General features: G+C 34.4%; 1 long non-coding RNA gene across 2 annotated transcripts; it reads right to left on the bottom strand.

The window, feature by feature from the left end:
- Positions 1–11150: 11150 nt before the first annotated feature.
- On the bottom strand, positions 11151–38229 carry LOC136040089 (uncharacterized). 2 transcript variants are annotated; one of them, XR_010620619.1, is made up of 5 exons: positions 38128–38229; positions 24874–25073; positions 20332–20456; positions 17956–18009; positions 11151–11908 (listed from the first exon to the last, which is right to left on the bottom strand). It is a non-coding gene; the product is annotated as an uncharacterized LOC136040089 (long non-coding RNA). The 2 variants fall into 2 exon arrangements; XR_010620618.1 differs by lacking the exon at positions 20332–20456.
- Between the last annotated feature and the right edge of the window lie 33860 nt (positions 38230–72089).

A 72089-nucleotide genomic window follows, 5' to 3' on the forward strand; every position in this document is an offset into this window, starting at 1 on the left:
GAGGTTGTTTTTTTTCGGGTATGTTTTTAGTGGGGGTAGTGTTTTTTTGGGAGGGGGGTATTTTTCGTTTTTTTCAAGGGGTATTTCCTTGGGGGGTCCTTAGAATCAATGACTATACTGAACGAAATGGCTATCTCAAAATTTTGATCTGGTAACTATGAGAAAAATGAGCGCAGGAGGGGGCCTAGTTGCCCTCCAATTTTTTTGTCACTGAAAAATGCACTAGAACTTTTAATTTCAGTTAGAATCAACCCTATTACAATATTCTAGGACCACTAGGTTGGTACGATCACCCCTGAAAAAAAAATTAAAAAAATTAAAATAAAAACGCATCCGTAATCTTTCTTCTGTCAAAAAACACAAAATTCTACATTTTTACAGATAGGAGCTTGAAACTTTTACTGTACGTTAAAACTTATAAGAAGAGTTTATTCCAATTTTTTTTCTCGGAACATTTTTTTTTTTCAAGTATTAAGTACTAGAATTTGGTTAATGCAGTGTTTCATTTAAGTGTTTTATGATGATCGGTGATCAAAGTTTATGTTATTTCTGCCTTGCGTGTATTTTATCTTGATATATTTTTTTGTCACTGAAAAATGCACTAGAACTTTTAATTTCAGTTAGAATCAACCCTATTACAATATTCTAGGACCACTAGGTCGGTACGATCACCCCTGAAAAAAAAATTAAAAAAATTAAAATAAAAACGCATCCGTAATCTTTCTTCTGTCAAAAAACACAAAATTCTACATTTTTACAGATAGGAGCTTGAAACTTTTACTGTACGTTAAAACTTATAAGAAGAGTTTATTCCAATTTTTTTTCTCGGAACATTTTTTTTTCAAGTATTAAGTACTAGAATTTGGTTAATGCAGTGTTTCATTTAAGTGTTTTATGATGATCGGTGATCAAAGTTTATGTTATTTCTGCCTTGCGTGTATTTTATCTTGATATCTTTTTATAGGTTTTATATTTTTATCTTTGGTATTTTATCTTGATTTTTTATCTTGACAAATTTGGATTTTCGTTGTAAACAACTTTTAATCACCTCTGCAATCACCTATCGCAATTTATGAAGAACTAATTTTATTAAACAAAATTCTTTATCTTAATAAATAGTCAAGCCTGAGGAATTTTATTGCTTGCTATTTACTACTCTTGAGACTTTCATGAGAACGTAGAAGTCTGTTAGTGTTTATTATTATGTTTAATGATTTAAATTTGTTTAATGATTTAAATCTGTAATAAATAAAGATTTATTGTGTGCGATTTAAAAAGATTACTGCCACCAGGTCTTTAACTTGGACAGTTTCAAAGAGAAATGAAGTGCCAATGATTAAAGGTATTTGAGCATTTTGTGGTAGCAAGAAAAACCATTTTTAAAAAAAGAAAGCAATGAGCAAAAACCCCGGATTAAAGGAATTGGTATTTGCAATGGCAAGAGTAGCGTAGAAAACAAACTATTAGAACTCTATTATTCAAAATTTTCAGGGATTGATGATTTACATAGAAAAATGAAAGAACATGGTTTTAATGTATCAAAAGCTAAAATCAAGGAAGTATTGCAAAATTGGTGGTTTGGTAAGAATAAACAAAATTAATGGTGTTTTTGATAAAGATTACCTACCGAATTATACAACTGAAGTGTTTCAAATAGCCACAGTGAAAAATACAACCGCTATAACGCATAAACTGTCAGATAAAAGTAATCAGCTTATTCTTGGTGATTTTTACGAAAAAGAGCTCTCGAAAGTTATTCAGTAAAAACTTTTATTATAGAAATGGATCCTATAAAGTTGAATAAATAATTAGCACAGCACGAAATATAACGAGTAAAAACAAAAATACAGAACAAAGAAACATAAGGTTCAAAGATAAACGGCAACAAGAAATAAACTAAACAAGAGCCAAGAGCTCATATGGCACATGTGACGAGGCAAGAAGAGCTAAGAGCCAATAGCTCATATAGTATGAGCTCTAACAAAATTCTAAGAATCAATAGATTGATTTAAAAGGAAAATCAGAGGCTTAATGCCGGTCTGGATTTAAAATAAGAGCTTCGAGTCATGATATCCTTCTAAATATCAAAATTCATTAAGATCCGATCACCCACTCGTAGGTTATAAATACCTAATTTTTTCTAATTTTTCCTCTCCCTTTAGCCCCCCAGATGGTCGAATCTGGGAAAACAACTTTATAAAGTCAATTTGTGCAGCTCCCTGACATGCCTACCAATTTTCATCGTCCTAGCACGTCCAGAAGTACCAAACCAGAAGTTAACTATTAGTTAACGTAAAGTTATTAGCTCGTAAAGTTTTTTACAAGAATTATGAAACGCATACTTTCCTTTGAAATAAGGAGTACATGTCCGTGGAGGGATATTTAAAATATATCTTGACTCAAGGACGGTTCTTAATCTTTGCGAAATAAGAATTTCTCAACATATCTATTATAGCTCTAAATACAAAATGCGGGACAATGCTTCGCAGCTAGCGAAGAGAGCTTTATTAAAAGGAATTTTCAACTTTTCATGCCTATCAACCGGCATTAGCCAGGCTAAAACACTAGTTTGTTTAAAAAGAGACTAAAGAACTATTTTTTTAATGAAGAAATATAGTTTACTCATTTTTTATATTAAGTTTTTTTCGTTGGGGGGGATTTAATACAAAATTAGTTTTTTTAAACGTATGAAGAGACAAATAATTTTTGTTTTGTTTGACTGTGTAGTTGGTTTTGAGTTAATTGGTTGCAAGTAGTATCCCTTCAATGGCTCACATGACACACATACCCCTATATTTCCATGATACCCATATCCCACAATTTCCATGACACATACACGCCTCTATCCTCAAAACTCACCTTTCCCATCATTTCCATGACACAATTATCCTACCATTCCCATGAATATATATATCACCATTCCTAAAACACACAAAGGGGGTATACAAGAGGCAGTTACAGCTACCAATCCCAAGCATCTGGTCTGTAGGCTATCTGTCGTTGCATAATCATTCATGTTGTTGGTGAAACAATGATATGGTTTTAAGGGATCAGTAACCATCTGGTGAGCATCATATGACCCTTGCTATAAAAGTCTGATGGAGAGTTACTTAGTAGGGGGTGATCTAGATTTCTAAATATTGACCTCTTGATTTCGTCGGATTAGTCTTGATTTTTAGGTGTCGGCCCTTTGATCTCTTGATTCCTTCGGGTTGGTCTTGATTTTTGGATATTGGCCTTGATTTGTTCGTCTTGATTCTTATAAATTTGTTTAGATTTCTAGGGTCTGTTCAAGACTTTTCTGCATTGGTCTTACTTTTTAGATTGTGCACTTGATTTCTTTGGATTGGTCTTGATTTTTAAAGGTTGACCATGATTCCTAGAGTTTGGTCTAGATTTATAAGGTTTGGTCTAGCTTTATGTGCACTTGTCATGATTTCTAAGGATTGTTCTGGATTTCTTGATACTGATCACTTGATTTTAACGGATTGATTTTGTTGTCATTGATTTGTTCTGGATTTCTAGGGCTGGTCTTAATTTTTATGAATTTGTTCAGATTTATAGCATTGCTTACGACTTCCAAGAATTCTTTCGGATTTGTATATATTGGTTATGATTTCTATGGGGCTGTTATTGATTTTCCCATATAGATCTATTAATTTCTGAGGCCCAATCTTGGATTCCTAGATTTGTATATATTGATCGTTCGATTTTTGTGATTTTGCCTAGATTTCTAAGAGTTGGTTATAATTCTTTGTGGTTGCTCTATTTTTCTACATTTTGACCGCTTAATTTCTTCGGTTTGGTCTTGGATTTTAGAGGTTGACCTTGATTTGTCCTGCTCTTGATTTGTAAGGATTGTTTTGGATTTCTACCTGTTGCTCTCTTGAACTTGCGAGTTAGTCTGGATTTCTAGGCATTGGTTATGATTTCTATAGGGTCGCTCTAGATTTCTACATATTGATTACTTGATTTCTTTGGTTTGGTCTTCATTTTTTTAGAGGTTGACCTTGATTTATTCGGGCTGGTCTTCATTTTTATGAATTGATCAGGATTTTTATGGTCTGGTCATGATTTTTCAAAATTTGCCATGATTTTAACAGTTTGGTCGTGATTTTTATGGTTTGGTCTTGATTTCTAGAGTTTTGTCTTGATTTTTATGCACTGGTATTGATTTTGAAGGATTTTTCTGGATTTCTGCTTGTTGATCTCTTGATTTTAATGAATTTGTCTTGGTTTTTATGAGTTTGACTTCTAAGGGGTTCGTCTAGGTTTATACACATTGATCGCTTGACTACTTCCATTTGGTCTTGATTTTTAGTGGTTGGCCTTGATGTCTTCGGTTTAGTCATGATTATTTCAAACTCGTTTAGACTTCTATGCTCTGGTCATAATTTTTTGAAATTTGCCATGATTTTAACAGTTTTGTCAGGATTTTTATGGTTTGGTCTTGATTTCTATGCATTGGTATTGATTTTTAAGGATTTTTCTGGATTTCTACTTGTTGATCTCTTGATTTGTATGAATTCGTCTTGGTTTCTATGAGTTTGACATAATTTCTCTCTAGAGGGGTTCCTCTAGATTTATACATATTGATCGCTTGATTAGTTCCGTTTGGTCGTGATTTTTAGTGATTGGCCTTGATGTCTTCGGTTTAATCATGATTATTTCAAACTCGTCTAGACTTGTCTAGACTTCTAGGGTCTGGTCATAATTTGTGTGCATTGATCTTGATTTTTAGATGTCGCCCTTGATTTCTTCATTTTGTGGGAATAAGGAAAAGGCTTAAATTTTATGTCCTTTTAAAGAATAAAAGATACTTTTTTTTACAATATCACTGTAAATAAGGAAAACTGCTAAGGATCATTAAAATCTTACAATGAAATGGCAAGTTCTCGCAGTTCAAATAAAAAAAAGCAAAGGTCAATTTTAGTTTGTTAGCTTATTTTAGCGGGAGAAAAGATTGAAAATACTTTAGGTGTTATATTGCGGGCAAGAGGGTGCCACTAGGCAGGCACATTGTACCACGCTAGTGTCAATTGCGACGAGTCATCACAAGAAAAACTATTGGGTATTTTCTTGTAACTTTAAACGAAAGGTTGTTGGGTCAACGGTTTTAGTCAGAGAATACCTGAAAAATGTCTTTTGTGATAATGCAGGTCAGAAGGGTGCCATCTACCATCCATTAAGAGTCACAGGTTCGAGATTCCCACGAACTATTAAGGATAAAAATTGATCTTTTATCAAACAATATGGTAGTAAATGCCCCTCCGCGGCGTTCTGTAAAGATAGGGTGGCTTAATACCTCCTATTTTAAAATTTAGAAAAAATGGATTTCTTCGATAATTTGATCCTGTTTGGGCAAACATTGATCTTTTATGGGACAAATGGCAGTAAACAACCCTCTGCGGTGCTCTATCAAGATAGGGTGGCTTACAGCCTCCTATTTTAGAGCTGTAGGCTATAAGAATTAAATTCTCCTCTATTCTGATCCTGTTTGGGAAAAAAACTAATCTTTTACGATACAAAAAGGCAGTAAAGGGCCGCTCTGCAGTGGTCTGTCAAGATCCTGTCTTAAAGCTATAGACTATGAAAAATCGATTTCTCTGATATTTTCATCCTTTTTAGGCAAAAATCGTTCTTTTATGGTACAAAATGGCATTAAACGCCCCTCCGCGGTATTTTGTCAAGATAGGGTGGCCCAAAACCACCTGTTTTAAAGCTTTAGGCAATAAAAAATGGATTTATGTAATATTTTTCTCCTGGACAAAAATTGCTCTTTTATGCCACAAGATCACAGCAATCGCCCCTTCCAATTTCTGGGGATGGGACTGAGATCTAACACCCAATAAGATATCGTAAATAAATAACTTCCATCAAAGAGCCTGAAGTTAAGGTGGGAGTAATTAAATGAATTTTTTTTTGTGGAAGGGTGCTGAAATCAAAAACTCAAGAAGCTACCATAAATAAATAACTTCCATAAAAGAGCTTAAAGTTAGTGATGGTGTTAAAGGATTTTTTGGGGAGGAAGACTGAAATCCAACACCGAATAAGCTATCTTAAATAGATAACTTCCAAAAAAGGCTAAAGTTAGGGTGGGAGGTGTTGAAGAAATTTTTCTGGTGTGACTGATATCTAACAGCCAAGAAGCTATTGTAAATAAATGACTACCGTAAAACAGTTTAAAGTAAAGGTGGGAGGTGTTACATAAATTTTTTCTTGGGGGGGGGCAGGGACTGAAATCTAATGCCCAAGAGGCTATTGTAAATAAATAGCTTCCAAAAAAAGTTTATAGTTAAGAAGAGAGGTGTTACAGGAATTTGTAGAGGGTATTAGGAAACTAAAATGTAACACCAAATAAGCTATCGTAAATAAAAAGCTTCCATAAAAGAGCTTAAAGTAAAATTGGGAGATGTTAAATGAATTTTTACAATAGTGTAAAGGGGGGAACTGAAATCTAACATCCTGTCAAAGGTTTGAGGGATTTTTCATTAAGACCCTTTGGAAAAAAACTCAGTTAAACTTTGGTTTAAATTCACCTCTAATAACAAACCTCCCCATGCTGAATAACTTGCTAGGAAAGGCTAACCAATAATTGTCACGGTGGCGTGAAATATGCATAGCTTTGGTTTAATGACACGTGGCATTTCCATTAAAACCTCTCAGACATGGTTCTTAATATGGCTTAAATTTACCTCTAAAAACAAACCTCCCCCCTCTGGATTTGGTTGCTAGGACCCCTGTCTTTCTTTAATTCACGTTTGTTTTTGCTTTATTTTATCTTATATCAGGTTTTTCACGTTTATTTTTCCATTTGTTGAGTTTGAAATTCTTTTTCTGTGATTTCATGGTTCTTTTTGCTTATATTTTATCCTTTAAAATCTTTTTACGCTATTTTTTCCTTTTTTTGAGTTTTAACTGCTCTTTCTGTGATTTAATAATGCCTTTAAATTTGTTTCTATTAATGAAACTTTTGTTTACAGTAAAAAAAATCCGTGCCTTTTTAGATTTCTTGTTCCAGGACGAATATTCAATACGTAAATCATTTACGTAATTAAAGATCTAAGGCCTATGCTATGCAACACCTGCTATGAAACTCAACCTGGTTAGATCACATAAGAAAAATGAAAATGCTGTAACATGCAGGTATATCTTATATTAAAATCAATAGCATTGAGATGCTTTTGAGCTCTCATATGCAAAGGGTTGAAAACATGCGATCAATTCAATCATTCTAGAATTCATGAAAAGGAGATTCTCCTTGCGTGGAGTAGGTTATCGTGTAGAATGTATTAAGCAAATCAAAATATTAGAAAGGTTTTCATTGTCTACCTTTTATTTACTCCTTTCCGTTGGATGGAAATGCCCTTTCAAATCGTAATGGGGAAAAATCATTAGAATATAAAGATTTGCTGCGGAAAAGGTATTGAATGACAAACAAAATATTAAAAAGAAAAAAACGTCTTGAAAGAAAAAACACATTGAAAGAAGAAAAATATCTTAAAGTATTATGTAACACCAACATTTTTACCATCTTTAATTAACATACCACGTGGGCTATGTCATTACATTACACCCACGTGTTCCCCCCATCATTACGTAAAACCATTATGTAAAACCCCTGTCTTCACCGCCGTTACGTAACATCTACGTGTAAGATTGCGTCACCTCCCACGTATGCCTTCCCGTCATTACGTAAAAACCATGGTAATCCTGAAGTAAGGAAGCTTTGGTTCTTTAAGTTATTTAAACACACTCTATTATGTAACATACAAAAGTAAAGATTCCCTATGATGCAATTAACATCTGCATATTTTAGAAAATCTTTCCTCTGGCGTAATTAACACCTGTTGGCTTTCATGGAATGAGGGAATAGGGACCCCGTGAAAAGCAGGGAAAGGGCTCCCGTGGAAAGCCTTATGCTGTCACTACTTATATGATCACTGGTCATGAGATCACCCTGGCAAAAAAAGAAGCAAAACACACACATACACACACACACGCACACACGCATGCACACAAAACAGAACAAATCAAGACGCATCTGTGATCTTTCTTTTGGCAAGAGTTACAAAATTTTAAATTTTTGCAGATGGAAGCTAGAAAACCTTACGGTATGATTCTCTGATATGTCGAACCTGATGGTACGATTTTTATCAAGATATGTTTACTTTTTATGGGCGTTCCCACCCTTTCTTTATAGCCTTACGACATTTCTCAGGTTTGTATTTTTTTATGGATGCATGAAACTTGATGAATTTTATACATCTGGAGTTAGCATGAAAAGCAATTCATTTGATGTATCTATTGTTATAAAAATTTTCTTTTGCTATTTGGCCGAGTTGCTCCTTACTTACAGTTTGTTACCACAAACTATTGGATTTTTAATTACATTACACCCACGTGTTCCCCCCATCACTACGTAAAACCATTATGTAAAACCCCTGTCTTCACCGCCGTTACGTAACATCTACGTGTAAGATTGTGTCACCTCCCACGTATGCCTTCCCGTCATTACGTAAAAACCATGGTAATCCTGAAGTAAGGAAGCTTTGGTTCTTTAAGTTATTTAAAGTAAAGATTCCCTATGATGCAATTAACATCTGCATATTTTAGAAAATCTTTCCTCTGGCGTAATTAACACCTGTTGGCTTTCATGGAATGAGGGAATAGGGACCCCGTGAAAAGCAGGGAAAGGGCTCCCGTGGAAAGCCTTATGCTGTCACTACTTATATGATCACTGGTCATGAGATCACCCTGGCAAAAAAAGAAGCAAAACACACACATACACACACACACGCGCACACGCATGCACACAAAACAGAACAAATCAAGACGCATCTGTGATCTTTCTTTTGGCAAGAGTTACAAAATTTTAAATTTTTGCAGATGGAAGCTAGAAAACCTTACGGTATGATTCTCTGATATGTCGAACCTGATGGTACGATTTTTATCAAGATATGTTTACTTTTTATGGGCGTTCCCACCCTTTCTTTATAGCCTTACATTTCTCAGGTTTGTATTTTTTTTATGGATGCATGAAACTTGATGAATTTTATACATCTGGAGTTAGCATGAAAAGCAATTCATTTGATGTATCTATTGTTATAAAAATTTTCTTTTGCTATTTGGCCGAGTTGCTCCTTACTTACAGTTTGTTACCACAAACTATTGGATTTTTAATTAACTAATCTAAATCTTAATTATCTAAATTAATTTAGATTAACTAATCAGGCTTGGAATCCAATCTCGGAAAGGGTATTGGTGGTAGGCAAGGATAACAATTTTATGACAACCTCGAATAGGTATTTATGAGATACATATTACAAGACTTCCAAGGCTTGAGGGCATCAGTTTTTCTTGGAAGTCAAGATTCCCTACTGAAAATGTAGAGTGTTGTGACAGATATAGTTGCTGACGAAGCTTGTCTGACATTGACTAGAGAAACTTTATCTTGTGATTCCTACAAACTGGCTTGATTCTGCACTGGCTGAATCATAGTGACTGCCACGTCACTTGCATCTACTGATGCAGATTTCAGAAAGGCCCAATCAATTTGTCTTGCTACTTTGCTATCAACTTGGAGAAGATCGTCAGGGGTAATATACAGTTTCTAGAAACGCGGATTAAATTATGTGGTAATTTTGACGAGTGTGATCTGAACAAGGCCTATAAGCCTAGGAGGTATTTTATCTGTCCAAGTCTTTCAAAGGTTCTCAGCAACTTTTGAGAGCCCGCCCTCACTAAATATAGTTTGAGAACGGTCTATACCATGTTATGGATACAGCTATGCAGGCTGTGTATCAGCATATATGATTCAGTACATTGAAAAGAATATTTTTCTGCTGTCATTTGCGAAAAATTTTCTATCTTGGATCTTTTCTTCTGAAAGTTCGCCGGTAGATACCAGAAAAAACTGAAATAATATTATTTTCGATATCGATATTTACTTTTCAATATGTGATATCATATTTTGGTGCGATGTATCGGTATCCAATATCGCCTAACGCCATCTTATACAGTGCCTTTTGTAGTAATGCAACAGCGATATCCAAAGCAGCCGCTAATATTTAACTGAGAAACAATTTTTTTTACGAACTTTAGCTGGATATATCTTTGGAGCTCTGATCTAGCCCAGTCTTTAATGTTTAGAGAAGTCTTTTCTCTCGACCGCTTTAAATTTTTTGGCAATAACATTTTTCTTTAATTATAGGCCTCATGTACCCTTATATCCTCCATCAACGAAATCCTATTTGAGATACAAAGTACCACATAAAATATTCGAAAATAATACAGACTGGCATTTTCTCTCAGATCTCTGTTTTGGTTTCTTGACCGTATTCTTTTGAAACGTCAATTTGTCAAAATTTGGAAGAAGAAAAAAAAAACTCACAACCTTGTAGCTACTAATAGTGCATAGAAATCAAGAAACAATAAACCTAGGGGGATGACGAACTTGATCTTGTAACCTTGAAATTTTGCCTGAGCTTTTCGGTTTATTCGACTAAAAGTCTATCGAACGGCCGAAATTTATTCATTTGGCAAATGTTTGCCTTAAGAAATTTGTCTGAAGGTTCATTTGAGCGCTTTTGAGCGTTGAACGCTTTCGAGAGGTTAATGCATTATCGTCATGTACTGTCAAGTGACAGCTTTAGCAGGGATTGTGGCAGGTGAAATCCAACCTCTTGTATTTCCAACCCGTTAGAGGCTCAGTGCCGTTAGAGGGTATTACCATAGACTTCATTGTATGCTTAACTAGTTATTTAACTTAATGTTCAACAATATTCATTATAATATCATATTGAATTTGAGGAGGGCTCGTTCAAAGATAATAATTTTATCATATTTATGTTAATATTTTATGTTATTTTTTGGTTAATTTTATTTATCATTGGTATATCATAATTATAATAATAATTTAATAAAAAGGTATAGCAATATTCAAAACAGTGAAGATAATGAAGAATAATTTAAATTAATGAAATTTTCTATGTTGGTAAGGTAATCAACGACATTGCCTCCCCCATCACAAAATGAGAGGTCGTGGTAGTGGGCAGAGTCAAATAGATAGGAAAGCCAGTATCAGAAGGAAACATGTTTTAGTGTTGGTCATACAAAGGCTCCTGGTTAAAATTAATGTAGAATGAAAATAGATAGGAGACTAATATTTTTTATTTTCCTTTTGTTTGTAATAATTCGATTTATTATTCATATATCATAATCATACCAATGATTTAATAAAAAGTATAACAATATTCAAACTAGTCAAGATAATGATTAATAATATAGATTAATGAATATATTCTATGTCAATTAGGGAAAAGAATTCGTTCCAAAAATTACCTTGGCTGCAGGATGATGGCAAAACCTGACCTCAAAATTTTGGAGAGTCTAGCTTCCACTCTTTATTCTATGTTTGAGGTCAGAATATTTTCCTCGATGCGGCCATGAATGAAAGAAAACTAAACAGGGAAATACCAAAAAAATTGAAGTTTTAGCAAACACAAATGTTTCACAGCTCATATAAGGATAAAACACTATGCTCTTAAAAAAATACTAGGATTAGACACACTTTTAATTTCTTATTTTTTAATCACAAGAATCGAAATAATACAATCCTACATGAAAAGCACAAATTTCAGTATATCAATCACATAAAATAAATGATACTATCATATACACAACCTAACACCGAACAAAGTTATTTTGAAGAATGGGTACTTTTACAGCAAAAATATCGAAAAAAAAATTATAAGCACGCAAAGGGTTACTTTTGGCAACACTGCGAGAAGTGACGACATAAATCAACTGTGTCTCTTTTTATCTTCTTCAATTTCTCGGTGTCTCTCTTCAATCTTTGTGTTTTGCTCTTTCATTTTAACGAGTAGAGGATCAGTTTGAATTAAACCTGCACAAAGAGACATCGTTAAAAATTATCGTCAAATTTAGATAGCGTTTCCATGTCATTAGAAAAAAATATAGTTGATAGCCATATAAAAAAAATATATATCAATCAACATATAGAAATATAAATATAGAAATAATATGAGAACAAAGAAAGGGAACAAAAAATGAAAAGAGAAAAAACAAATAGGTGAAAAAACGAGGATTTTATCAGCCAGTAGCTAAATATTGAAAAACAAGCAAATATTTCGACAAGGACCTCCGCCAAGTCGTCCTCAGTGCTCAAAGAAAACAAAGAAAAAAACAAAAAAAAAAACAACAGCAAAATCTAACCTTTATAAGTGACCTACACGAGAGGAAGACAGATACTGACTCAACCAACAAAAAACCAAGTTTAAATCAATGAAAGAGAAGTTACCAATTAGATTGAATAAGTATCCTTTGCCTTGCAACAGATTTCGCCTGTCTACAATTTCGGTTTTCATTAGATATGCGGACATGTTGTCTTAAATTAGATTGAGCGGAAATATTCATAGATTCTTTTAATATTAAATTATTATAAATTGGGCTTAAGGAAATATCTCCCGTGTCTCTATTTATAGCCAAATTTCTATTTATATGTTTTTTTTTTATCTCAATAGCCTCTTTAAAAGATTGCGGTAGACCATTTACAAGAGATATTAAAGTTGCCTCTTCAAAAAGAACTAAATGGGCAGGATTTTCGTATATATGCTGGGCCAGAGCTGAATCAAAGTTGTCATTTTTATTTTCCAATCTCAGGGACTTGTCTATTGAAATTTTGTGTTCTTGCAATCGTTCCCCTAGTTGTTGATTGGTCCTTCCAATGTAAAATCTTCCACATGAACAAGGGACTCTGTAGACACCACTACCTAGTATAGGGTCCGTTTTATCCTTTCCCGAGTTGAAAAAATGTTCAACTTTTTGTTCAGTTTTAAAAGAAACAGAGAGATTATGTCTTTTTAAAATTTTTCCAAGTTTGTCGCTGAGTTTTGATACGTATGGTAATGTAGTGAAAGTTTTTTTCTCAATTGCCAGTGTACCTGAATCAAGGGGGACGGGCTTCCTGTTTTCCTGTTTAATCTTTTTTAATCGTCTATCTATTATATTTTCAATGAGGTTGATTGGGTAGCCATTGCAGAATAGAATGTCCTTAACATAGTCTAACTCGGATTTTACATGATTACGTGAACATATTTTTAGAACCCTGTCGACTAAAGAAATTACTACCCCTCTTTTTACACAAGGAGGGTGATTTGACGAGAAATGTAGATACCGATCATTATGGGTTGGCTTTCTATATATAGAAAAATCCAGGCTGGGAATATTTTTTATAATTAAAACATCCAAGAAAGGGAGCTTTCCTGAATCTTCCAGTTCTATTGTGAATTGAAGATTCGAATCAAAAGAATTCAAATGTGCCAAAAAAACTTTTAGAGAGTTCTGACCATGTTCCCAAACAGCAAGAATATCATCAACGAAACGAAACCAGAGAGAGTGTTTTAAGGGGAAACTATGCAAAGCAGACTGTTCTATGAAATCCATGTAAAAATTTGCCAAAAAAGGAGACAAAACAGTGCCCATGGGCAGGCCCTTGACCTGAAGGAAAAATTTTTCTCGAAAAATTTTTTTTTTTGGGCCTGCCCATGGGCACTGTTTTGTCTCCTTTTTTGGCAAATTTTTACATGGATTTCATAGAACAGTCTGCTTTGCATAGTTTCCCCTTAAAACACTCTCTCTGGTTTCGTTTCGTTGATGATATTCTTGCTGTTTGGGAACATGGTCAGAACTCTCTAAAAGTTTTTTTGGCACATTTGAATTCTTTTGATTCGAATCTTCAATTCACAATAGAACTGGAAGATTCAGGAAAGCTCCCTTTCTTGGATGTTTTAATTATAAAAAATATTTTCAGCCTGGATTTTTCTATATATAGAAAGCCAACCCATAATGATCGGTATCTACATTTCTCGTCAAATCACCCTCCTTGTGTAAAAAGAGGGGTAGTAATTTCTTTAGTCGACAGGGTTCTAAAAATATGTTCACGTAATCATGTAAAATCCGAGTTAGACTATGTTAAGGACATTCTATTCTGCAATGGCTACCCAATCAACCTCATTGAAAATATAATAGATAGACGATTAAAAAAGATTAAACAGGAAAACAGGAAGCCCGTCCCCCTTGATTCAGGTACACTGGCAATTGAGAAAAAAACTTTCACTACATTACCATACGTATCAAAACTCAGCGACAAACTTGGAAAAATTTTAAAAAGACATAATCTCTCTGTTTCTTTTAAAACTGAACAAAAAGTTGAACATTTTTTCAACTCGGGAAAGGATAAAACGGACCCTATACTAGGTAGTGGTGTCTACAGAGTCCCTTGTTCATGTGGAAGATTTTACATTGGAAGGACCAATCAACAACTAGGGGAACGATTGCAAGAACACAAAATTTCAATAGACAAGTCCCTGAGATTGGAAAATAAAAATGACAACTTTGATTCAGCTCTGGCCCAGCATATATACGAAAATCCTGCCCATTTAGTTCTTTTTGAAGAGGCAACTTTAATATCTACTGTAAATGGTCTACCGCAATCTTTTAAAGAGGCTATTGAGATAAAAAAACATATAAATAGAAATTTGGCTATAAATAGAGACACGGGAGATATTTCCTTAAGCCCAATTTATAATAATTTAATATTAAAAGAATCTATGAATATTTCCGCTCAATCTAATTTAAGACAACATGTCCGCATATCTAATGAAAACCGAAATTGTAGACAGGCGAAATCTGTTGCAAGGAAAAGGATACTTATTCAATCTAATTGGTAACTTCTCTTTCATTGATTTAAACTTGGTTTTTTGTTGGTTGAGTCAGTATCTGTCTTCCTCTCGTGCAGGTCACTTATAAAGGTTAGATTTTGCTGTTGTTTTTTTTTTTTGTTTTTTTCTTTGTTTTCTTTGAGCACTGAGGACGACTTGGCGGAGGTCCTTGTCGAAATATTTGCTTGTTTTTCAATATTTAGCTACTGGCTGATAAAATCCTCGTTTTTTCACCTATTTGTTTTTTCTCTTTTCATTTTTTGTTCCCTTTCTTTGTTCTCATATGTCATGCATAGCCAGTATGGTCTCAGAACGTATTTATAGAAATAATAATAAAGAAAAATATAAACTGGAAAATTTTTGTTTGCTCCACAGACTGAGTAATGAAGCTATAATTGGCAGCTGGAAACGGGGCGTAACTGGAGTTTGGAAGAGGAATATAAAGAACGTCCAAATAAAATCGTCCAATGAGTCGACAAATGCAGACAAATAAGCTATATTAAATTGAAAACATAAGCTAACACAGAACTGAATTTCAAGGCGTCGGCCCCGCGTGCCAACACCTTGGAACTTGTGCATGTGTGTGTGAGAGGGGGGGGGGAATAGATAAGCACCTGGCTGGAAAACTTATGTAAAGGGATTATTTTGTTTCAGGAATTGCTTTATAAAACGTCAGCTTTTTTCCATAAATTAATTTCTAGACGTTAAATAACTTTTTTTTTCTAGGGTTAAATAACTTTTTTGAAGCCAAATTGACAAAATTGACGCTTAGAAGTAGGCAAAAACATTTCTTAAACTAAAAAAACAAAGAGTATAGAAAATTGAAGACAACAAACTCACCTGACAGAAAAAAAAACGCCATCTGTATCTTCTTTATAAAAATTTGAATTATCTAACTCATAGCTTTAATCAATTTGGTAACTAGAATATTTATGCACGGTGATTATTTTGTTTCAGAAAGAGATTCATAAAATGTCAATATTTTTTTTGTGATTTATCATATTCTTAAAATTACATTTTTTTAAAGCTAGTTCATTTCTTTTAATCCAATGTGTTGAATTTGTATGATGACTCAGGCACATTTTTCTAATTTAAACACAAAAATTATAGGAAGCCTAAAAGACAAAAAACTCGCCAGTACAATGAAAACACCATCTAGCGTATCGCATCTAGCAAAAATATTAGTATCATAAACTCCTTAAATCTGCTTTACATCTAATTCACATTATTCCGAAAATAAAATCACCCATGTTACCATAAGCAAACAATAAGTAAATTTTTAAACTAGCATTTGTACTGTATACTGTAAATAGTGTAGAATTTGACAACCCAGTTTTGAAATGCGTAAGAATATTATAAATATCTAAAAAGACAATTGATATGACAAAGACAATTGAAATGATTTAAGTTTCTTCGCAAAATGCTTTGATATCTGCACAAAATGTATATCTCAATGTTGAAAATGTCAAATGGCTAAACAGGACGGATTATATTACTATTTTTAGAAAACTCAAATCCAGAATAGCCCTTATACTCATACCAAAAAAACTCGTGCCATCTGCTCAACTACCATCATGATATTGACAAGCTTATGTCTTTTTAGTTTTTAATAGCCCCCTCCTTACTTATCTTAACTTAATTAACCTCTCCTCAAAGAGGTTTCTAAGGGTATCTCTTGTTAAAATTATTTTTTCACTTAAAAAGCAATTGACAAAGCGAAAAAGGAATAAAACACGTAAAAAACCTTTATTTAAATAGTAATCTGTTTCTAAACTCTTTTTAACTCAGCAATCAAAATAATCTTGACAAGCTTAGACTTTCTTCGCTTTTAAATAAATCAATAAAGATGTTTAACATCTAAAATATAAACAAGCACAAATAGTAACAATATAAACAATACTAAGGGAGGTCGACATCAATAGGCTAAAATTTATTTATTCCCATTAACCATAGCAAACTCAGTTTTAACTTTAATTAAGACATAGATAAAAATTCAGCGAATTTAAAACCGTCAAAAATATGATAATTTCAGTACTGAGTTAAAGATACTGTACTTTTAAAATAGAAAACAGTTTTCAAACTAATTTAAAAACTATAAATAAATTAATTACAAAAGCTAAAGGAAAATATTCCATACAAGCAAGGCGTTAAGAGAAGTTTTGGTTCACTTCGACTGCCAGATTTCAAGTTGCCGACATATCGGCAAAAAATGAAAAAATAAACACGCGCTTGTATCAAAAAATTGTATTTTTGTAAATTAGGGATTGAACTTTCTGTAACAAAGTATCTCTGATACACAGAATTTGATGGTGTAATTTTCAACAAGATCACTCACCCTCTTGGGGGTGTTTCCCCAGAGGGTTCGATTCATGAAATCTTACAGGAAGGCAAAATAATTTTTTCAAAATCTAACGGGGAGGGGGGGGATTTAATTTCAATCCTTGTTAATGAAAATGCACGAAAAAGACATTTTTCAATTAAAATAATTTTCTTTAAATCTGGGAGTGAGCAAAACATATTGGTGGGGAGAAATATCTTCCCTTTATTTAAAGTCAGGCAAGTTAAATCAGAACAATAATTTTCAAAAATAATTATAAATTCAATGAATTTTGTATATATAGAATAAATAGCATTTTCTCTTATTCTACGTTTTGTTAGCGATGTTATTTTTTTCCAAAGTTTCGCTTACTACTGGCAAGAGTCGCTCTTTACTCACAGTTCTTTGCCCCAAACTGTTTAATATCTCGATTCTTTCAGTTTTGACTGGAAGCAAAAACAAAAATTGGAAAAGTTTTCATGTTTTTCAGTGGATATGCTCTGGAGAAATCGAGAGCTGTTTTTTTTCAAAGAGTTTTGTAGGCTTTTCTAGAAAGCAATTAGACAGAGTAGATAGGCTCTGGATGATTTGAGAAGTGCTGATAAAGCTGTCCTGTTTTGATAAATATCCTGTGTTCATGGACGTATCCATGACTTTCATTCAGGGGAGAGAGGGTGACAAAAAAATCACAAAAACGTACCGAAAATGTGTTTATGTGCATTTCAGTTACTTTTTTAATGAATTGGACAAAATTTTCGTGGGGGGAGGGGTAGACCAGGTAGACCCCCTCTCCTGGGTACGGCCTTGCCTATAATAGTTTTCCGGTAAAACTTAGAATAAAATATCACGACAAGAAATGGCACAAGTAATTTCGTCACCTGATATTCTTCTTACCCTCATGTTTTGATGCGACGTTTTTTCCTGCAGAATCCAATGATCGCGTACTGCCTACAATTCAAAGACAAATTTGATTAGTAAACTATATTAAACTATTCATTTGAAGATCAAATAGAAGCGCAGAAGGCCACTTTTCAGCCAGATAGAAAAAATTAAAACGCCTTACTCCACCGCCGATCACCAAACATATATTGGGAATAAGCAACCTTAAATTTGTTTCCTTAATAAGAATTCAAAATAATTAATTTAGCGTTTTAACTATCAGCTTTATTAATAATCAAATTATTAATCTGGTTTACAGTGATGATAACAGAGGGAAATGCGATGTCAAATCGGTTGTAATGAAAATCTATCGTTTTAAAGGACATTAAAATAAAAACACCTCCATCCCGTAGACTCATCTTGAGTCTAATCAAACATGAAAACCGCAGTTTTCTAAGACCATTCTTTTAATTCTTTTAAGATTATCAAGTGCTTAGGACAGCATCACATTTTCGTTTCTGATGCTACGTTGAACCGTAGCATCAAAAAAGAAAAACAAGTTTTTTTTTACTGAAAGTAAGGAACGACATTGAAGCTTAAAACGAACAGAAATTACTTCGCATATGAAAGGGGCTGCTTCCTCATGAACACCCCGCTCTTTACGCCAAAGTTTGACTCTTCCTCTCAACTCTACTTTTTAAAACGGTAAAAAACATTAGCGTAAACAGTGGGGCGGTGATGAGGAAGCAACCCCTTTCATATTTAAAAAGGGTACTAGAACTTTTCATTTCCGTTAGAATGAGCCCTTTCACAACATTCTAGGACCACTAGTTCGATGTGATCACCCCTGGGAAAAAAAAATAAATAAACACGCATCCGTGATCTGCCTTCTGGCAAAAATACAAAATTTTAAATTTTTGTAGATAGGAGCTTGAAACTTCTACAATAGGGTTCTCTGATACGCTGAATCTGATGGTGTGATTTTCGTTAAGATTCTATGACTTTTAGGTGGTATTTTCCTCTATTTTCTAAAATAAGGCAAATTTTCTCAGGCTCGTAACTTTTGGTGGTTAAGACTAAACTTGATGAAACTTATAAATTTGCTTTGGATGCAGCTATTGGTGTCAAAATTCCATTTTTTAGAGCTTTGGTTACAATTGAGGAGCCGGGTCGCTCCTTACTACAGTTCGTTACCACGAACTGTTTGATCAGGATTTATGCAGGGTTGGGTTCTATCACCGTTTAAATGGATCGTTTGGATGTACTTTGTCCCATGGAGCATAGCAAAGGCAATGGAAGAACAAGCAATAAATGGTGAAAAAACTCTCGTAGACTTATGTATTTAAGCATTCTAGATGAAAATGTTAGCAAAACAAATGAACTTCTAGAGGTTTTGCCAGTTCAGAATGCAAGGGAATTTCTAGAAATTAGTGTAAGAAGACAAAGTCGTTAAGACTAGGAACAAGTGATGGTGAAGAGGTGATATTGGATAACAACGACTGGTATCGACGACTAGGAAATATTAATAGTAATATGGTGGATGTACTGAAGATGTTAAAGGTAGAATAGCCAAAGCCAAGGGTGTTCTTTGACAGTTAAAACAAGTTTGGAGGAATAGGAAGATAAGTCTGCAAGCAGAGATTAAAATATTCCGAAAGAAAAGAGGCTAATATTATTGGAATATGTTAACACAGAATACATCAAGCTTACAGTTCAATGATAAGTTGACAATTTCATTTAAATAAAGTTCTCTTCGCTAGAATTTATAGTTGTGAAGCATTGTCCCGCATTTGGTATTTAGAGCTAGAATAGATATGTTAAGAAATTCTGATTTCGCAAAGATTAAGAACCGTATATTTTAAATATCCCTCCACGGACATGTACTCCTTATTTAAATTGAAAGTACGTGTTTCCTAATCCATGTAAAAAGCTTTATGAGCTAAAATCAGATGTACCACCCAAAGGAACTTGCCACCCGTGGAAACATCTGATTTTTGTAGCTTTTGCAATAGTTAATACATCTCTAATTCTCTATTTGTTTGAATAATGGGAGATAAAATGCGTACACACATACAAGTGCGTATGTAGAACTTTTTTTTGGGGGGGTATCAGAGGGGGAAACAATGATAAGTTTTTGAAGGAGGGGAGGAGAGCACGCATGAAGTAATTATTGAACAAATTAAATAAGACTTGCTTAGAAATTCAAAGAAAATATGGGATTCGAAGGAGACGCGACTTCGAGACTCCCCTTAAATACATTTGTGAATTCATATACATATAATTTGCGGCTAATTCCTCACACGACCAGGTATTCTGTTTATGGAGACTTAAACCAGAAATATTAGTTCCACCAGATTTTTTAAGAACCATATGATTAAGCTGGGAGCAAACCTTTTGTGATGACCCTATTTTCCGCTTTTGAAGATTTTGGCGGAGATCTACAGAAGACGACACTTCTTCAGTCGATTTAACGTCCACTTTTGGCTTGATTTTAATTTTAAAACCAGCAAGCCACTCTAAAAAACAACAGCAATTATTTGAAATTTCTCAAGAGTCTTTGTCGTTCACTTTTTCTCCTTTTCCTTGTAACGAGTAAAAGATTCTTAGAATTAGGATTATAAAAAAAAATAAAAACACACTAACTAGCCAAGAAAGAAAAAAACGACTTAACTTCAATTTTAACAATAGAGATTTCTACGAAAAGAACATAGTTCTATTCGGTTTTTTTTCAAATTAATAAACTAATTTAAAATCTCTGTTTTTCAGTTTTATTTTAAATATTTATTTGTTTCAATTCCACATTAATTTCAGTTCTAATTCTGGTTTATAAAAAAAAATTTCCCTTTTGGAAGGTTCTCGTGATGGAAAATTTATACTTAGTTTTCAATCAACCTAAAATCAACCTGAAGTTTTGAAATATAGGGGATTTTTCAGTATTTTGGTGTACCGAAGGAACTAAAAGCTGGACGGTGTTCAGAATTCATCATTCAAGAAAAAAAAAGGTCCAGTTATATACTGATGGATAATGTTTTAGGGCAATTCAATAAATTTAAAACTCAAAAAGTTTCGAAAACTTAATGCACAACAGAAGAAAATATATTACCTAAAAACTGTGAAGTTTGAAAGAAGCGAAACACAAAGGTTGAAACTCGAAGAAAAGTTTCCGGGAGATGCTATTTAACAGGAAATGACTTTACGAGAAGAGTTTGTAAAAACTTTAATTTGTAAATTCGCGATATTTCTGAGCAACGAAAATACTATTTTCAGAGGGATAGTATGATAACTAGTGCAGCGACGCATCAATGAAATGTAATTAAGATTCCCTGTAATAAAACAAAGGCAGAAGACACTGATACAGTGAAAAGGCATATTGAATCCTTATCAAAAATTGAGTGTCACTGCCCTAGATCAGACCCAAAGAAAAACTATTTAGATACAACTCTGATTGTTTCCAAAATGGATGATGTTTATGTAGAAATCTGTAGTGCTGAATGAAGGACTCCAGTATCTTTGAGAATTTATAGGATTTTTTTCAACCAAAATTAAAATCTGAACTTGTATAATCCCATGAAGAAGTTATCAGACACATGCAAAGAGAGACATGTAGTTAATAAACTACATGTAGGTTTATTAACTACATGTTAATAAACCTTTGTTTGGAGCTGCCAGAACCAAAAAAGAAGAGTATTGAACAAAATGACGATAGTAAGGCTGAGACTAGACAGGAGACAAAAAAAAAGATAGAGCTAGTAGTTTCACAACAGTTCTATGCTTGGAATTTAAAAATGCATTAGCACTTCCTCGTGGTAATGCTTCATAATTTTTCTGTAAAAGAATAATTACAATTTATAACTTCAGCCTTATTGGCTAAGCTTTTTATTAACTCAATATGTAAGCCATTCAACCAGCTTCAATCTAGTATTTTTGTCATAGTTTTTGGTGTCTTTTTAGGCCAGATGGATTATTCTGAAGGACAGACATTCTCTGGAAATTTGTAATCTTGTCCGAGGTTGGATACCCCTCCTGGACTCCTAAAAATAGGAGTTGCTGCTTATGCACACAGCTCTGGTAAATTGCATGCTGTATAATTTTTTTTTCTGGTATAATTTTTACTATTAAGTACGTACCAGTTGACTACATCAAATACTCAATCAAGAAGTATTCAGCGTGCATTTTGATTTGAAATTTCCGCCTTTGGCTGTTTTTTTTTCGCGTGGTTTAAATTTTAAATACGGTGATGGCATCTATCTTGTATTCTGCACTGTTTGTGTACTACTGCCACCGTTAGGCAGAGGTATTCCCTTCCATTAATTTGCAGCTTTTCTGGAGGTAGAAAATTGAAATTTTACTTTTCTTTTATTACCATTTAAAAATCAAGACTAGGATGACAAAAATATGTAATTTTTTTGAAAATGTGTCATTTTTGTCGATCGTGTAATTTTTTATTGAAAAATGTGTCATTTTCCTCGATTGTGTCAGCATTTCGTATGAATGTGTCACGCAATATCAAATTGTGTCATTTTGACTTAAAATTTGTCAATTTGGCAGACATATTCAAAGTAGTTATTATTTCAGTTTCATCTCAACTAATATTTACGCTTCTCAAATTTAATTTACTTCAGGACTTAAGTTATAATTATGAGAAGTTTTTCGGGTTAGCCAAATGTTTACTCTCTTCAACAACTTAACAATTGGTAAAACCCTTCAATAATTGAATTTGGTTTGGAAACATAAATCTTCAAATTGCTGAGAAAATACGGCTAGAATAAGTAAGTTTTAATAAACTGTGTAGAGTGTTTTTTACTCTTTTGTTTTAAAGCATAAACAATTTTAAATATTCATGAATCAAAAATTAAATTTATTGTCTATTAATTGCAAATTTTTAATCATAAGACTATTTTATCAAAATATAAAATGAAAAGTAAGCACAGGACTACTAAGGAAAGAATGAATAAAAAAATGAAGTATTTGAGGAGTTGGCTACTTCTTAGTTGAAATTCATAACCTCTTGTGTTTAAGCGTTTTTGAAATTAAACAGGGCTCAATAGAATATAACATTATGAGCTTAAGGCTAGCATATAAAATCTTAAAAAACAAATATGTTATTTTTGGAATTACAAGTAAGGCTGGCAGGTTAAGTTTCAAATTCTTAGTCGTAGAAATTATAGAAGAAATATTACTAAAATATAAATCTGGCGCAGAAGAGGGGGGAGGGGAGATTATACAATACGTAGAGCAGAAAAAGTATGATTTATTACTCCAACCCTTCTTATATAAATATTCTATAGGTAGTTAGGAGAAAAAACCCAAATGCTTTCATTTACTATTGTCCTAATTACTTTAGTAGCAAAAAGATCGAGCATAAACGTATTTGTTTTTATTTGACCTTTTGACCTAGTAAATCAAATAGTTCATTGTAACAAACTAAGCATGGAGCTATGCGGCTCAATAGTAGCCCAAACTGGAAGAATTAGGGTCTAGATAATAGTAGATACATTAAAAGAATTGAATTTTGATATTTATTCAAAATATAGAATTCGTGAAGTTTTATGCTTTCCACCAAAGTTTCGAGCCTGAGAAAATTCGCCTAATTTTTGAAAAAGGGGGAAGCGCCCATAAAAAATGAAATGATTTAATGAAAATCATCCCACAAGGTTAAGCTTTTCAGAGAACCCTACTTTAGAGGTTTCAATCTCTTATATATAAAATGAGGAATTTCGAATTTTTTGTCGAAAAGAAGGTCCCAGATGCGTGTTGATTTGTTTGTTTTCCACATAGGTGATCACATCGAACCATTGATCCTAGATGATCGGAAGAGGGTTCATTTTATAGGAAATAGAAAGACCTAGTCTCAAAGTTGTCTTATCAAAATTTTGAGATAGCCATTTTGTTCAACATGGTCTAAAGATCCATTAATTATAATTTTGAGGATGACTTGACCCCTCACGGCTCCCGGAGGAAGGATTGCAAGTAACGCAGGTGTTTTCTACATTTTTTAAAAAGTCTCTATTCTTATTAAACGGTCTTTGTGTATCAATTGTGATTCATAAATAATTGGAACAAAAAGTCATACTTTAGAGTATATAAAGAGTGAGGTATTAAGGAAAGGGATATACCCTTCATATTCGTAATGATTTGTTTTTGTTTTAAATTTTAACGTTGCTCCTTTTTTTCAGTTGAAAGTCTGCTTTTTTATTTGATTTCATCTTGTAGGAACAAAAGTCTACCATCAAAAGTCAAAAACTAGTAATTTTATACTGCCGTCAAAATTTATTTTTAGGTTACTCATTAGTAGTTTATCAATCGGTTCACTACAACCTAAAATTTTTAAAATAGTCAATTTTCTTAAAAAAAAAATCTCTTATTGATTACAAATGAATTGGGGGTAGGTTAGTATGCAGAAAAAATACACGAAAATTGTATAGTTTGAAAAGAATAAAAAAATCGTGCTCATTTCTCGATGTTTAAGGTTAAGCCCCATCGAAAATAGGAAAATAGAATTTCCCCCTATTTTCTAAAATGAGGCAAATTTTCTCAGGCTCGTAACTTTTGATGCATACGACTAATCTTGATGAAACTTATATATTTAAAATCAGCATTAACATGCAATTCTTTTGATGTAACTATTGGTATCAAAATTACATTTTTTTTTAGTTTCGGTTACTATTGAGCTGGGTCGCTCCTTACTACAGATCGTTACCACGATCTGTCTGAAACTGATCATTTAAAACTCAAATTCCCTGAAAAACTAACACAGAAGAACATACCTTTCCTAAAAATCATTCAATGTCGAAAGTCAGGGAGACCCTAAAAGACTTTGGAATCCTCATTTTTAAGCAAGCTATGTCAAGGTCAAGTTAAAATAAGTTTCTTTCAAGCTCAAAAAAGACCCCTCTAAAACCAACTGTACTTGAATATAAATCTACAGCTTACTTTTAAAATGATTTTTCTCTTAATTGGTACAACGACTTCTACCAAGTTGAACTTCCTCCGTCAATCTTGCTTGACGTTCCTCTTCAACCCGTTCCTCATCTCTGGTTGCACCAATATCTTTTCCCACATCTGTGCCACTTGATCTAAGGGATATTGTATCTCAATCTGGTGAACTTCGTCTTGAAGTTAATTCAATTCTTCTGAAAAGAGAACGACTTCAAGATCGATGAACATTGCGCAGAGGACTCTTGCTTTATCGACTTGGCAACTTAAGTGATGGGCTATAATCTGGACCGATGCTACGTAGTTGTTTGATAGAGGTCAAATGGCAAGGACTGTCACTGTATGGAGATTGTCTACTTGAACGTGGACTTGAATATCGTGCAGGAGAAACCGTCTTATTTGACGATGGGGAGACCTAGACCTAATAATTCAACTTCACTAAATTTGTAACGCTTATTCAGATTAAAATAAAAAACAACTGCTAATTTATTCTTTAAAGTACTAAAGACACAAAAATGAAACATCCTTTGTCTCCTGGGGCTATCTTAAGTCTATTTGCAATTTAAAATGGTTGTTTTTTAAGATATTTCTTTTATCTGTAAAAAAAAACAATTAGGACAGTACCACATTTTTGTCTATATTGCTGCGTTTAGTAGTAAAAAACGTACAAGCAAAACTAATTAGTGAAGATTGACATGTGTTTTTCTTGTATACAAATTCAAACATTAATAATCGATTGATTTCCATAGAAAACTAATCCTTCAAAAGAAAGTTAACACCTTGTTTGATGCTATTTTACTAATTTTTCTTGTTTGATGCTATTTTACTAATTTTTCGCCCACAGATTATTTTTGTTTTTGCAACCAAATTTGCAACGCTGCATGTAGAAGTTCTTTTTATTTAAAATGAATTACTGATTTTTTAAGATACAAGAATTCACTTGACCGTTTCAAGCAATTAAATTTCATTTTCTTGGTCTTTTGTATACCAAATACAATCTATTAAACTACACTGTAATAGGCAACGATTCATTAACGGACAAAACGCTTCAGCAGCCATCTATAATCAATATTTAGTAATCTATACGTAACAATTTAGTAATTGGCAAGTATCCCCTTTTAAGGATATAAGCATCCTGGTATGGTAAAAAAAAACAGAAGCTTTAACGCACTTTGTAGCCACAACAAAAAAATACTATCTGATGTATTTAAAGCATTTAAGAATTCCAAACCTAGATTCAGGCTTCAGAATAAAGAACATAAAGTAATAGGGTTCCATGGTATTTGAATACCCTTGACAAGAAAATAAAATGAGTTCTTTGTGTGAAATTCTATTACCCCATTTGCAGTGAAAAAAAAAAGACGTTTCCTGAAAAGGGTTTTGGAGAATGAAGATGTTAGACTTTACAATTTGACCCAACACAACTTTCCGGGCCTTTCATTTTATTTTTCAAAAGTTCTATAAATTGATTTTAAGAGTAATATTTTACTTTTAATAATGATCGAGATAAAAGTAACCATCCCTTAACCAGCAACAAATTACAATTGTTTCTCAAAAGCCAGCTATTATTTCAAAACGTGTTTTTTTTACTTTTGGTTACTATGGGCTTGGGTTCGCTCTTTACTAGGCTGAAGCTGCTGTTGCAACTAAAAATAGTACAAGAAAATACAGCACTGGACACTAAAATCCCCCAGCACCGCTGATCTCTGTTTCATGGTCCTTCAGCCAGGAAGTACAATAGGGGGGGGGGGTCGGGGTCAACCATCCTCTGCTTTCACACACATTTATTGCTTACCTTCCCAAGAGTTCTACGATTTATAACTTGCTCGACTCTAGCTGAGCTTGCTGAGTCACGCCAATGATACTCGTTCTAAACCAAGTAGCTAGCGACATCAAGACCGGAGCCCCTATCCTCACGGGCAAAGGATTTCAAGAGGTAGCTGCAACCATAATCCACAAAATTGTGATTTAATCGATTAATTTCTTTATTTACCAATAGTAACAAAGTAAGCAAAGAGAGCAGAGCTTAATAAGGAAAAATAGCTTGATAGAGCGGATAGTCACCGAAATCAACAAATTTATTCGTTAAGAATCTGCTCCTGAGTTTATTAAGAATAAAACCCTTAGAGATCACCATTTTCTATTGATATTGCGTTCCGGGCGATTCTTCCTTGCTACGCCCTTCTAAGGAGATAGCAGGATATTCTATCCACCTTCATCAAACTCAGTAGATAACATCGGGAAGAAGGACAAATTAGTGTCAGTATCTTAACCAGTTTAGCAATTCACTCGTAATTTTTTCTACGGCAGGTGCCATTATTAAAATGTCCTTGTACTGGGACTGTAGAAGATATTCCAATTTAGTTTAAGATTTAAGTTGTTTGGTATTTGTGTCTTGCTCCTCCCCTTACAAGTATGTCAGTAATCGTAGACTTAAATGGCAATATGGAGAGGAGCTGTGAAGCTTAAGAGCACGAAATTTATTTTGTAACAAATGATCCTAGATGAGAAAAAACATAAAAGCCATTTAAAGATAAAATCCATTTTGGGATAAAAACAATATAAAAAAATCAATAAAACCCATTTAAGCGTCAGGACATTGTCGGCATATGAGTGGGGGAGGGGGCCCGTGCCTTCACATGGATTTTCTTTGAAATATCTTATTTTGGGATGCTTTCATTAAAAATACCAAATTATAGATTTTTTATTGAAAACAACGAAAACAAAACTATAATTTTGGCCCCCAAAATACATACAAAAAAAAGAAAAAGAATTCACCATCCCGAACTCTCATGAATTGGCACCACTGTCTAGTTTTGGAAGCCGTTTGGAGAGGTAAGTTTAAGGCATTTCAGGATTCGTAATGTTTGTCAAAAATTCAGGTTAAGTAAGTATACTTACCATTTTACCATCAAAAATTTCAAGAATTCAGGTTTTCTAAAGCATTAACTCGTTCAAAGCCGTTCCACGATTCACCTTTCATAATAAGTTGTGAGGACACTTACGAGGACAACTAACTAGAATCGGCTAAACCAGGTACGTCAAACTTCGTGATATATTGCTATAACACCTTGAGTTGACAATTGACCTTGAGGCGATAGTCCAGTGCATAATTGATCAGAGCTGTTTCTTGAGTATTAAGTTCCAGACGTTCACACGGGAGCTTGAAGGCGAGACGCAAGCCGACGTATGTGTCTTTTCACCTCAGGAAATCGTGAAAAAATAAGGAGAGAGGGCTCCTCCGATGAAGGTGAGTGGATATACTGGTAGAAGTCAATCTCTGGTATCAATTCAAATAATTTACTTAAAGGCAGCAGTTACTTTTTGGGAATGCAAGAGCTTGTCCATCTAGATATAGTTCTAGGGCATGGGGACTAAGAGTTCTTGAAACCCATCCGTAAAGTCCTCAACCGTTACGGAGTTACGGAGGCGTTGAGGAGAAAACAACCTCTTTCATATACGGAACAATTTCTGTTCGTTTTAAGTTTTAATGTCGCTCTTTACTTGCAGTTAAAAAAAAACAGATTTTTTTTTTAATTTAATCCTCAGAAAGAGAGGAAATATTATAAACCTTCAGCATTTATATAGCTCCTTTACCCCAAAAATATTCCTCCAAATGGAGGGGGAAAGGGACAAACTATCTTATTCCTATTAATTTGAAAGAACTTTCACGGAAATTATGGCATATAAATTTTTTTTGAGGCTATAAGAACCCCCTTCCAAGAATGATCCAATGACCTTTCATTGTTCGCTGTTCTGCAGCCATTTTTGTTTTAAAATTGTTAGTATTAGTGTCCAAACAGTTTATAACAGCCGTTATTTACGTCTGGGCTACATCTTTAGGGGTACTCTGAGCACACCACAGCGTGGTAAAAACACGAACGTGTCCGTGAACTTACTTTCTTCTCGAGAAAAATGAATTTTTGGAGACTAAGTTCTTTCCATTTTTAATTTTCTTTGACTTAACTTAATTTACTTCTTCTTAACTAAGTTTAAATTTAATAAGTTTCGCGTACTTTGAATTAGCATAAAAATCAGATTCATTTGAAGAATACATTGTTATCAAAACGTGCGGTACGAACCGATTTGCAAACTCCTTCGCGCCCTCTTTCGTTAGTGCATTTAACAGGACACTACATTTTTTGTTTTCATGATGATCATAGAAGCCAAGGGGTCACTCACTTTCTACCACCTGGTGCACGGTTGGAGTACCACATTTGCCATACAATTTCACCTTTGCGTGACATGGTCCATCCAATGCTTGGCACAGTTCCCTCACACTAGGCAAACGTCACTTGGTGTATATGATTTCTGTTTTTATTATGCTAATTTTTATTGCTAAGACAGCCATTTAAATAAACAAAAGGAAATTGTGATGTTGAGTTGACTCAAGGCGTTCGAACTGGTAGCAAAAGATCTATTGAACAACAAATAGTCAAAAAAGAAAAAAAACTTGTAGATCAAACAGTATCACTTCTGCCAAGGGTTTAGTCCCTTCGCTGATAATAAGGAGTTTAGAAACAATATCCAGGCGGGGCACAAGCTCCAGGACGACACATTCCACGAAATAAATTCCTAGTGGGTGTAAAATCCTTCACATGAAAAAATACATTTTACATTAGTGATTATCTAGCCCCATTTACAATGAACTTGTTAATTCGGAGCGCTTATATATCAATCAACAAAATCATACTTTGCAACCTAATAAAACCTCTAATAATATCTTATGTGGGAAGCGATTGGCTTTCAAAAATGCTTTACGTAAATTGAACGATTGTACTGCCATTCAGTTTTTTTTTATCTTTTTTACCCGAAATAAACACGTTGTCCATCACTTGGCTCTTCAGCAACTTGTTGTGTATTCAGCCTTGCCATACTCGCGTGAACAGACGTATATCCAACTGACCATATAAGTAAAAGACTTGTATCCAACTTACTAGAAAACTGAAAAGACGTGTATCCAATTTTCGTTCGTTCAGAAGGGCGGATGTTTCTCAAGTTTCTAGTGAAAGAGACGTAAAGACCAAATGGGCAGTTTCCAAAATTCGGATATACTTGAAAAGCCGCAAAATGACTTCTGAAGTATCAATAACGCCAAATTAAGTTTAAAAACCTTTACTACAGGCTTATTTACTCTCCAGTGAAGTGAAGTTTCTAGAATTTTGAACCCAGTTTTTCTCGAAACTGTGGTTTCTGATACACGTCTCTTTCTCAAAAAACTGCTGAAATATATAGCTCAAATTGAACAAACCCAATACATTCTGTCACCTGATATGCCTTTGTGGCTATGAAACCAGTTTTCACAGATCGTGCATTCAGGAAACTTCTTGGTATAATATGGTCTTCTCATGGTAAGGGTGTCTTCGGTCTTCTAGGTATAATATGTATAAGTACCGTTTTGATTTAATTTTACTTTAATTTTGTCATAGGGAGAGTAGGCTATGTCTTTGAGTATTTGTTTTACTTTTTATCGTTATTTGCTGCTTAGGTCCTAAGCTTGAGACGTGTGTAAAAAGAGGATCGGGCCCACCCCTCTTCAGATATCCTAATTATTTTAATTCCCGAACAATTCTTATTCAATATACCCCAAAACTATCTGTTACCAACACCCCTCCCCCACAATAAATCTTTTCTATGAGCCTACCGAACTGCAGAATGTTCAGCCGATTTAAAAATTTCAAAGTTTTTTCCTATGAGCATTTAACCCGTTATATAACCTATGATATAGATATGATTTTTAGCCAATTTTTGAATTTTGAGGTAAGGGGTACCCTCTGAGCCAAGCACTCGAGAAGTGAAGTTTGTTAATGCCAATGAAATATAACAAATTATGATGAAAATATATTACTTTTTCTTAGCAAAATTGTGAAAGCTACAACAAAGAATTATGGAAGGCGGCCGCCTGGAGCGCGTTATATTAAATATATAACCTAAACTAACCGAACAAAAATACTAACTAAATATTTATTTAAAATGTGGCTACTATGTATTTTTCCAGAGACCCGAAGCTAATTCTCCGGTATTAACACCGTGAAAGGCGGGTAATGTCTCCAATTCACAATCCAAATTCTCGAGTGTTTCTCGTATAATACTTAAGTACCGAAATCCCCCCCGCCCAATGCGAAAACCAGGAGGAAGCCATGATTGCTGAAGTTGACATAGGCTACCTAGTTAATTGGTTTCATCAACAACAGCATGCTATGTTGCAGAATATCCACTTTTATTTGCAGTATACATATTTTTCTGTTTGAGTAAAGGAGGAGGGGGTTCGACTTCCATTCTGTTATCGAGAATAACCCTATATTATTTACTAATTTTATTAGACATGCTGTAACTAAGGAAAAAAATTCTTTTCAAATGCCGACGACCACAGTATCAAGGCCAAAGCAGCTCTGATATCCAGAAAAACACAAATACAAATATAAAATGACTCATTGACAAAGCTTCTCATTGTATTCTGGAATGAAATTTGACATCTTCTTTTTTATATCTATTAATTTAAGAAGAATTCCAGAACTACTTGGGAATTTGTATCCTGAAAGAAGTTAGAATCTAAGGGATCTTTGGGACGAAGAATTAAGGAATGTCAAGAATGCGCAAATATATACATAAGCATTGGATGTGAAAATTTTAAATCTGACCACAGAATAAAAATTTTAGGGCTCTATTAAAAAGAATCATAAAAGGTTAAATAAATACAAAATTAAAAATTCAGAAAGTGTCAAAATTTATCCAACTGAGACACCGAAGTCTATTGGGGCAGAGGACGGCATAACGGGGGGCTGCAACTTTGAACAAAACACGAAACATGGAGCATTATAAACACTTTGTAGGAAACTATTTGAAGCTAGTTTAATTTTGAGATATAAGGAGGGAAGCAGGCGAAGAATTAAAATCCCCCAACAAAACACTATTCCTACGCACAGCTGAAAAATATTAGTTTGGCTCTCTTTAAGCACGTGAAATGATGAGACACGTCCTCTTCTTTTGGGTAAAAGTATACCTGCATGGAAGGCAAAGAGTCGCGAAATTTGGACAACAAAAAGGTACTTTTCAGAATCTATTGGGGCATAATTTTTTTTTTTTTTAATGAAAACACCAAAAAATGTATAATTCAAAATCTAAGGAGAGGGGACTCCCCTATCAAAGTTAGCACCCCAAGGGGAGTAAAGCCCTTGAAGTGAGTTTAGAAAATTTTTACCGTAAGAGCTGACCACGTTGCAGCTCTTCCAAATGGTGAACGAGGAAGCAAACAGTCAAACATTAACTAAGTGACACAGCTCCAGTTAAAATTCCAACAGAACCCTAATTAAAGCCTAATTTACCAGTAAACACAAATTTGAGAGAAAACTAAAAATAATATGTCCTTTTATATCATCTGAGAATCCAAGCAATGGTATACGACCTCCACAATTTTGAATTTTAGAAAAGTAATCCGGGTAAGGTAAGGGTTGCCCCCTTTCTACCATTTGGCGTGCATCTCTGATTCTACCAGGCGAAGTACAGTTCTTCCAGTCATACATAACAATAGCAACATATTCGGCTATGTGCTTCGCTTTGTAGTGCTTATTGTCATTTGCCTTACCATGAGTTTTATATTTATTTTGTTTAGTTTGCTTAATTTTGTGGGTGCTGGCGTTTTTGAAGCAAATGATTGAAGTTTATAGAAATGTTGTTTGAATTGGTCCACAAACGTAGACAACGCGGTGGCCGGCGTTAACTCCCTCCGCGGACACCCCCCTCCCAGCAAAAAAAACTTTCCAAATATGAGAATTTTATTTAAGTTCTGTTTTTATCTAATTTCCATAAGGGTTAGAAATTTTGGTGTTTGTGTATCCTAAGCCACTCATTCAAGTTCACACTGTGTGTAAAACTCGAGAACAAACCAGTTTTTCGTTAGTTTCTTCGTTACTTTAGAAACACGTTCGGGCTATAGATTCACGGAATAGGAGGGGGGAGTATAGCAGATGTGCATGCAAAATGTGTTAGGTACGAATGTACAATTATTCTGCATATTATGAAGTAAGAATTGTTTTCTGAATTCAAACTGCCCAAATACTTTGACCCCCCAACCCTTATATGCCAATGAATAGCCCACTTTTTCCTCGAGGATTGGAAGGGGGGGTAAACGTCAAGAACCATTAGAAAGCCAGCTAAGCAGAGTGACATTACACTTGGACAAAACTGTTGAGCATATTGGGCCATCAAACCCCAAACTCCAAGCGGCTATCAGCAAACCCAGTAGCCAGCAGATTCCGTAAAATACATCAAGAACGAGTCAGTAGAAAAGATTCTGGGAAATCAAAAGCTGATCAAGAAATTTTATGATGGGTTGGTTTTTGGTTAAACGATGATTGAACTCGTGAGAAATTGTTCAGTGAAGGTGGAAAGCTAACAGTGATGCAAGCTATCTAAATCTGCAGAACAGTGGAAACAGTATATGGAACCCTAGGACACGAGAGCTCATTATTACATAATGAGTCTATAGGCTTGGAATGCTCAGAGAACCTCAAATGCCTTGCGAAAGGGAAGAGATAGAGCAAGTATGGTAAAATCAACCATTTCGTTAAAGTTTACATAAGCAGAGCTGGTGACCAGGTGTCGGATAGCGAAGGAGGTATAAACAATTTTTGTGATGTGACCATCCTCTTAAATATCATTTTCTTTAAGCCATTTACAACTCCAATTGTGCAGCCCTTTGTGACAAATAAAAAAAAAGGGACGATAACAGACTCTTGAATACTACTACTACTACTACTACTAACAACTAAAAGCTACGCACAGTCCTCCTCCGTCCTAATCTATTCAAAGCCTCCCTCTTTACACCTTCCCACTAAGTTCACTTGACCGTCTTTCTTACCGTCACTTGACTACCATGTCAACAAATGGGCTGTTATATGACCTAACACCGTATTGGTTATAACTAGATTGTTATACCTACAAAATTGCAAAAGTCTGTAGCCATTACTGTTTTCTTTTCCTACGCCAAATTTACCTAGGCTAAGATACCATCCTCCCTATTTTCTACCAGCCTGGGCGTTAAAATCTCCTAGAAAAAGTATCATATTTCTACTTGGGATCTTGTCTATTAGCTCCTGTAACTGTAAGTAAAATTCATCTGAGTCCCTAGTTTCTCCGTCAGTCAGTTCAAGGGGGGGGGGGTATATACTACTATAACACACACCCCGAACTTTTTAGTCATAAAATGAGCAATTGAGTATTCTATTATTGGTATTCTAATTAGTATTCTATAAATGAGTATTCTATTATTAATACCATTCCAGTGTGACGAGTGCTGTGACGTTTACTAGGCTATAATTTCCTCAAGAGGCGCCAATCCTCAAGGGGTGCCACTCCTCAAGGGAGAATAGAGTTATTGCAAGGTTCCCAGTCTTGCAGTTACCCCGAAAGAGTCGAGGCAGCACTTTGCAGAGGCCGTTGTACATAGATCTAAATCTTACGCCCTGCCGCAGTTGTCCTCCTAAAGAAGATCCTCCCAGGATGGTGTTTTGTGTCACCATGCAATTAAACCCACTACAGGAAAAATGTTTGTAACTCAAGGGACGCGTGGACACGCCGCTGCCCCCTGTTAAGCATACATTTGAGGAGCCTTCTTCCTCCTCCATCTGTATTTATGCCCCCAGGCGAAGGTAACCCAACTTCTATTATGGACCCCAAAGAAAAGATTTCCCCTTGGTCTGTGCTTCTTATTGAGGTACTCTACATATCTGTAGGGCGTCACCCTATCGCCACCTAGGGATAAGGTGAGAGGCACCGCCTGGGAGAGGTACCCATAAGAGCAGTAGACTCATAAAGCTTTCCATTAGCACACCCAAAGACTCTTGAATACCCATGTTACTAAGTTGTTGTGGTACTGATTGACAATCTCACCAAAACATAATACACAACGCTGAAGTTAAATTCAAATTTATGATAGCAGCAGGTCGTATTTCAACAATTTCTCTAAAGATACACAACTTAGCTTCTAATTAGATCAACTTGCATGTAGTGGTTTCCTTCTACAGAAAGAAACACTATAAAATCCTGAAAAATATTTTTGAAAATTGTGAGTTACTAACATTAATCCTGGAAGTGCCTCATTGTACTTTCTCCCATCTCCAACTAATGTGCGAATATATAGCCCAAATTCTCTATGCATTTCCTCGTAGCTTGATATTGTCGACGATGTTCTTCAAGCGAATTTAACGGCAAACAAGAGTCGTTGACAGCATTAAGGAACAGGAAAATCCATGAAGAATATTCAATATGGGCCTATACATTTGCACGTTATGAGCGAATAAGGTTATATAGGGGAATAGAGAAGGAATAGGGGGAAAATATAAGCATTGTACTGTTAGTATAAGCATTTAATATTTGTATTATAGGGTTTCTTACGGTATTTTTTGGAAAACTATTGTATTTCTGTAAAAGGAGAGAAATCACTGCACTAGTACGAATAAGGTATAACAAGGGTAAAAAACAAGGTAAAGAATGTAGCATTGGACATTCCAGTCCCTACCGACGGTACTGATCTCCGTTTCTTGGCCCTTCAGCCAGGAAGTGCAATGGAGTCAACCATCCTGTGCTTACGCACATCTTTCCAGTTTACCTTCCCAAGATTTATCCAGGTGCCCATTCAGAGCTGGATCGACTCTGGTTGAGCTTTCAGAGTCACGACACTGGCCCCAGTCTCAAACAAAATGATTGGGTACAATGAGATTCGAACCCTCGCCCTCTCGGACATCCTAAATCCAACGCACCAATCCACTTGGCTATAAGGTATAATACAAAAAAAAATTCCAAAATGAGCAAAAAAAAGAAGCATAAAGGGTTAAACGTATTATTAAGAAAGAATACATGTCTTTATTTTCATTTTGTTTATTAATGGAAAAGCAGTGTGGTGTAAGGAAAGAAGTGTAAATCAAAAAGCAGAACCAGTGATTGTTCCTAGGTTTATCCCCTCCCCCCATAAAATTGTCTGGTAGAAAATTTCCCGAAATGCAACATTGAGCAGTCAAAGAGAAAGTATGAGAAACAAAAATAATGAAGAAGAGAAAGAATTCTAAAAAGTTCTACCCGTATTCCAAAATATAGGCAGGATATGTGGTGTAGAAAGTCTGATAGAAGGAAATTTTTACATTTTATTTTGTCTTAATTCTTTTTTCATGTTTTTTGTTTAGTTAGTATTTTTGACTATTCATCCTCAGCCTCTCCCCCATCTATATAGCCCGAAGCTATAAAAAACGAACATAAAACAAAAATAGTAGCATTAGATTCCTTATTTTATGCTTCTTCTCAACATAACAGTTATTACCCTGATTATGCACCACACCCCCTGAAAGACACATATAGCCCTAATAATGTATTTGTATGTTGCTCTTCCTATTGATTAAACTGTTTCAAACAGTTCGTGGCAACAAACTGTAATTTAGGAGCGACCCGGCTCAATAGTAACCAATACTCTAGAAAACAGAATTTTGATACCAATAGATTTACAAAAATAATGGGGTGCTTATGTTAATTTCAAATATATAGGTTTGATAAAGTTTAGTCTACCCATCAAAAATTATGAGCCTGAGAAAATTTACGCTTAAGTCTTTACGATTTGAATTCTGTCCCTATTCTTAAAGAATGACCCCTGACACGCTATAGTCGTTTAATAAGAACAATAAAAAGTTTTTTAAACTAATAAAAAACTTAAGCGTAAAGAGCGAGGTGTTTTAGATTAACTTCCCTCATATATGTAATAATTTCTGTTCGTTTTACGTTTTAGGCTAATGTTGCTCCTTACTTTCAGTTGATTTTTTTTTTATTTAACTATAAAACAAATTACTGTGTCGACTAAACGTCCAGGTTATCTTGAGTTATTGTCCAGAATGTTTGATTGAAAAAAAATACGGTTAAACTTCGTTAAATAGAGAGGTATAAACCTAGAATAGGGGCTGTTGAGAAGGAAAGATGTTAAGAAAAAATTGTAACTTCATAATTTGCAGAATAATTGTACTTGCCAAATTTTGGCTACAATTATACTATAATTTAACCCCCCCCCCAAGATGTGTAAATATATTGTCCAAATTATATACTTCCCATGTGATTTTCAGTTTCTTGATTTCGTCGCCGTTAATTCAATTTAAAGGAAGCCAACAAGGGTTAAAACAAGATTGACACAAGACAAAATACATGAGAAAGGCAATATATTTGCAAATTAGAGGGATTAATGGTGAAGTACTGCGGGATTGCAGTCAAAATGTGGTAATTACAATTTTCATTCATATTATGAAACTAGAAATGTTTTCATAACATGTTTCCTTCTCAACAACCAGAGTTTTAGGCTTCTACTAAAGGAAACATGATAATCTGAAAATGGAAATATGCTCCGTATCAGAAAATGAAAACTTCATAGTTTTTTATGTTAGTTTTTTTTACATAGCCTAGGGCTAAATGGGAACATTAGGGGGGGGGGGAGTTAATAAATCGTCAAAACACAAAAACTCTATATAGCTATATAGCTATGCATAGGCTATAAATGCGTTTTTGCACCCACTCCCCTTCCAGAAAAATCCTGGATGTGCCCTTGGCTATTAGCAAATAAACTAAAACTTAGTTCAGAAAAGGACTTAAACTAAACCGTTCCCACTTTTGTACCGATCTTTTCACAGTGAGAATCAGTACACCCCCCCCCCCCCGGTACATATGTATTATAGAGACCCCACTCATGAAGTTTGATCTGAACTGTTAGCGTAGAACCGGTGTGTCTACCTGCCTTAGGAGACAATTAGTTTAAAACAGTGAGATAAACTACTAGATTATACAGGCACATTTTAATTTAACATTTAAGATATACAGTTGAAAATTTGGTTAGGTATTTATCATAGGGGGGGTTAGGTTACTTTACCCCTAAGTGCAAATTATGCTAATTAAACTAAACTACTATATTTTCATCATGTTTTGTTATATTTCATCATGATCAATCTAACTTGAATTCTTGAGTGTGTTTGGTATAATAGGCTACATAAGTACCAAAAATATACAATTCAATTACAACATTTTAATTTAACATTTAAGATATACAGTTGAAAATTTGGTTAGGTATTTATCATAGGGGGGGGGTTAGGTTACTTTACCCCTAAGTGCAAATTATGCTAATTAAACTAAACTACTATATTTTCATCATGATCAATCTAACTTGAATTCTTGAGTGTGTTTGGTATAATAGGCTACATAAGTACCAAAAATATACAATTCAATTACCCATTAGTCATGTATATCCAAATTCCAATCTATCCAAATTTAATGTTAAAAAAAAATATTAAGCACCACAAAAATTCATCTCCTGTCTTCACTCAACAAAACCATATTGAATACTAAATATTGTCACCCCACATGGGTGAGCGATTCTTCCGTACTTGCCGCTTTAAATCTTCACGCATGCTCATAAGAGAGCGATCTCGGAGGGATATAATTTGAGGTGACGACTAGACTCATAGTAAGAGAATTATCCTCCCCCTCCCCGCACATGTTTTCTATAATGTTCATATTTATCGTAACTAATTTTAGTGATTATCTAATCGTATTGATCGTGAGACTTTTTAAGAACATTGATTGGATGCGTTAATGCTTGGGATAAAGTCTGGTGAGGAAGTACCTTGTGGCATGGGTTCGTTTCAAAAGAGAAACATCACATATACATGGGAGGAGCCTCAGGGCTCAAACTCCCCCCCTCCGCCCTAACAATTTATGGGAAGTAGCCAAAAATATTTCATTATTGTCTCCCCCCCCCCTCAAAAAAAATTATGCTTACGTTTCTATAAGATGAGGGGTGGATCAAGTTTTCATTTTTACTGACTAACTGATGCATTATAAGGTTTGAACAAGAGACAAATACTTGTCGACTTAAATGACAGCAGACCCCAACCATATATGTGTCATCTATAATATTCGTTTCGAATGCTTAACTAATTATAGTATCTAAGTTTGCATCCAGGGGTTTTTCTCGAGGAGGGGGGGGGGATTTTGATAAGAGGGTACAAAATATTTTACAAAACACAGTAAAAAAAATTTTACGCATTTTTGACTGTTATACGAGTCAGGCATATTTTGAGGGGTTAGGGAGGGGGGGGGGGTTAAACCCATTAACACGTCAGATTCTTACAAAATTTAAATATTACGTTGGAACATAAGAGCCCTCTCCTCTGACCGAGGTGCCATTCAAAAAGTGGCTGGTGGAAAATACGCCCCCTAGATTTTTAAAAATTTGCATTTTCATTAGAAACAATCAATAAAAAATACTCCCTCCCTAGTTTTGAAAATATTTCGTATTTTATATTTTTAACAAAGGAGATTTGCCAGTACGGAAAGAGGGGTCTATTTTTAAAAAGTTAAAAGGTGTGGCAAATTGCATGATAAACATTTCTTAAGACTTTTGAGGGGGACGTAGAGCTAATAGGTTAAACTCTATCCACCATTTCTACATACCTATTTTGGTGACAGGGCTAAAGCTAGAGTTTTAGCTTGGGGAGGGGGGTATAAAGGATTTACCGACGAAATCGTCCAATATGCAGACAAATGCGGACACATACGCTAAATTAAAACACCCAGAGTTCCAAAGAACTTTCAGAGGAAGCGCTTCCTCTTTGATGCACCCCTGGCTAAAGGTGCAAAGTTATACCTATATTTAATCCGACAACTTGAATTCAAGATGTCAGGTGAAAACACAAATTGATTCTGATTGATCACTGATTGATTCTGAGAATTAATTCGATCTGTTTTTCATTGAACAGATACATCGCTCCAAAGAAACAAGTAACTATATTCCTAGGTAAAATCGAAAGTAAGTTGTACATCCGGCGAAAGTGGACAGATCTTAATTTTTAGACAACTTCCATTAGTCAGTTTTAGCCAAGCCGAATTCGGGGAAAACCTTTGACGATATTTCTTTAAAAAAAAGCTGTGATGTGCATCTGGCTTTTAGCACATCTTTTTAAGAGTACACAATACATCTTTAACGGATATCTAAGCAGTGAAGTAAATAATGACGATGACCACACTGCCTTTCCATATTACAACTACAGAAGAGAGAATAACGAGGACTTTTTTCCCAAGACAGTGAACCAACGAAACCTATTTGAATATTTCGGCCCTATATCTAAGGGCCGTCTTCAGCAAAGAAAATAATAAACAATAAAACACTTACAATAATTGACTCCGTCTCTCAATTCTTCTTTTTAAAACAGTAAAAAACTTTAGCGTAAAGAGCGGGGCGTTGATGAGGAAGCAGCCTCTTTCATATACGAAGTAATTTCTGTCCGTTTTAAGTTTTAATGTCGCTCCTTACTTTCAGTTAAAGAAACTTGTTTTTATTATTTAATTTCTGAACGTTTTTGAATCAATGCATGTTTTGATTTTGGCTCTCCGCAGAGGAATAATTAAAACAAAATTTGCATTTATTTTTTTTTTGGCTAAAGGGCTTTCTCATAATTTTGATCGAATGATTTTGAGAAAAAAAGAGCTGGGGAGGAAGCCTAGTTGCCCTCCGATTTTTTGGTTAATTAAAAAGGCAACTAGAACTTTTAATTTTTTACGAATATTTTTATTAGTAAAAGATTTACGTAGCTTATAAATTAGCTTACGTAAAGAACTTTTGTATTCTCATATTTTTATTACATATATGAGGGGGTTCGCCCCCTTGTCAGATCCTCGCTCTTTACACTAAAGCTTAAATTTTGTCCCAATTCATTAAGAATGACCCAAGAATCACAAAAGCCGTAGAATAAATAGTTGAAATTACTAAAAATACTTTAACGTAAAGAGCGAGGTATTAGGAGGAGGTGAGCCCCTCAAATGGGTAATAATTTCTGTTTGTTTTAAGTTTTAATGCTGTTCCTTACTTCCAGCTGAAAGAACTTTTTCATATTTATTTTTTCATTGTGTTTTTAAATAATGCTAGTAAATTCTGCGCTCCCTTGACAAATTAGGGATTATCTTCCCCCATGACAAATTATCGATGGAAAGTTCCCCCAGCATATCCCCCTCTTCTCAACCCCTCCCCCAACCAAAAAAATCCTCCTGAAAACGCCTGTACACTTCCCAATAACCATTACTATATGTAAGCATTGGTCAAAGTTTGTAATTTGTTGCCCCTCCCATGGGGACTGTGGGGGAGTAAGTCGTCCCCAAAGACATAGTTATAAGGTTTTTCGACTACGCTGAATAAAATGGCTATCTCAGAATTTTGATCCGTTGACTTTGGTAAAATAATTAGCGTGAGAGGGGGCCTAGGTGCCCTCCAATTTTTTGGTCACTTAAAAAGGGCACTAGAACTTTTCATTTCCGTTAGAATGAGCCCTCTTGCAACATTCTAGGACAACTGGGTCGATACCATCAACCCTGGGGAAAAAAACAAAAAAAAAAACAAAAAAAAAATAAACACGCATCCGTGATCTGCCTTCTGGCAAAAAATACAAAATTCCACATTTTTGTAGATAGGAGCTTGAAACTTCTACAGTAGGGTTCTCTGATACGCTGAATCATTTTTTAGAGTTTTGGTTACTATTGAGCCGGGTCGCTCCTTACTAGAGTTTGTTACCACGAACTGTTTGATAAATGTATAGCGGTAAACCATCAAAATCATGTTTCTTTTGAGCTAAGTTTGGGATTTTTTTGACGCCTTCCACCTATTTTATACTTACCGTCCAGATAGCTGTGCTGCTTCCCGCTATATTCTGACCACAAGAGGCACTTAGATAAATGTTTAAAAGAAACCTTAAAGCTCTAGAAGACAAAAAAACTACAATTCCCTCCGCTCGCTACGTTCTGACGTCCAGTCAAATCTTATTGTACCACCTTTTGTAAAATGTACCATGCAATTTGTGATTGTACCAGAATTTATCTTTAGAGGTGAAATGTACCAAAAGGGTACAATTGTACCGTTTCCCAATGTTTGTTAATGCCACAGCTTAGAGACCAATACAGTTATGAAAACTCCTATCTTGCCCATGAGAGGCTTTTGGTCCAGAGCTCTGAACTTGGCTCCTCCTCCAAGTCCGCGCTCCGACACGTAGCCCGTACAATAACACTATAGGCGGGAACGCAATTTTGTCTTGTTTCTAACCGACATAATTTTCACATACCAATGAATCAATGCGAGCGTACTGCGTCTCAAAAAATAATTGTGTTTTCATAACTGTATTAGTGTCTCAACTGTTGATAATGGTTAGCTGACACAAGATCAAAGCTACCGTCTCCTTGGTTTAAAAATGCAATTAAAAGGATACGAAACACAAATAATACAACTTTACAAGCTAAAACAGTTATGTTGCAACACTAACGACGTAAATCAAGATGTTGCTTAGTCCGTTCAAAAAATAAAATGTCTAGCTTACCTCTCTTTACGCTAAAGTTTTTTACTATTTTAAAAAGAAGAGTTGAGAGAAAGAGTCAAACTTTAGCGTAAAGAGCGGGGCATTGATGAGGAAGCAGCCCCTTTCATATACGAAGTAATTTCTGTTCGTTTTAAGTTTTAATGTCGCTCCTTACTTTCAGTTGATAAAACTTGTTTTTTTTAATTTAATCTCCTTATGCAGTTATAGTGTTTATTGATTTGAGTTAGTTTTGTTCAGATTTCTTGTGCAATGCTTTGCCTTTTACTTTTTAGCCTAAATAAATTACGTGGGTATGCTGTACGGATAATAAATCCAGAAACAGTTACTTTCTAAGACGAAACAAAAGAGAACTAAATGTACCTTGGACTTGGCTCGCTTTTACACCATCTAAGGGCTTAAGAAATAAATACAAGAATTGTTTTCATCCAATCTCGTACAGGCCCATTGGCCCATCACAAAGTCTTCTTCCTCTAGAGACAAAATAGATTTCTGTAAAATTTAGGACGGTATATGTATATATATATATATATATATATATATATATATATATATATATATATATATATATATATATATATATATATATATATATATATATATATAAATAAATAGAATAAATAAAAATACACCCTCATTTGCAATAAAAATTGTCAATCCACCAGTCGACATTACGGGTATTGATCAAAAGCGTCAATTCATGGAAACTAGGGGACAGGGCCGGATTTGGATCCTTTCACGCTCTTGCAATGCTGTTAGTTAGGTAAAGAAAAATTTTACGGAAAATATATTCTGCTCAAATTAAAGATAGCCTAGTAAATTTGTTTAAATATCTAGGTGCCTACCTTTATAACTTCTAATGCTTGAACAACTAGTAACCCTGTATGAAGACTAATTCTGAGATAGAAACAAAAGAATTAAGGAAAATGTTTCTTCTTAAGAACTATCTCTAAATACAATCTTCCTAATCAGGGAAAATTCAGGTACAGACTATTTACAAGGTCGGGGAATAGGGGATTTAAACGGAAGTGACCCTAAAAATAGTAGTTATAAAACAATTTACATTGCAGTTTAAAGTAAATTTTGGCTATAAGGCTCACATTGTTTTCTTTTGAAGTTTTACGTTATTTCCAAACTTTTTTATCGCGAACCGTTGGTTAAAAATGTCAAATGATGTTGGTGTGAAGAAAAAGAGTAAGCAACCTTAGTATGATTTTTAGCGTATAGCTATCATGTCCAGGCATTAGATGGGCTGACATAATTTGATTCTTTTAATGTATCTATTAGTATTGAAATTCAGTTTTTTAGACTTTCGTTTACTATTGAGCCGTCGCTCCTTACTATAGATCACTACAACGAACTGTTTGAAAATATAGAATTTTGTATTTTTGACAGAGGAAAGATTACGGATGCATGTTTATTTTAATTTTTTTTTTCCCAGGGATGATCGTATCGACCCAGTGGTCCTAGAATGTCGTAAGAGGGCTAATTCTAGCTAAAATTAAGAGTTTTAGAGTCTTTTTAAGTGAACAAAAAATTGGAGGGTAACTAGGCCCCCTCACACGCTCTTTTTTACCATTATGCCATTATGTTCAGCACAGTCAAAATATCTAATAACTATCTCTTTGAGGACCACTTAATCCCCCAGAGTCCCCAGCAGAAAGGCTGCAAGTTATGAGCTTTGTCAATAGTTTACATATCGTGTTGGTTATTGGGAAGTACACTGGCGTTTTCAGGGGGGGATTTTTCGGGTGGTGGTGGGGGAGATTGGGAAGAGGGATTTACGAGAGAGGATCTTTCCACAGAGGAATTTACCGTGGGTGAAGTAAATTTCCATGAAGAGCGCGCTAGATTTTCCAGTATTATTAAAAAAAAGGAGAAATTAAACAAATAAGTTTTTTAACTGAAAGTAAAGAGCAATATTCAATCTTAAAACAAACAAAATTACTACACATATTAGGGTGTTTTTCTCCTCCTCAATACCTTGCTCTTTACGCTAAAGCATTATTATTATTTTCAAAAGAGCTATTTATTTTAATCAAACGATGTTTGTTATCCAGGGGCCATTCCTCTGAAATTGGAACAAAATTCAAACTTTAGTGTAAAGAGCGAGGTATTTACCTGGGGCTGATCCCCCTCATATACGCAATGAAAATATATCAGCATAGAAGTTCGCTACGTAAGTTAATTTGTATGTTACATATATTTATTGCTAATAAAAACGTTCGTTAATAAAATTAAAAGGTCTAGTGGTCTTTTCAAGAAACAAAAAATTCGGAGGGCCACTATGCCCCCTTCCCCACCCCCTTTTTCTCAAAATTGTTATTTTGAAATTAGAAAAATTAGGTAAATTTTGACTTTCTCACAACTCTACTTTTTTAAACAATAAAAAAAAACTTTAGCGTAAAGAGCGGGGCGTTGAGGAGGGGACAGCCCCTTTCATATACGGAATCATTTCTTTCGTTTTAAGTTTTAAGGACACTCCTTACTTTCGGTTAAAAAAAAACTTGTTGTTTAATTTAATTGCTACAGGAAACAAAATCATCCGCATGAAAATTTACCATTACAGTGAATATAACCAGTGACTTTCAGCTAGAAATTAAAACAGAAAACAAACACTTAACCGAGAAAATATTATAGCTCTTTTATAGTGAAGACATGACAACTGTCAATGCCAGTAGCAATTTTTATCTAATCATTAATCTCAGTAATTCATTAATAATATTCAAAAACAAAAAATATTGTTTTTGGATTCTAGATAGGTAAGATAAATAGTGTAGACAAAATTCAAACTATAGGCAAGGTGTAACATTAAAGTTTAAACCAAACAGGTGATACATTAGAGAAGTAAATTTAAACTTAGGCTAAATTAAAAATGAAATTTTGACGACAATTGACACATTATTGGTTTTTCCTGTTCATTCTAATGACCCCCCTCCCTGGAAAATCCCCCATAAAAAAAACGGAAAAAAACCTCCGAGCATTTTTTTTCAAGTATTAAGTACTAGAATTAGGTTAATGCAGTGTTTCATTTAAGTGTTTTATGATGATCGTTATTGTGGTGTGTTCATGGCTGTATATTTGGCTTTGAAATACACTATCTATCCATCTATCTATCTATCTATCATACACTTTTTTATTGTTTGTTTCTAGTTTCTACTATGCTTTCCTTTTTTCTGGTTACCTGATGCTTAGTATATAGTCACCAAATAGCCTTCACCCCTCCTACCACCCCAGCGGCTTCCATGTTCCAAATATATTACTTATTGCAGTCTCGTAATGACATTAAATAAAAAAACAAATTTTTTATCTGAAAGTAAGGAGCAACATCAAAACTTAAAACGAATAGAAGTTACTTCGTATATGAAAGGGGTTGTTCCCTCCACAACTTCTCACTCTTTACACTAAAGTTTTTCAATTGTTTTAAAAAGTAGAGCTGTGAGAAAGAGTCAAACTTTAGCGTAAAGAGTGAGGCGTTGAGGAGGGAACAGCCCCTTTTTTATTCGGAGTAATTTCTGTTCGTTTTAAGTTTTAAAGTCGCTCCTTATATTCAGTTAAAAAAACTTGTTTTTTTTAAACTTGTTTTTGAATTAATGCATGTTTTGATTTTGGCTCTCCGCACATGAATATTTGAAACGAAATTTGCATATTATTTTTTTTCGGCTAAATTGTTTTCTCATTTTTTGATCGCACATTTTTGAGAAAAAAAAGGAGCGGAGGAGGAGATTTAGTCGCTCTCCATTTTTTGGTTCTTAAAAAGGCAACTAGAACTTTAAATTTTTTTCGAACTTAAAAAAGAATATACGTAGGTATATTAGGTAATATACCTAATAATTGATTAGGAATTCAATTATGTACCAAACTTTTATATTTCTATGTTTTTACTACGTTTATGAGGGGGTTTGCCCCTCGTCAATACCTCACTCTTTACACTAAAGATAAAATTTTGTCCCAATTCCTTAAGAATGACCCCTGAATCATGAAGGCCGTAAAATAAATAGTTGAAATTACAACAAATACCTTAGCGTAAGTAGCGAGATATTAGAAAGAGGTGAAACCTTCATATGCGTAATAATTTCTCTTCGTTTTAATTTTTAATGAAGCTCTTTGCTTTCAGTTGAAAAAACTTCTTCATATTTATTTTTTCATTGTTTTTTAAAGAATGCTAGAAAATCCTGCGCCCCCTTTCATGAAAATTATATTCCCCCATGACAAATTCTTCCATGGAAAGATATTCCCATATTACCCCCTCCTCTCAACGACTCCCTCCCCCAAACTAAGAAAACCCCCCTAAAAACGTCGGTACACTTCCCAATAACCATTATTATATGTAAACACTGGTCGAAGTTTGTAACTTACAGCCCTTCCCACGGGGACTGTGGGGGTAGTAAGTCGTCCCCATATCCCGTCCAGATATTGTAACTTCAAAAGGGCACTAAAACTTTTAATTTCTGTTAGAATGAGATAACAAACACTTAACCGAGAAAATATTATAGCTGAAATTGAAAATAATGTGTCAATTGTCGTCAAAATTTCATTTTTAATTTAGCCTAAGTTTAAATTTACTTCTCTAATTTATCACCTGTTTGGTTTAAACTTTAATGTTACACCTTGCCTATAGGTTGAATTTTGTCTACGCTATTTAACTTACCTATCTAGAGTCCAAAAACAATATTTTTTGTTTTTGAATATTATTAATGAATTACTGAGATTAATGATTTGATAAAAATTGCTACTGGCATTGACAGTTGTCATGTCTTCACTATAAAAGAGCTATATTATTTTCTCGGTTAAGTGTTAGTTTTCTGTTTTAATTTCTAGCTGAAAGTCATTGGTTATATTCACTGTAATGGTAAATTTTCATGCGGATGATTTTGTTTCCGGTAGCAATTAAATTAAACAACAAGTTTTTTTTTAACCGAAAGCAAGGAGTGTCCATAAAACTTAAAACGAAAGAAATGATTCCGTATATGAAAGGGGCTGTTCCCTCCTCAACGCCCCGCTCTTTACGCTAAAGTTTTTTTTTATTGTTTAAAAAAGTAGAGTTTTGAGAAAGTCAAAATTTACTGTAAGAGCAGGGCATTGAGGAAGGATAGTCCCATTCATATATGAAATAATTTCTGTTCGTTTTAAGTTCTAATGTCTCTACTTACTTAAAGTTAAAAAAAAGTTTTTTTATTTAATTTCTGATCGTTTTTTAATTAATACAGGTTTTGATTTTGGCTAGTCGTACATGAATAATTAAAACAAAATTTACATATTAATTTAACTTTTTGTCCAAATTTTGTCTAATTTCAAAATAACAATTTTGAGAAAAAGGGGATGGGGAATCCCCACGTAAATACCTCGCTCTTTACACTAAAGTTTGAATTTTGTTCCAATTCCAGAGGAATGGCCCCTGGATAACAAACATCGTTTAATTAAAATAAATAGCTCTTTTGAAAATAATAATAATGCTTTAGCGTAAAGAGCATGGTATTGAGGTGGAGAACAACAACCTCATATTTGTAGTAATTTCGTTTTTTTAAGATTGAACGTTGCTCTTTACTTTCAGTTAAAAAACATTTGTTTAATTTCTCCTTTTTTTAAATAATACTGGAAAATCCAGCGCGCCCTTCATGGAAATTTACTTCACCCATGGTAAATTTCTCCGTGGAAAAATCCTCTCACGTAACTCCCTCTTCCCGATCTCCCCCCCCCCCCATCACCCAAAAAATCCCCCCTGAAAACGCCAGTGTACTTCCCAATAACCAACACGATATGTAAATTATGGACAAAGCTCATAACTTGCAGCCTTTCTGCTGGGGACTCTGGGGGATTAAGTGGTCCTCAAAGAGATAGTTATTAGATATTTTAACTATGCTGAGCATAATGGCAAAATAGTAAAAATGAGCGTGTGAGGGGGCCTTGTTACCCTCCAATTTTTTGTTCACTTAAAAAGGTACTAAAACTCTTAATTTCAGTTAGAAATAGCCCTCTTATGATATTCTAGGACCACTGGTTCGATACGATCATCCCTGGGAAAAAAACTAAAATAAACATGCATCCGTAATCTTTCCTCTGTCAAAAATACAAAATTCTATATTTTCAAACAGTTCGTTGTAGTGATCTGTAGTAAGGAGCGACGGCTCAATAGTAAACGAAAGTCTAAAAAAAATGAATTTCAATACTAATAGATACATTAAAGGAATCAAATTTAGCCTTACCCATGAAAAGATACGAGCCTGAGAAAATTTGCCTTATTTTGGAAAACAGATTACTTTTAGGAGAGACCCCCTAAAAGTCATAGAATCTTGACGAAAATCACACCATCGCATTCGGCGTAACAGAAAACCCCACTGTAGTGATTTCAAGCTCCTATCTACAAAAATGTGGGACATCGTATCTTATGCCGAAAGTTCGATCACGGGTGCGTGTTTATTTGTTTGTTTTTTTCTTCTTTTTCCCAGGGGTGATCGTATCGACGGTAGGGGTGACAGTGGTCCTAGAATGTCGTGAGAGGGCTCATTCTAATGGAAATGAAAAGTTTTGGTGCCCTTTTTAAATGACCAAAAAAATTGGAGGTCAGCTAGGCCCCCTGCCAAGCTCATTTTTTCCCAAAAGTCAATGGATCAAAAATTTGAGTTAACCATTTTGTTCAGCATAGTCGAAAAACATAATAAGATGTCTTTGGTGACGACTTACTCCCCCAGAGTTCCCAGGGAGGGGCTACAAGTTACAAACTTTGACCAGTGTTTACATACAGTAATGGTTATTGGGAAGTGTACAGACGTTTTCAGGGGAATTTTTGTTGTTGTTGGGGGGGGGGGGGGGTTGAGGGGAGGAAGCTACTTGGAAGGATCTTTACTCGGAGGAATGTGTCAAAGTGGTAGTGAAATTCCATGAAGGGGGCTCAGGTTTTTCTAGTATTATTTAAACAAAAACAATAAAAAATAAATAGGAAAAAGTTTTTCAACTGAAAGTAAAGAGCAGTATTAAAACTTAAAAAGAACAGAAATTATTATGAATATAAGGGCTTCATCTCCTCCTCTTTAAGCTAAAGTACTTTTAGTAATTTCAACTATTTATTCTACGGCCTTTGTCATTCTTAAAGAATTGGGACAAAATTTAAGCTGTAGTGTAAAGAGCAAGGTACAGACGAGGGGGCAAACCCTCTCATATATGTAATAAAAACACACAAATATACAAATTCGTTACGTAAATTAATTTGTAATTTATGTATATTTATTACTAATTTAAATATTACTAAAAATATTAACTAAATGTTAAATAAATATTCCTAAATATTACTAAGTTACCTTTTTAAAAAAACTAAAAATATAGTTACCTTTTTAAGTTACCAAAAATTGGAGCGCAACTAGGCTCCAACGCCCCTTTTTTTAATCAAAATCGGCCGAACAAAAATATATGAAGGTCATTTAGCCAAAAAAAATTAAGGTGCAAATTTCGTTTTAATTATTCATGTGTGGTCAGTCAAAATCAAAACATGCATTAATTAAAAAGCGTTCAGAAATTAAATACAACAAACATATTTTTTAATTGCAAGTAAGGAGCGAAATTAAAAATTAAAACGAACAGAAATCATTCCGTATATGCAAGGAGGTGTCTCCTCCTCAACGCATCGCTCTTTACGCTAAAGTTCTTTATTTCTTTAAAAAGCAGAGTTGTGACAACTGTCAATGCCAGTAGCAATTTTTATCTAATCATTAATCTCAGTAATTCATTAATAATATTCAAAAACAAAAAATATTGTTTTTGGATTCTAGATAGGTAAGTTAAATAGCGTACACAAAATTCAACCTATAGGCAAGGTGTAACATTAAAGTTTAAACCAAACAGGTGATAAATTAGAGAAGTAAATTTAAACTTAGGCTAAATTAAAAATGAAATGTTGACGACAATTGACACATTATTTTCAATTTCAGCTATAATATTTTCTCGGTTAAGTGTTTGTTATCTCATTCTAACAGAAATTAAAAGTTTTAGTGCCCTTTTGAAGTTACAATATCGGGACGGGATATGGGGACGACTTACTACCCCCACAGTCCCCGTGGGAAGGGCTGTAAGTTACAAACTTTGACCAGTGTTTACATATAGTAATGGTTATTGGGAAGTGTACCGACGTTTTTAGGGGGGTTTTCTTAGTTTGGGGGAGGGAGTCGTTGAGAGGAGGGGGTAATATGGGAATATCTTTCCATGGAAGAATTTGTCATGGGGGAAGATAATTTTCATGAGAGGGGGCGCAGGATTTTCTAGCATTCTTTAAAAAACAATGAAAAAATAAATATGAAGAAGTTTTTTCAACTGAAAGCAAAGAGCTTCATTAAAAATTAAAACGAAGAGAAATTATTACGCCTATGAAGGTTTCACCTCTTTCTAATATCTCGCTACTTACGCTAAGGTATTTGTTGTAATTTCAACTATTTATTTTACGGCCTTCATGATTCAGGGGTCATTCTTAAGGAATTGGGACAAAATTTAATCTTTAGTGTAAAGAGTGAGGTATTGACGAGGGGCAAACCCCCTCATAAACGTAGTAAAAACATAGACATATAAAAGTTTGGTACATAATTGAATTCCTAATCAATTATTAGGTATATTACCTAATATACCTACGTATATTTTTTACTAATAAAAACGTTCGAAAAAAATTTAAAGTTCTAGTTGCCTTTTTAAGAACCAAAAAATGGAGAGCGACTAAATCTCCTCCTCCGCTCCTTTTTTTTCTCAAAAATGTGCGATCAAAAAATGAGAAAACAATTTAGCCGAAAAAAAATAATATGCAAATTTCGTTTCAAATATTCATGTGCGGAGAGCCAAAATCAAAACATGCATTAATTCAAAAACAAGTTTAAAAAAAACAATTTTTTTTTAACTGAATATAAGGAGCGACTTTAAAACTTAAAACGAATAGAAATTACTCCGAATAAAAAAGGGGCTGTTCCCTCCTCAACGCCTCACTCTTTACGCTAAAGGTTGACTCTTTCTCAAAGCTCTACTTTTTAAAACAATTAAAAAACTTTAGTGTAAAGAGTGAGAGGTTGTGGAGGGAACAACCCCTTTCATATACGAAGTAACTTCTATTCGTTTTAAGTTTTGATGTTGCTCCTTACTTTCAGATGAAAAATTTGTTTTTTTTATTTAATGTCATTACGAGACTGCAATAAGTACTATATTTGGAACATGGAAGGCCGCTGGGGTGGTGGGAGGGGTGAAGGCTATTTGGTGACTATATACTAAGCATCAGGTAACCAGAAAAAATGAAAGCATAGTAGAAACTAGAAACAAACAATAAAAAAGTGTATGATAGATAGATAGATAGATGGATAGATAGTGTATTTCAAAGCCAAATATACAGCCATGAACACACCACGATAACGATCATCATAAAACACTTAAATGAAACACTGCATTAACCTAATTCTAGCACTTAATACTTGAAAAAAAAATGCTCGGAGTTTTTTTCCGTTTTTTTTATGGGGGATTTTCCAGGGAGGGGGGTCATTAGAATGAACAGGAAAAACCAATAATGTGTCAATTGTGGTCAAAATTTCATTTTTAATTTAGCCTAAGTTTAAATTTACTTCTCTAATGTATCACCTGTTTGGTTTAAACTTTAATGTTACACCTTGCCTATAGTTTGAATTTTGTCTACGCTATTTATCTTACCTATCTAGAATCCAAAAACAATATTTTTTGTTTTTGAATATTATTAATGAATTACTGAGATTAATGATTAGATAAAAATTGCTACTGGCATTGACAGTTGTCATGTCTTCACTATAAAAGAGCTATAATATTTTCTCGGTTAAGTGTTTGTTTTCTGTTTTAATTTCTAGCTGAAAGTCACTGGTTATATTCACTGTAATGGTAAATTTTCATGCGGATGATTTTGTTTCCTGTAGCCATTAAATTAAACAACAAGTTTTTTTTTAACCGAAAGTAAGGAGTGTCCTTAAAACTTAAAACGAAAGAAATGATTCCGTATATGAAAGGGGCTGTCCCCTCCTCAACGCCCCGCTCTTTACGCTAAAGTTTTTTTTATTGTTTAAAAAAGTAGAGTTGTGAGAAAGTCAAAATTTACCTAATTTTTCTAATTTCAAAATAACAATTTTGAGAAAAAGGGGGTGGGGAAGGGGGCATAGTGGCCCTCCGAATTTTTTGTTTCTTGAAAAGACCACTAGACCTTTTAATTTTATTAACGAACGTTTTTATTAGCAATAAATATATGTAACATACAAATTAACTTACGTAGCGAACTTCTATGCTGATATATTTTCATTGCGTATATGAGGGGGATCAGCCCCAGGTAAATACCTCGCTCTTTACACTAAAGTTTGAATTTTGTTCCAATTTCAGAGGAATGGCCCCTGGATAACAAACATCGTTTGATTAAAATAAATAGCTCTTTTGAAAATAATAATAATGCTTTAGCGTAAAGAGCAAGGTATTGAGGAGGAGAAAAACACCCTAATATGTGTAGTAATTTTGTTTGTTTTAAGATTGAATATTGCTCTTTACTTTCAGTTAAAAAACTTATTTGTTTAATTTCTCCTTTTTTTTAATAATACTGGAAAATCTAGCGCGCTCTTCATGGAAATTTACTTCACCCATGGTAAATTCCTCTGTGGAAAGATCCTCTCTCGTAAATCCCTCTTCCCAATCTCCCCCACCACCACCCGAAAAATCCCCCCCTGAAAACGCCAGTGTACTTCCCAATAACCAACACGATATGTAAACTATTGACAAAGCTCATAACTTGCAGCCTTTCTGCTGGGGACTCTGGGGGATTAAGTGGTCCTCAAAGAGATAGTTATTAGATATTTTGACTGTGCTGAACATAATGGCATAATGGTAAAAAAGAGCGTGTGAGGGGGCCTAGTTACCCTCCAATTTTTTGTTCACTTAAAAAGACTCTAAAACTCTTAATTTTAGCTAGAATTAGCCCTCTTACGACATTCTAGGACCACTGGGTCGATACGATCATCCCTGGGAAAAAAAAATTAAAATAAACATGCATCCGTAATCTTTCCTCTGTCAAAAATACAAAATTCTATATTTTCAAACAGTTCGTTGTAGTGATCTATAGTAAGGAGCGACGGCTCAATAGTAAACGAAAGTCTAAAAAACTGAATTTCAATACTAATAGATACATTAAAAGAATCAAATTATGTCAGCCCATCTAATGCCTGGACATGATAGCTATACGCTAAAAATCATACTAGGGTTGCTTACTCTTTTTCTTCACACCAACATCATTTGACATTTTTAACCAACGGTTCGCGATAAAAAAGTTTGGAAATAACGTAAAACTTCAAAAGAAAACAATGTGAGCCTTATAGCCAAAATTTACTTTAAACTGCAATGTAAATTGTTTTATAACTACTATTTTTAGGGTCACTTCCGTTTAAATCCCCTATTCCCCGACCTTGTAAATAGTCTGTACCTGAATTTTCCCTGATTAGGAAGATTGTATTTAGAGATAGTTCTTAAGAAGAAACATTTTCCTTAATTCTTTTGTTTCTATCTCAGAATTAGTCTTCATACAGGGTTACTAGTTGTTCAAGCATTAGAAGTTATAAAGGTAGGCACCTAGATATTTAAACAAATTTACTAGGCTATCTTTAATTTGAGCAGAATATATTTTCCGCAAAATTTTTCTTTACCTAACTAACAGCATTGCAAGAGCGTGAAAGGATCCAAATCCGGCCCTGTCCCCTAGTTTCCATGAATTGACGCTTTTGATCAATACCCGTAATGTCGACTGGTGGATTGACAATTTTTATTGCAAATGAGGGTGTATTTTTATTTATTCTATTTATTTATATATATATATATATATATATATATATATATATATATATATATATATATATATATATATATATATATATATATATATATATATATATATATATATATATATATATATATATATATACATATACCGTCCTAAATTTTACAGAAATCTATTTTGTCTCTAGAGGAAGAAGACTTTGTGATGGGCCAATGGGCCTGTACGAGATTGGATGAAAACAATTCTTGTATTTATTTCTTAAGCCCTTAGATGGTGTAAAAGCGAGCCAAGTCCAAGGTACATTTAGTTCTCTTTTGTTTCGTCTTAGAAAGTAACTGTTTCTGGATTTATTATCCGTACAGCATACCCACGTAATTTATTTAGGCTAAAAAGTAAAAGGCAAAGCATTGCACAAGAAATCTGAACAAAACTAACTCAAATCCATAAACACTATAACTGCATAAGGAGATTAAATTAAAAAAAACAAGTTTTTTCAACTGAAAGTAAGGAGCGACATTAAAACTTAAAACGAACAGAAATTACTTCGTATATGAAAGGGGCTGCTTCCTCATCAACGCCCCGCTCTTTACGCTAAAGTTTGACTCTTTCTCTCAACTCTTCTTTTTAAAACAGTAAAAAACTTTAGCGTAAAGAGAGGTAAGCTAGACATTTTATTTTTTGAACGGACTAAGCAACATCTTGATTTACGTCGTTAGTGTTGCAACATAACTGTTTTAGCTTGTAAAGTTGTATTATTTGTGTTTCGTATCCTTTTAATTGCATTTTTAAACCAAGGAGACGGTAGCTTTGATCTTGTGTCAGCTAACCATTATCAATAGTTGAGACACTAATACAGTTATGAAAACACAATTATTTTTTGAGACGCAGTACGCTCGCATTGATTCATTGGTATGTGAAAATTATGTCGGTTAGAAACAAGACAAAATTGCGTTCCCGCCTATAGTGTTATTGTACGGGCTACGTGTCGGAGCGCGGACTTGGAGGAGGAGCCAAGTTCAGAGCTCTGGACTAAAAGCCTCTCATGGGCAAGATAGGAGTTTTCATAACTGTATTGGTCTCTAAGCTGTGGCATTAACAAACATTGGGAAACGGTACAATTGTACCCTTTTGGTACATTTCACCTCTAAAGATAAATTCTGGTACAATCACAAATTGCATGGTACATTTTACAAAAGGTGGTACAATAAGATTTGACTGGACATAAGAACGTAGCGAGCGGAGGGAATTGTAGTTTTTTTTTGTCTTCTAGAGCTTTAAGGTTTCTTTTAAACATTTATCTAATTGCCTCTTGTGGTCAGAATATAGCGGGAAGCAGCACAGCTATCTGGACGGTAAGTATAAAATAGGTGGAAGGCGTCAAAAAATCCCAAACTTAGCTCAAAAGAAACATGATTTTGATGGTTTACCGCTATACATTTATCAAACAGTTCGTGGTAACGAACTGTAGTAAGGAGCGACCCGGCTCAATAGTAACCAAAACTCTAAAAAATGATTCAGCGTATCAGAGAACCCTACTGTAGAAGTTTCAAGCTCCTATCTACAAAAATGTGGAATTTTGTATTTTTTGCCAGAAGGCAGATCACGGATGCGTGTTTAATTTTTTTTTGTTTTTTTTTTTGTTTTTTTCCCCAGGGTTGATGGTATCGACCCAGTTGTCCTAGAATGTTGCAAGAGGGCTCATTCTAACGGAAATGAAAAGTTCTAGTGCCCTTTTTAAGTGACCAAAAAATTGGAGGGCACCTAGGCCCCCTCTCACGCTAATTATTTTACCAAAGTCAACGGATCAAAATTCTGAGATAGCCATTTTATTCAGCGTAGTCGAAAAACCTTATAACTATGTCTTTGGGGACGACTTACTCCCCCACAGTCCCCATGGGAGGGGCAACAAATTACAAACTTTGACCAATGCTTACATATAGTAATGGTTATTGGGAAGTGTACAGGCGTTTTCAGGAGGATTTTTTTGGTTGGGGGAGGGGTTGAGAAGAGGGGGATATGCTGGGGGAACTTTCCATCGATAATTTGTCATGGGGGAAGAAAATCTCCATGAAGGGAGCGCAGAATTTACTAGCATTATTTAAAAACACAGTGAAAAAATAAATATGAAAAAGTTCTTTCACCTGGAAGTAAGGAACATCATTAAAACTTAAAACAAACAGAAATTATTACCCATTTGAGGGGCTCACCTCCTCCTAATACCTCGCTCTTTACGTTAAAGTATTTTTAGTAATTTCAACTATTTATTCTACGGCTTTTGTGATTCTGGGGTCATTCTTAATGAATTGGGACAAAATTTAAGCTTTAGTGTAAAGAGCGAGGATCTGACAAGGGGGCGAACCCCCTCATATATGTAATAAAAATATGAGAATACAAAAGTTCTTTACGTAAGCTAATTTATAAGTTACGTAAATCTTTTACTAATAAAAATATTCGTAAAAAATTAAAAGTTCTAGTTGCCTTTTTAATTAACCAAAAAATCGGAGGGCAACTAGGCTTCCTCCCCAGCTCTTTTTTCTCAAAATCATTCGATCAAAATTATGAGAAAGCCCTTTAGCCAAAAAAAAAAAAAAAATGCAAATTTTGTTTTAATTATTCCTCTGCGGAGAGCCAAAATCAAAACATGCATTGATTCAAAAACGTTCAGAAATTAAATAAAAAAAAACAAGTTTTTTTAACTGAAAGTAAGGAGCGACATTAAAACTTAAAACGAACAGAAATTACTTCGTATATGAAAGGGGCTGCTTCCTCATCAACGCCCCGCTCTTTACGCTAAAGTTTGACTCTTTCTCTCAACTCTTCTTTTTAAAACAGTAAAAAACTTTAGCGTAAAGAAAGGTAAGCTAGACATTTTATTTTTTGAACGGACTAAGCAACATCTTGATTTACGTCGTTAGTGTTGCAACATAACTGTTTTAGCTTGTAAAGTTGTATTATTTGTGTTTCGTATCCTTTTAATTGCATTTTTAAACCAAGGAGACGGTAGCTTTGATCTTGTGTCAGCCAACCATTATCAACAGTTGAGACACTAATACAGTTATGAAAACACAATTATTATTTGAGACGCAGTACGCTCGCATTGATTCATTGGTATGTGAAAATTATGTCGGTTAGAAACAAGACAAAATTGCGTTCCAGGCTATAGGGTTATTGTACGGGCTACGTGTCGGAGCGCGGACTTGGAGGAGGAGCCAAGTTCAGAGCTCTGGACCAAAAGCCTCTCATGGGCAAGATAGGAGTTTTCATAACTGTATTGGTCTCTAAGCTGTGGCATTAACAAACATTGGGAAACGGTACAATTGTACCCTTTTGGTACATTTCACCTCTAAAGATAAATTCTGGTACAATCAAAAATTGCATAGTACATTTTACAAAAGGTGGTACAATAAGATTTGACTGGACGTCAGAACGCAGCGAGCGGAGGGAATTGTAGTTTTTTTTGTCTTCTAGAGCTTTAAGGTTTCTTTTAAACATTTATCTAAGTGCCTCTTGTGGTCAGAATATAGTGGGAAGCAGCACAGCTATCTGGACGGTAAGTATAAAATAGGTGGAAGGCGTCAAAAAATCCCAAACTTAGCTCAAAAGAAACATGATTTTGATGGTTTACCGCGATACATTTATCAAACAGTTCGTGGTAACGAACTTTCAGGGAAAAGCAAAATGGAATTTTGTTGCGAAAATATGGGTGGCCAGAAAATATGGGAGCCCTTTTTAAGTGACCAAAAAAATTGGAGGGCATCTAGGCCCCCTCCTACGCTCATTTTTTTCCCAAAGTCAACGAATCAAAGCTTTGAGATAGCCATTTTGTTCAGCATAGTCGAAAACCATAATAACTGTGTCTTTGGGGATGACTTACTCCCCCGAAATCCCTGGGGGAGGGGCTGCAAGTTACAGACTTTGACCAGTGTTTACATATAGTAATGGTTATTGGGAAGTGTACAGACGTTTTCAGGGGGATTTTATTTTGTTTGGGGGTGGGGCTGAGGAAGGGGGCTATGTTGGAGGATCTTTCCTTGGAGGAATCTGTCATGGGGGAAGAAAAATTCAATGAAAAGGGCGCAGGATTTTCTAGCATTACTATAAGAAAACAATGAAAAATAAACATGAAAACGTTTTTTCAAATGAAAGGAAGGAGTAGCATTGAAACTTAAAACGAACAGAGATTATTACACATATGAGGGGTTCTAAAAATACTTTAGCATAAAGAGCGAGGTATTTAGGAGGAGATAAATACCTCGCTCTTTATGGTAAAGTATGTTTAGTAATTTCAACTTTTTATTCTACGGCCTTTCTGATTCAGGGGTCATTCTTAAAGAATTGGGACAAAACTTACTATTTAGTGTAAAGATCGAGGTATTAAAGAGGGTACAAACCCCCTCGTATACATAATAAAAATATAAGATTATGAAAGTGTGTTACGTAAGTTAATTCTTAAGTTACGTATATTTTTTACTAATAAAAACGTTCGTCAAAAATTAAAAGTTCTAGTTGTCTTTTTAAGTAACCGAAAAATTGGAGGGCAACTAGGCCTCCTTCTCCACCCCTTATTTCTCAAAATCGTCTGATCAAAACTAAGAGAAAGCCATTTAGCCAAAAAAAGAATTAATATACAAATTTCATTTTAATAATTTATGTGCGGAGAGCCAAAACCAAACATCCATTAATTCAAAAACGTTAAGAAATTAAATAAAAAATAATTTTTTTAGCTGAAAGTAAGGAGCGACATTAAAACTTCGCTCTTTACTTCTTCGCTCTATCCCTCGCTCTTTACGCTAAAGTTTGACTCTTTGCCACATTTCTACTTTTTGAAACTATTAAAAGTTTTAGCGTAAAGAGCGAGGGATTGCGGAGGGGACAACCCATTTCATATACGGAGTAATTTCTGTTCGGTTTAAGTTTTAATGTCGCTCCTTACTTTCAGCTAAAAAAAATTTTTTTTTTTTATTTAATCAAAACAAAAGCCATGCACCCATCCAGGGTTAGGTTCTTTAGTATGAAAATTATATATGCATATATATATATATATATATATATATATATATATATATATATATATATATATATATATATATATATATATATATATATATATATGGTGTGTATATATGATATATATATATATATATATATATATATATATATATATATATATGGTATGTATATATATTATGTATATATATATATATATATATATATATATATATATATATATATATATATATATATATATATATATATATATATATATATATATATATACATATTGAGTATGTATATATGATATATATATATATATATATATATATATATATATATATATATATATATATATATATATATATATATATATATGTCTCATTGATTAAATGGGTTGATAGAACAAATTTAAAACTTAAAACAAATCGCCCAGTACTATCTATGAAAATTTCGTATAAGACATTTTCAAGAAAAAAAAATTGTTCCATACAAACAATACTTAGAAACAATAGGGAAACTTTCCTCAAGACAGTGGACTTCAAATCAATGAATATTTCGACCATTTTTAGAAGGGGCGTCTTCAGCACAACACCATATATATATATATATATATATATATATATATATATATATATATATATATATATATATATATATATATATATATATATATATATATATATATATATATATATATATATGTATATATATATATATATATATATATATATATATATATATATATATATATATATATATATATATATATATATAAAACGTTTAACAATTACTAATATAAATAAATAAATTAAAAAAAATTACTATTAAAGAATAAACGATACCTAAAACGAACAGAAATTAAAAATATATATATAAAGTAAAATATATAGTATGGTGGGTGTACGAAAATAAATTAAATAAACAATCATAGAAAAAACGTTTAACAATTACTAATATAAATTAAATTATAAAAAATTACTATTAAAGAATAAACGATACCTAAAACAAACAGAAATTAAAAAAACTATCATAGCAAACAAACATAAGCAGGTACTAATATAATGAAAGTTCTTAAGTCCAACTGGCAGACATGACAACAAACAACAAAGAGAGATAAAACTCCACAACAACAAAAAATCTCGAACGAGACTGCGGCCAGTTGAGAGAAAAGACTAAAATAACGCGGATATTTCGCCTGTATCTAAACTAAGCGTCCTCAGCACAAGATAAAAAGAAAAAACACTAAACTAAAAACAAATAAAACCACCACCAGTAATAATAAATACAATTGTCGCTACTGATCCACGTAGGGAAAAGAAGCTATAAGAGTTACTTCAATGAGAACATCAAAGCAACTCAATATTTTGAGTTTTTTTTTCATTTATTTAATAAAAGTCTAAATCACTGGTGCTTTTACTGAAAACCAATTATATTACAAATATTTTCTTCTGTACTTATTACTACATTGAAAATAAACATAAGAACTGGAAAGGAATTAAATTTTGAAGTAATGAGCTTTCAGCAAAAATTGTCACTATACGTCAAATATTCAGTTTAATTTTATTAGTTCATATGGACGATTTGGAAGAAAATAGCTAACATGCAGTTTTGATTGAAAGCATTTAGAAAAAAGACTTGGGGGGGCTGCCTACTGTTTGATTATTCTTGACTTTAAAAATGGATCCAGGACTCTCAGTTTAATCGAAAGAGGCTTTTCCGAAATCTATACGATTACCCCTTCGATAAAAACCTTACATATGAACAATAGACAGCTTGTATAACTTACAGCCCTTGCCCTGGGGGCTGTAGGAAGTTTTTGTCAACCCCCCAAAGAATAACTATTTCTATTGTTTCACCTTTTGACTATTTTGGAAATAATGACCTTATCAAAATTTAATTGGATTTGTGGTGAGGGGGAGGCTAGTTGCTATCGGATCACTTTTCATCTTAAAAAGGGAACTAGAACTTTCAATTTCTAGTCATTTTAGTCCCCTCCGTAGTTTATACGACTACCTTTCCGTAAGAACTTTAAATGCCTCCAGAGCATAAGTTACAACCCTTCCCCCTGGGTTTTGAGGGGGTGGCGGTTATGTGGACCTCGAAGTTCTGTCATTGATGTTTGGAATATTTGGAACAAAATGGCTGTATTGAACTTTTGATCGGATACATTTTAGGAAAAGAAGTTACAAGGGGGGAGAGTGTATGCCTGCCGAACACTTTTGATGAATCTTAAAAGAGTACATAGAAATTTATATTTCCAATCAAATGAACCACCTCTGATTTTATACGTCTTTACCTTACAAAAAACCTTATCTGCCCCAGGGTCAAAACTCACAAAACTACTCCCGAGCTCTGGTGGGGCTGTGTTGACCCCTGATTTTTTATTTTATTTGTGAACAAAATGGCTATTGCAAAATTTTGATCAGGTGCACTTAGGGAAAAAGAGGCCTTGCGGGGGGAGGGGGCTAGTTGCCCACCGTTTACTTTTGACTCTTAAAAAGGGCACTAAAATTTCTCATTTACAATCGAAGTTTATGCTACCATCCCTTCCCTAAGAACTTTTTATGTCCCCCGGGACAAAATTTTTAACACTTGCCCCCAGGTTTGGTGGGCTCTGCTATCCCTGGAGACTTTGTTATAGGATCTTTTTTTTTCTATTTTGAGCAAAATGGCTATATAAAATTCAATCAAACACATTTGACGAAAAAAGGGTTCGCCGGGGGGGGGGGGAGGCTTGTTGCAATCGGATCACTTTTGACTCTTAAAAAGGGAATTAGAATTTAGAATTTCTAATTATTTGAGTCTCCTCCGAGGTTTATGCGACCACTTCTTCCATAAGAACTTTATATCCCCCAGGGTATAAGTTAAAACTCTTCCCCTGGGCTATAGGACGGGGGGGGATGTTGACCCCGAAGTTTTGTTATCAGGACTATTTTAAACAAAGTGTCAATCTTAAAATTTTGATCGGATGCATTTGCGGAAAAGAGGGTTTGTGTTTGTTGGGGGGGGGGGGAAGACGCCCTCCGATCCCTTTTGACTCATAAAAGGGTAACTAGAACTTTCAATTTCCAATCAAATGAGCCATTCTGAAGCTTATTCGACCTTCCTTTGCGTTAAAACCTTATATGTCCTCAAGGCATAACTTAAAACACTTGTTTCCGAGCTCTGGGGCTTGTGTCGACTCCAGAGTCTCTTTTATCTTTTGACTCTTAAAAGTGAACTAGAGCCTTAAGTTTCCAATCAAATGAGCCCTCTCTAATGTTTGTATGAACATATCAAACAGTTCGTGGTAACGAACTGCAGTAAGGAGCGACCCGGCTCAATAGTAACCAAAACTCTTAAAAAATGGAATTTTGATACCAATAGCTACATCAAAAGAATTGCATTTTAATGCTGATTTTAAATATGTAAGTTTCATCAAGTTTAGTCTTACCCATCAAAAGTTACGAGCCTGAGAAAATTTGCCTTATTATAGGAAATAGGAGGAAATACCCCCTAAAAGTCATAGAATTTTAACGAAAATCACACCATCAAATTCAGCGTATCAGAAAACCCTGTTGTAGAAATTTCAAGCTCCTATATACAAAAATGTGGAATTTTGTATTTTTTGCCAGAAGGCAGATCACGGATGCGTGTTTATTTGTTTTTGTTTTTTTTTTGTTTTTTTCCCAGGGGTGATCGTATCGATCCAGTTGTCCGAGAATGATGCGAGAGGGCTCATTCGAATGGAAATTAAAAGTTCTAGTGCCCTTTTTAAGTGACCAAAAAAATTGGAGGGCACCTAGGCCCCCTTCCACGCTAATTATTTTCCCAAAGTCAACGGATCAAAATTCTGAGATAGCCATTTTACTCAACGTAGTCGAAAAATCTTATAACTATGTCTTTGGGGACTACTTACTCCCCCACAGTCCCCGTGGGAGGGGCTAAAAGTTACAAACTTTAACCAGTGCTTACATATAGTAATGGTTATTGGAAAGTGTTCAGGCGTTTTCAGGGGGATATTTTGGTTAAGGGGAGGGGTTGAGAAGAGGAGGGTATGTTGGGGGATATATTTGGGGCACTTTCCATCGAGGAATTTTTCATGGGGAAGAAAATTTCTATGAAGGGAGCGCAGGACTTTCTAGTATTATTTAAAAAAAAAACACACGATGAAAAAATAAATATGACAAGGTTTTTTCAACTGGAAGCAAGGAGCAGCATTAAAACTTAAAACAAACAGAAATTATTACGCATATGAGGGGCTCACCTCCTCCTAATACTTTGCTCTTTACGCTAAAGTATTTTTAGTAATTTCAACTATTTATTCTACGGCTTTTTTGATTCAGGGGTCATTCTTAATGAATTGGGACAAAATTTAAACTTTAGTGCAAAGAGCGAGGTACTGACGAGGGGGTGAATCCCCTCATATAGGCTATGTAATAAAAGCATGAGAATACAAAAGTTCGTTACGTAAGCTAATTTATAAGTTGCGTATATCTTTTACTAATAAAAACATTCGCAAAAAATTAAAAGTTCTAGTTTCCTTTTTAAGTCAAAAAATCGGAGGGCAACTAAACTTCCTCTCCCACTCCTTTTTTTCTCAAAATCATTCGATCAAAACTATGAGAAAGCCATTTAGCCAAAAAAAAAAAAAATATGCAAATTTGGTTTTAATTATTCCTCTGCGGAGAGCCAAAATCAAAACATGCATTGATTCAAAAACGTTCAGAAATTTAATTAAAAAAAGCAAGTTTTTTTAACTGAAAGTCTCGCTGAAAAGCGAGAAAGCTTCCTCATCAACGTCTTGCTCTTTACGCTAAAGTTTTTTACTGTTTAAAAAGTAGAATTGAGAGAAAGAGCCAAACTTTAGTGTAAAGAGCGGGACGTTGATGAGAAAGCAGCCCCTTTCATATACGAAGTAATTTCTGTTCGTTTTAAGTTTTAATGTCGCTCCTTACTTTCAGTTAAAATAACTTGTTTTTTTTATTTAATCTTCTATAAGAACCATGTATGCCCCCACGGCATAACTTACTACGTCTGCCCCTAGCCCTGGGGGGAGAGGGGGGTTCGTCGACCACGGAGTCTTATTATCTGACATTTGAACTATTTTTAACAAAATGTATATCTCAATATTTTATCTTGTATATTTGGGGAAAAAGGGCGTGGGGGGCTAGTTTCCCTCTGATCTCTTTTGGATCTTCGAAAGTGAACTAAAACTTTCAGTTTCGAATCAAATGAGCCGTCTCTATTGTTTGTACGAGCATCCCTTCTATAAGAACCATATATGCCCCCAGGGTATAACTTACAATACTTGTCCCCGGGCCGTGGGTTTTTGTCAACCCCGGAGTTTTTATTATCTGATGTATGAGCTATTTTTAACAAAGTGGCTGTCACAAAAATTTTATTGGATGGGTTTGGGATAAAATGGCGTTGGGGGTTTTTGGGGGGGATCTAATTGCCCTCTGATCCCTTTTGCTCTTAAAAAGAACTAGAAATTTCAATTTTCAATCGATGAGCCCTTCTTATTCTTCAATGATTCCCTTTAAATTTGTCCTATATGCAGATGAGGAGGGTGTATTCATTTAATCAATATATTCAAAAATTAGAACTTTACTGGTAAAATTAAATGGCTCTTGTGTTTAAGCAGTCGTTCCAAGGGTGCCTGTGAGGATGAGCAGGGGGGCTCCAGAACCAGCCTTCTCCCTGGTTGAATGACCCTGCCTTATATTTGTATATTTTTGTTTTGAAGTTTATCAAACAGTTCGTGGTAACACGGAGGGGACAACCCATTTTATATACGGAGTAATTTCTGTTCGTTTTAAGTTTTAATATCGCTCCTTACTTTCAGTTTAAAAAACCAGTTTTTTTTAGTTAATATTATAAAGCATTGGGAATACAGACTAGAGCAGGTAAGACTCCCCCCTCCCACGCCCACGAGGATTAGTTTATGGCCGCCCATGATTCGTTCTCACAGAATTGGATGAAAAGTCTAATTTTAGCATACAGAGTGGAAGGAGAGTGGCTGAGAAAAGTATAGCCCATATTAATTAGAGAACAATTTTTGCTCATTTCAAAAATTTGTGTTTTTCTTTACTTTGCTAGGATATTTCTCTTCATTTTAAAGAAATTGTATTGCTGTTTACTTTTATTTGAAAACCTGTTTTTGTATTTTATAGTATCGATGAATGAATATTATTGTTACTTTTCTGTTAAATTGACCCAACTCAAGAATTATGATACGTAAAACTAGAGAACAAACCTAGAATCTGTTTTCCATCTGTCTGTATTAAGAAATAATTAGCTTACGCTCAATGAAAAACAAGGGGGTGGTGAAAAAATACATTAGACGCATAAATGGAGCTATTTACTTGTATATCAGGGCTGGGGGTAAAGTTTTTGGACAGCATGAAGTTAGAAAACAATTCTTACATCATAATCCAGTGTATCTCGTCCAGTGTATTTTTCTAGTTTTATGTCCTGCTTGTATTATAATTTACGGTTTTCAGCGGCAATATTTATTTCTTTTCATTTGTAAAAGATCTTTACACTAATAGCCTAAAATTAGAATGAAAATTGTTTTTTTTAATTTGTTCTTTTATAAGTTTTGATTGATTTTGTAAATATGCATGAAAGTAAGAAAGCAATTAAAAAAAGGTATATCAAAAGACGAATATGAGAAACATGCATATTGATATTCTGGTGAGAAAAAAACCAATACTATCGCTTGTTCCTTCCTTCCCCCACAAAGAATTTCCTCAAGGCAAATTCCTTGAGGGGAAAATTTCCCCCACAAGGAAGCTTTCTCGAAGATGACATGTGGGTCTTCCACATGGAAGATATAGGGGCACGTGAGAAATGTTCTGAAAACAACGGGATTTTGGAAGAAGTCAGTGTTACAAGACTTAACAACAATTTACACTAAATGGTGGAAAGAATTAGAAGAATTTGTTTTGGCTCAGAAATTTTGTATAGATGTGAGTGAAAAAAACTAAAAACGTTTCTACTTGACCCACGGTAAAAGTGAGAGGTCACTCCTTTAGCAATCAAAAGATTTGTATATAATATCACTGAAAACTGCACACATACCTTAGGATTAGGACAAAATCCCCCACCCCGAGTGATCGGCCGCCATCTAGTAGTGAGAAAAACACATTATGCTAGCCATGTATTACATCGGTGGCTAACAAGAGCTTTAAAAAGACTTCTTACGCACAAAAAGACTTCTTACGGCTTGCAAAAAAATTCTCGTGTTACGAGCCAATAGGATTTTTTCGATCAGGTAAAATTTGTGATTTGTTTGTTAATATTTTTGTTAAATTCGCAAGTGGTAAATAAATATAATGACTTGTTTTGGAAAGTGACTAGTTTGGGAAGTTAGGGCCCCTGCGAGGGGAGGGTTTGGACAAAAAAATTAGGGAGAACAATAATGGGATAATGACTTTGTGACACCTTGATTCGTGCTGGTCCATAAGTACACCTCACGAAACTTTCGAAGAAAACAAATTTAAAGGTGAACAATTTCCAGATAAAGTTTACCTTAGAGAGAGAGAGGGGGGGGGGGTCAATGGCTGTCACCTTTTGTAAAAGCATGACTGAATTTATTTTACAAGCTATAAGCGCAAATCTTCGACTGCCGCCAAGATAAACATGCTGCCCATCTCTTATAGTGACACAAGGTAATTATCTTCGAATCCTGAACTATCGGCAGAAAAATAAAATCATATGTTCCAAAGTTGTCAAGATATTTTATTAAAATACAAGCAACCCAAGTATCTCCTGTTTGAAGGGCCTTGCATTGCAAGTGTTTACCAGGGGTGCCAATGGGGGAGAGGGTCAGTTGCCCCTGGATTTCTCCGGGGATTCAAATTTTTATATTTCCATTGATAAATAATTTTTTTGGTATTTTCATTGGGAGAAAAAAACGTGAAAAAAAAAACAAATCACGCCCTCCCCCTCGACCTAAAATATATTCCTCTCTCCCTAAATGTTCGTGTTCTGGCGTCACTTGTGTTTACTATTTGATGAATAACTATTCCAGCTGGTTGTTGAAGAGAGCCTTGTCGGCAACCTCCATGAATTTTTTATCTGCAGTCATATTGAGGGTAGTTGGAAAAAAACCTTGCCATTTCAATGTCGATTCCAGGATTTTTTCGTGGGGGGGATTAAAAAAAAAATTTCGTGGGGGTGATTACAAAGTAAACTTAAGAAAATGGATCAAAAATTTCTTTATAGCCATTTTTGTTCCGCTTTTACGATTCATACAAACATTTCGGAGGGGTTCAAACCCCGACTGGATAAGGTCTTGTTCCAAGTCAAGAAACTGTTCTGATGTCCCTCCACCAAAACTATGATCTTTCCTTGCTTCCATTCACCGCACTAAGACTCAATTCTTAAAGAACTATTGTGGTATAGTTGACGGCAAACGGGAAACATGCGACCGGTTTTAGCAAGCACATTGGATCAAAAAGTAACAATTGGACAGAAGGAGTTTGATAGGAGAGGCAATACTGGCAAAGGAACATCACTTTAATCAGTTGTGCATACATACTTATTATAAGCTAGGACGATGAAATTTGGCAGGGGTATCAGGGACCGGACCAAATTAAATTAGAAATTGTCGTTTTTCTGATGTAACCATCTGGGGGGGGGAGTGAAGGGTTGGTTACTTTGGAAAAAATAAAAAAAATGAAGACTTTTTAAATTACGAACGGTCGATCAGATCTTAATGAAATTTGATGTTTGGAAGGATATCGTGTCTCAGAGCTCTTGTTTTGAACCCAACCGGATCTGGTGACATTGGGGGGGGGGGAGTTGGGAGCAGGAAACCTAAAATCTTGGAAAACACTTAGAGTGGAGGGATCGGGACGAAACTTGGTAGGAAAATTAAGCACAAGTCCTAGATACATGATTGACACAACCGGAACAGATCCGCTCTCCTTAGGGTAGTTGGGGGGGGGGGAGGGTTAATTTCAAAAAAATGGAAAAAATGACGTATTTGTAGCTTACGAAGGAGCGATCAGATCTTCATGAAACTTTATATTTAGAAGGACTCGTAACTCAAATCTCTTATTTTAAATCTCAACCAGATCCAGCGTCATTTGGGGGGGGGAGCGGAAATCCTAGAAAATACTGAAAGCGGAGAGATCAGGATGAAACTGGATGGGAAGAATAAAAACTAGTCTAACATACGTGACCGAAATAACCAGACCAGATCCGCTCTCTTTGATGGAGTTGGGGGGGGGATGTCATTTGGAAAAATGAGGTATTTATAACTTACGAACGGGTGACCGTTGTTAAATGACCGGGTCATTTGGAAAAATGAGGTATTTATAACTTACGAACGGGTGAGTTTAAGTAGCTAAAATGTTCTTAAGCTATTTTGTGCAGTATATTTTAGTTTGTTATTTTTCAATTCAATTTTTAGTTTTTACCTTATTTTTAATAAGTAAATATCCAATCATCCAACTAGAAACAGTTATAGCAATGTCATCAGCAAAGGATGTTAAGGAAACAAAGTGGCAGATGAAATTGCATAGCATCAAAGTAAGCTAGATACAAAAGTGATCCTAAAATAGATCCCTGAAAAACACCTCAATTGATTTCAAAAATAGAAAAACAACATGAACAGATTTATCGCACAAAATGTTTTTAAACCGATTCAACCAAGCACCCTTCACACCAAGGCGTTCTAAACTTTTAGTTAGAATTTCAAAATCAACTGTATCAAAAGCCTTTCGGAAATCACCGAACACGGTCTGAGGAATTTCACCATGCTTAAAGCTATTATTCATAGTCTCACTAATTTGAGGTGCAGCATGTGATGTCGAATGGTCCTGTCTAAAACCAAATCGCATTTCACTTAATAGACCGGCGTTCGTGAGGTAATCATATATTTTTGTATGTGCTATATTCTATTTAATTTTCGATATGACAAAATATTTCCCAATATTAAACATCAGATCCCCTTCAACCACACATACCACAAAAAACCTCCTTTGCCTTTAGAACATAGCTTACAACCTTGTCCCCACGTCCTGAGGGGCCATTTCAACCCTGAAACCTTTTTGTATGATCTTCAGCTATTTTGACAAACTTTTGACTTTTAAAAAAGACTTCGGATTTTTCAACTGAATGAGTAACATCCAAAGTTTATGGGTCAACTATTTTCATAAACACAGTAATTGTTAACAATAGGCATCTAATATAACATGTATACCTTTCCCTGAGAGCCTTTGGGCGGAAGGGGTTGTCATCCCCAGGAACTTAATTACTGGACCTTTTAAATAAGCTCAACAAAATGGTATTGTCAAAATTTGAAATTTGAGAATTTTGAGATGGCAATAAAATTGCCATCTCAAAATTCTGGTTGGATGTATTTGGAGAAATGATTGACGTGGGAGGACCTGGTAGCCTTCCACTCACTTTTGACTGTTAAGAGTTCAGTAGCCCTTTCAATATCCCATCAAATAAGTCCCTTTTGATGTTCCTACAACCACCTTTTCTTTACGAAGCGCCCTGGTCTAAGAGAAAAAAAATGATAAAATAAATAATACATCTTGCCCACATCGTTCTTTACTTAGGTGGCACTATTGCGCTGCCATTGATAATAAGCATAGTAAGTTCTGTACCAAATAAAATATAGACATACTAAGAAAAAAGTTCTTTTCCCTTATCAATGCTGAACACTCATTGTTATATATATATATATATATATATATATATATATATATATATATATATATATATATATATATATATATGTATATATATATATATATATATATATACAGGGGACATTTATTATAACAGGGGACTTGTCAATAATAAAGCAAGATGATCTTCAAATTATAATGAATAAAGGGGCTAATTTCCGTCTTTCTCATCATCTGAAACCATCGAGTGTTCTTGATGGCTTGGAAAATGATTTTGATTTATTTATTGATAAGTGGTGTAAGAAAGAGAATAAAAGTAAAGAGAGTTTTCAAAGCTGGAAGAATTTAATTATTAGTAGAATAAGAAATAAAATATATTCTAATTTAAAAAAATAGTAACACTAAATCATTATTTTATAATGCAAAGATTAAACAAGCAATTGCTAATCTACAGAATGAATTTGTAATTGTGCCAGTGGATAAAGCTAATAATAATTTTGCCATAATTTGTCAGAAGCTGACAAATTATGTTCTTCTCTAAGCTTCTGCCACTTTTTTTCTTATTATCAACCTTTTACATTCTCTTCTTTTTTCTTTAAATACCAACAATAATTCGTTATTTTCCTCAGATGAAGAGTAATTTTTAACTGCCTCTAGTAAATCTTCTAAATAATTTTTCATAACTTTACACTCATTGTCAAAGAAATTTACATTTGTTTTCTTATTTAACCTTTCAGACTTTTGAGCACAATTATAAATAATTGAACCCAATTCACTCAGAGTCGTATCAACATCCATTGATGATTTGTAAATAATTTCAAGACTTTCAATTGCCTCGGGCCTTAAAAGTTCATTTCCCAATAACTCCAGCTCCTCGCCACTCCACTCGGTCTTTAAAGGCTTCTTATAATAAACATTCTTTTCAAAGTCATCATTAATCTTCTTCACTATATTTGCTTTACCCATTACTCCCGTTATAAGACTTAGTATAACCTCTACTGGAAAATGATCTGACCCTATGATGCTTAGAACCTCAACGCATATTGTGTATTTTACAAGCTCGAGCCCAACCAATATATAATCAATTATTCTTGGATCTTTTCCTGACAGAGGCTGAAGTTCAGTGCTGAACTAGCTTTCATGGTGTCAACATCTAAACTAATCGGGTTATTTTTCATTTTCACATACCTATTTTAATCCCACTTGCTAGATCTCGCAGTATTTGGCAAAATACCAGTTATAATTAAAACTTGTGTGACGGTTTATCAAGGTGTCAATATCTATTGATTTCACATATTTAATATTCTGTGGACTTCAATTGAATGTAAGGAGAGAGGGAATAGAAGGAGAGGAAAGAAAAAGGAGAGAGGGAAGGTGGAGTAAAGGAGTGAGGCAGGTTAATTTTAGAAACCATTTGGTCAGTGTAAAATGGAAGACAAATTAATTTTGAATCCTGTTTTGAACTTTTTAACCCGATCTCTAACTGATGGAGTTAGGCAAGAGTTAATCCAAAAGGCAGCTGTCGCTTATTTTGATCGCGATACCATCATCCAAGCAAAGAAAGTTCTTTATGCCAAACTAAGTATTACAACCCGAATGGTGACTCACTTTAAAGATAAAGATAATATTCTTAACATGTGTAAAACTTTAGTTGCTGCTGCCAAGCAAAACCTAAAAATCCCAAAATTTGCTATTCTTAGTCCATGTGAAGTCCTAACTATAGGAGACGCCGTAAATGCCACAGTTGTATCCAATATCAATGAGTTATCGCGTAAAGTGGACAGCGTTCTGGCAAACATATCTCACCCTTCAAGTAGCCTCTCTGGCCAGTCACTGGTCTTGCCCCAAAGTCATGACTCAATGCCTAAACCCTCGTATGCTGTAATACTAAAAAACTTGTTTTTTTTTTATTTAATAACAATCACAAGCCGAAGACATACAATATTGCTTATATCGGCCGTTTTACATTGGTGTTTTACAAAATTCGAACTCTAGCGTAAAGAACGAGGTATTAACAGGGGGGAGGGACTTCCTCATTTACGTAATATGAGGGGTTAGCCTCCTCGTCAATACCTCGCTCCTTACGCTAAAGTTCGAATTTTGTTCCATTTCTTTAAGAATGACCCCTGAATCACAAAGGCCGTTAAATTAGAACAAATAGCTCTTTTGAAATTACTAAAACTACTTTAGCGTAAACAGAGAGGTATTGACGAGGGGACGAGCCCCCTCAAATATGTAATAAGTTCAGGGGGTTTATATAGGAGGTTAATAAGGAGGGGGTTTAGACTCAATTCTTTGGTCACTTAAAAAGGGCACTAGAACTTTTAATTTCCATTCGAATGATCCCTCTCGCGAAATTCTTGGACAACTGAGTTGACATTATCACAGCTGGAAAAAAAAAACAAGTAAACA

The sequence above is a fragment of the Artemia franciscana genome, chromosome 20 (assembly GCF_032884065.1).
Source record: "Artemia franciscana chromosome 20, ASM3288406v1, whole genome shotgun sequence".
NCBI classification, from domain to species: domain Eukaryota; kingdom Metazoa; phylum Arthropoda; class Branchiopoda; order Anostraca; family Artemiidae; genus Artemia; species Artemia franciscana.